Source organism: Papaver somniferum, chromosome 4 (assembly GCF_003573695.1).
Source record: "Papaver somniferum cultivar HN1 chromosome 4, ASM357369v1, whole genome shotgun sequence".
Lineage (NCBI taxonomy): Eukaryota > Viridiplantae > Streptophyta > Magnoliopsida > Ranunculales > Papaveraceae > Papaver > Papaver somniferum.
Window position 1 is genome coordinate 102,820,131 of NC_039361.1, and position 72,089 is coordinate 102,892,219.

The 72,089-nt window shown below is 36.5% G+C and overlaps 1 protein-coding gene and 1 pseudogene across 1 annotated transcript; one reads left to right on the top strand and one right to left on the bottom strand.

Annotated features, from left to right (window-relative positions):
* Window positions 1-5,916: 5,916 nt before the first annotated feature.
* Window positions 5,917-10,693, bottom strand: LOC113272895 (annotated as a pseudogene).
* Window positions 10,694-11,830: 1,137 nt separating this feature from the next.
* LOC113272896 (xenotropic and polytropic retrovirus receptor 1 homolog) lies at window positions 11,831-14,247 on the top strand. The gene is made up of 7 exons (XM_026522685.1): window positions 11,831-11,890; window positions 11,983-12,183; window positions 12,498-12,650; window positions 12,761-12,808; window positions 12,919-13,054; window positions 13,552-13,714; window positions 13,797-14,247. The coding sequence occupies exons 1-7, from the start codon at window positions 11,831-11,833 to the stop codon at window positions 14,245-14,247; spliced, it is 1,212 nt and encodes a 403-aa protein (XP_026378470.1).
* Window positions 14,248-72,089: the final 57,842 nt, after the last annotated feature.

A 72,089-nucleotide genomic window follows, 5' to 3' on the forward strand; every position in this document is an offset into this window, starting at 1 on the left:
AAGCAGAAATTCACTTCATTCATATATCAGAGAATACACAATGCACATGACACCCAACACCCATTCTTCTTCTTCACATTCTCAACTCACCTTCAACTTTCTCCCAATTCTCCTAACCTTAAAGCTATGAGAGGATCTACATCTTGCTAATGGAGAGATTACTTCTCTTTTTAGTGAGGAGATTTCTACAACCTAAGGCTTTAGACAAGACTAGTGTAGATGATGTAGATACCTATAACCTAAGGTTATGCCTTTATTTATAGGCTTACAATACTTCAAATAGGAAACCAAGCTTTACTCTAATTTAGGAAATCCAAACTAGCTAAGATAGGAAACCCTTGTTTAGATACAAGTCTAAACACATTCCAAAAATCAGTAAAAACTGATTTAGGAAATCACACTGATGTTTCCTAAAAATCAAGTCAATATCCAACAATTCTCCACCTTGTCAAGATTTCCAAGACAACTTCAACTTCACTATTCTCTGATTTCTCCACCTTGGCATGAAATCTCGACATTCACCTTCCACGTATTCATATTCTACTGCCTTCAATCACCCGGAGGTGCCAATCATCCGTAGATGCTTCAATTACACTAAAGGACTTCAATACTTCACTCACCCATAGGTGCTAACCATCTGAAGATGTTTCACTTCCATAAAAGGACTTCAATACTTCACTCACCCGTAGGTGCCACCCATCCGAAGATGTTTCAATCCCTCATACGGCTTCAATTCTCCAATCATCTAATGATGCATTCATACTTCAATCATCTTAAATATGCTGCACTCCCACAAATGGCTTCAATTTTTCATTCATCCGAAGACGTTGCACTGGTACAATTTCCAAAATCCTTGTCTAAGGTTCAAATGTGTCAACCGACACCAACACACCAAATGGTGTTTCAAGTTCCTTTTAAGGATGCAATGTGCTTCACAAATTCAATCCCATAACAGGGCTGCAACTGTGTCTAAATACACCAACATACTAATGCACCTAAAGATGCTGCAAACGTAAGTCATTGATTTAGTTCAAGATGGACAATCGTAAACATAACCAATTCTTTCGTAACTTTGCTGATTTTTCAACAATTCCAGTTATCTATGAATTCCTGACGCGTCTTCAACTTCATAGATTCTCACATGCACATATTGTTCAAACTTGCAAGATTCAATTCTTTGCACATTTGCTTCAAATTGTAGGATATAGTCTTTGACTTCAACTCACCACTTCACTTGTCAAATTTGAGCTCTTCCTCCATCCTACTTCTTCAAATTCCAACACTTCGTTTTTACATGCGGAGTTCAATATTTCATCACATCCAATTGTATGGTGTACCCCCATACCGACGAAGTTCTCTTCAAAAGATGAAATAATTCATACCTTACAAAGATGCAGTCTTTGTAAGTTCCCAAACATCTGTGTAAACACATTACAATATTTCATATGTGGTGATATTCATGATATTTTCATATCTTCAAAAAACTAGAATTTTCTACTTCAACTCCAAGCTTGATTCTTTCTCCACCTTCACACAATGTTCGCAAAATCCTAAACTGCATGATTCTGCGTTCTTCAAATTCATGCCTTAACTGCATGATTTAGTCTTCAAATGTATTAGATTGCGCACTATCTAACGCTTATATATCCATATTCAGCAATACAGATTTCCATTCTTCAATCCTTTCATCACTGCAACCGCATTGGAAAACTTCTTCAATACTCCACCGTTTAAACAACTTTAAACCCCACGGAGTTAAATGGATTTTAGATTCTTATTCAAACTTCGGTATACACCGAACAACTTCAAACTTCTCGAGTTGCACCTAAGTACTTCAAACGAATGCTTAATATCTTCAACTTCAAACTCCAACTCCTAAAAGTCAGAAACCATTCCCTAGAGGATGTACATGATACATAAACATTCAAACACTCGAGAACTTCCACATATTCTTCATCAACATCAGATCTTCATGTTCCAACATCCACGTTTGAACTTGAAACTTCTTTCCTATTTTCCAATGCTTTTTCTTATGACAAAAAGCAATTCAATTCAATTCAATTCAATTCAATTCACATACAACATTCTTCAAATAATTTGCGATTTCTTCGCTTAACTATATTCTTCACATGTAGTATTGTACCTTATAATTGTGAAGTGCCACAATGATACCTTGTTCCTTGCAACCAAGTTTTCGCCTCAAAAAACGTAATGTATCCACATGACCAACCTTTTTTTCCACCACGGTCTTGCACTTCTTCAACTTGATGACTTCAAAAGGTAAACACCTTCATTATCCGCCAAATATCATCAAAACAACAAAGGTAACAAACCACCTAGCTCCTCTTTCAAAAACAGTAAATCAAAGAGGTGCCTGCAAACATCCGAGTGGATGATTCAAAATGTACCATATTTGCGGTGTTCAACGGTACAAAAATTCTGCTCCTAGATTTCAATACACCAACATTCTACTAAATTACTCCCTCCGTTACTTTTTAATAAGCTGGTTTGATTTTTAGAGAAAATTAAGGAAATTAAGAGAACCAATCATTCAAAGTGGTCCTCATGACACTTGTCAATAAAAGAAGTAAAGTGAAAGGGTCCCCATAGCACTTGTCAGCAAAAGAAGTATAGTGGAATGGTCCACATGACACTTGTCATAAAAAGAAGTTAAGAGAAAAGTGGTCACCTAAACCAAAGTAACATCTAACTTTCCCAATTAGGAAACCAACTTATATTTTTGAAACATTTATTTATAGAAACCAGCCTATTAAAAAGTAACGGAGTGAGTACTATTTTTGTGACGGACATCAAATATTTTATCGCAAAAGTTATATTAATATAAACTATTGACCGAATTGAAATAGTATGAAATACCATATGGTCCCAGAAATAATATATTAGGATGAGTTTGGTCCAGTTGACTCAGTCAACTGTCTGTTTGGTCATTTTTAGAAAAATATATTATAGTTTGGTCCTAAAAATTATAGTTTGGTCTTAGGGTGATGACATGGATGATGTAAATGTCATCTTGTAGTGGCATAAATATCCTTATATTATTATTTGGTCCTAGAAAATAATGGTTTGGTCCTAAGATGATGTCACACCTTTGTTTTTTTCTCTCTTAATAAAAATAAATAAATAAAAACTTAAAATTTAAATATCTTTTGATCCATATGTCCAAAAATGATAAATTTCATATATTCGGAAAGCCCTCGACGATAGCTTTCCAACGAGTACCATTGTCGCTATGTTTCAGAGCTTTTAATTTTTGCCTTATTTTTTAGCTATAAAATAAACTATTATACGAGTTCATTCTACAAAATGAACTACTTTAATGAACTAGTATACGAGTTTATTTTCTACAAAATCAACTACTTTAATGAACTATCATGCTAGTTAGTTCATTCCAAAAAGTGAACTCTTCGGATTAAATAACATACGAGTTCATTCTACAAAATGAACTACCATACGACTTCATTCTATAAAATGAAGTGGTATAATGAACTATTATTACGAGTTCATTATACAATATGAACACCTATCACGGGTTCATTCTACAATATGAACTACCATTTACGAGTTCATTTTATAAAATGAACTACCATAATGAACAACTATTACGAGTTCATTCTACAATATGAACTGCCATTTTTAATTACTATTACAAGTTCGTTTTACAACATGAATTATCAATCCTACAATATGAACAACTATTATGAGTTCATTTGAAATTAAGAACATTTATCACGAGTTCATTCTTCAATATGAACTATAATAATGAACTACCATTGCGACTTCATTCTTCAAATTGAACAAGTACTATGAGTTTATTCTACAAAATAAATTGCTAGTGTATACGAGTTCATTCTACGAAATGAACTGTTAGAACTAAAATGAACTACCATTCATTCTCGGAATTAACTACTATTATACCGAAAAAAAATTAAAAGCTCTGAAACATAGCGACAATGGTACTCGTTGGAAAGCTATCGTCGAGGGCTTTCCGAATATATAAAATTTATTAATTTTTGACATATATATTGAGAGATATTTAATTTTTAAACTTTTAAATATTAAGGTTAGAAAGAGAGAGAAATTAGTAGAGAAAATAAACAAGAAAGAGAAACCATTCGGTGAGGGTAAAAAATAAGAGAGGGAAGGGTACTTTAGATATTTTAGTAATTATGGATCAAATGGAAAAGGTGATTTCTGAAAGGACCAAATAGACATGGGACCACCTAAAAAAAGACCAAACCATATTTTTCCCATTGAAATAATCCTACCAACAAAAAAAATAAAAGTCCGAGACAAAAAAAAAGAAAAAAAAATCCATTTTTACAATGCTCAAATTCTAATAATTTTTGAGCAGATGGAATGGATATTGAAGAAGAAATTCACTAGTTTCATATAACACATAGCTTAATAACCTATCTTTGAAATTCACGAAGACGAAGCAAAAAACCCATTTTGACGGCCGTCCATTTGTGTGACCGAACAAAAAGTTTGAACCAACAGAGTGAAAAACAATGAAAAAATTGCCAGACACAATACACATGATGGTGGGAAAGTATTTAAGCATGTGCACAATATTTTATCCGGCTTCCATGACATGTAAGTGATGTACCAAGTACCTGGTTTCTCAAATAGCATTTGTTCCCGGTGAAGGATGCATGAAAAGAGGATAATTTATGGTGCCATGATCTTTCTTTGCAGGGAAAGCCCAGGATTAATTGTTCCTTGCATGTGGACTTTCCATGTAAAGTTAGTGTAGTCTTTTACAGTCATGTCAAGTAACTAGCAAGTACTAATGCCTATGAATATCCATCTGATGTTTTGTTTGTAGTTCTCCTAATTTTTTTGCCACGGACATCAAATATTTTAGCGTAGAAGGTAAATAATGAATATTATTGACCAAGGCTGAACGTTCCAAGTCCAAAAGTAAAAAAGTTCCATTTCGACCATGCCCAAAAACACACTTTCACACGTCGGAAGAGTACGGATATGTAGCTGAGATGGGAGGAGAAGAGAAGAAAAGCTTAAGGTGCATCAAAAACACTGAAATCAAATCGTGCATAACCTAAAGAAAATTCATTTTTATTTTGCTAGAATTTTAACCGAAACTAGAGTTTTCCCTGTGTGTTAGGAAGTTTGTAAGGTGAGTTTGTCATGCCAGCAGGGGAGGAGCCAAGAATTTTGTTATGGGGTGTAAAAAACAAAAATAGGCTCAACATAAAGGATTTTTATTCGGCCTAAAGAAGGAATTGTAGCCGGCTGGATAGGAGTGCAAATGCACACCCTTGTAATGGGATGGCTCCGCCCTGCGTGCCATCCTTATAGAACTTTCGGATGCCGGTAAACATAACCCGAAATTGTAAAGTTCATTGAAGCGTAGCGTGATAACTGATAATTTAATGTTTATCCTTGGTTTTGCAGCTCCAAGATTTGAATTTTTGAGGTCCAAGCTCAAGGTGCTAAAGCCACTTGTGCTTGAGGGTAATTGTCATGTTATTGCATCTGAGTCACATTTATTACTATGTCTGAATATTGCTTGTCTGAATAGTGTAACTGACAAAGTCGACTTTTTGTGAAGCAAAATATTTGGACTTCTGACTTCAACTTCTTGTGAGATATTTTTTTATATAATGTTCTATCTCACATCTTTAAAACTAAGTTCAGTTAATGAAATTCTTTTGATTTTTACATAACAACTACTATTTAGGACCTCAGTTTGTAGTTTAATAACTCAACTGCACCTATTTTGTTAATGAATATTATGCAGCAACAATTCTTATTGGCCTTAATGAAGATGCAAAATGGTTGATTCAGAAGTCCATTGAGAAAGGTTTCATGTGATGGTTCAGGAAGATGGTTCAATAAGATGGTAACCACTCCGCAAAAGAGACTGAAGAAAAGTTAAGATTTTAAATCTACTGAAACAACTTGTATTAATAATAAACCAGTACATGTTTCTTGCTCAGAACGGAGAAGAAAGGAATGCTTGAATTTCTTCTTCGATATAGTGTCTAAACTGAATATTCAACTACTACCAACAAAATCAACCAAGCAGTCACTTACTACTTCAATTTCTAAAGCATGAAGCAACATAATAGTCTCTGCAGAAAAAGATCCAAGTTCCAAAACCAGTATCGTAACTACTTACAAGCCTACAAAACCTGCAGAAAGAGACTCATGTTTCAAAATCAGTAGTAGTAACTACGTACACCCACAAAACTTTTACAAGTTTCAGCACTTGACCATTTATGGCGATCCAAGCAACATCATAACAGGAGATAATGCATACCGTTCAGGAGTGCGGTATCAAGGTGGGGATTGAACTTCATAAGGTAACTTCGGAATCTCATCATACTCCAAAGGCTTTAAAGAGCTAAAAGAATTAACCTGGGAACAATTTAATAATGTACAGTGTAAGCTGTCGTGCTATAGGAAACCCAGGTCAGATTGAAGATACATAAAGACTAACATAATCCTGACAGTAGATTTCATCTATTTACTGAACCAACAAATTCAAAAGCTAAAACAACACAAGATTTGGTTTTAAGGGAACCTAAGTAAACAAGCATACCCGACTTTCTCAATTTGAAACAGAATAATTAAAAATGGCCCAAGGTTAGTGCAGAGAAGTATATTGAAGTTGAACCCAGATTTCATCTTTCACATAGAACAACAATTCAATGCTATACAATATAAGAATGTTTCCGTGCCATGGGAACCTAAGTAGATAAGCATAGTTCACTTGGCCTTTTTCAAATTTCAAATTAAAATTTGAGATGGGCCAGATGGCCTACGTGTAGAGTCAAAAACTATGCTAACCCCAGATTTCATGTTTAGCCTGAAATGGTTACAGGAATAAGTTTTTACACGGACGGAAATCTAATTTTTTTCTACAATTTGGTTTGGAGGTTACATTCAAAATAAACATCTAATAAACTGGACAGGAGAAAAAAAAAAAAAAAAAACTAACATGGAGGTCAACAGATGACACATACCTTTGGTGGTGACGAAGCTGAAACAATGCCTGGCTTAGACAATAGCACAGAGAAATCTGCATTTACAAGTTCAAAATTCATAAAAAAACTAAGAACACAACTGGAAAAGAATAACTATTTGAAATACTTAGATAAGCTAGTAAAGATCAATTACCATCATCAAATACAAGTGTTTTAGGAAGTAACTTCCTATCAATTTCAAAATTCTGTGATTTAATACATTTCTGATGATCGTGTAAGAATCGTTCTCCAGCAATGTCATTCAATTTCTTAGGATTTTTCTTCTTTATTTCCAAAGAGACAACTTCCTCCAGTTTGTAGTGTTGCCCAGGGCTTTCCTATCTAAAACTTATACTTTCCTCCCAACAGTATCCCTTACAAACAAACATTAGCAAATTCAGTAATTCTTCTATAAATATTTTCATTTAATGCAACATTACTCTAGTACAGTGATTATCCCTGCAAATAAGTGATAAAGGGGATGTGGTCCTATTAAACTGAGAGGCACTAAGATATCAAAAGCACCAGAGAAACAGAGACAAGTAAGATCAAGAAAAACTGCTTCAGCTAAAATGTTGTAGACATCGAACAAGATAATGCATGCCGCTGAACAAAGCTGATCATGAACAACATTAGCCTCTATTAAGTCACCCTTAACTGGTTGGCAACTTAACGAAGCAGGAACAACCTGCCAAACAACACAAAAGAGTTTCAGACCAACACGGAAATATCTATCATTCACTCCTAAACAGAAAAAAAGGAACCCAGGTCTCTCCCTTTCCCAAACTTCCATGTTGAACGTTTATGATAAGTTGTGAGCATAAACAATAAGTCAATAACAGAGCAAAAAATCTAAAACTTTCCAAAAACAAAAAGACAAACCTTTCATCATCTGATTGATCTATATCATCCTCTGAGCCAGCGGAGGTAATGGTTGCATCTGGCTTAAGTTGAGCAGATTGAAGGAATGGAGACATGTCAACACTCATGTACGGAAGAAAATCCAGCCCTAGGCACTTGCAGAGTCTCGCCCACGCCTACAATATTTTTAAGGAATTACTTTTCAGCAATGATGAAAATATTCAAGAAATACTCGGTTCAAGTTAGATAACTGGAATGATAATTTATACTTGCAGCATGTAACTTATAGTGGGATCATCTGTCTCTAACTCCGATCGTTGCAAAGTCCTATGAATTTCCATAACCTTGCATGAGAAATAAAACAAAGATAAAACTGTCTGAGGAAAACAAAGAACCTAAAACGAGAGTCTCAACCACTACAAAAGTATGCGTCTGCCCCAGCACAATTTGTAGGTACAGCATGCATGTAGAAGCTAAATCATAACTAAACATTCATGCGCACCTGCTTAGCATCGTCTCTGAGTTTCTCCTTGCGTACAGCTATTCCAACCAAAATAATGCATTCCATAGATTTGGCCCGTAGCATGTGATTGGAGTTATCGGTTGCATTCAACAAGATAGCTTTGAGGCAGGGCATGACAGCATCATAATATTTTTGGAAGAGCTCCTGCATTTGCCCATACAATGTCAGACACAGAATCACAGAGGAATAACAAAATAAAATTGAAGCAGAATCTAAAGGGTACCTGTGACGAATCAGTTACTGATGGTAGAGCTGTCAAAGCTCCCTCTTGCACCATTTGCTTTCCATTCTGGATTGATCAAATCGTGCAACATTACTGCTCACCTCGTTTTCATGGGAAGATGATAAGTGAAAATTTGAAAAAAGGATACCTGTAAGAGGATAAGCAAATTGCTCCCTATCCCATCCAAATAAGGTGTTAAGATATCTGGAGCGCAATTCTCGCTGAAGTTGAGGATAGCTGAAGCAGCATGCGCCTGTATTCATAGAAAAGGTAACACAACATATGTGAAGAAGGGGCTTATTATGAAAAAGGAAAGCAAAGATGGAAATAAAAAATCGGGTGAAGAAAATCTTTTTGTACTTGATTACTTGTTAAAGGTGCAGGATTGATCACTTGAGTCAACTCTGAACTAGGATACAGTCCAGTTCTGATTTCAGTATTTTACGAAGAAAATTGTTAGAACATAACAATTCGTCTTTAGTTTCAAGAATACATGCTTATTTTGCAAGTTATTGATTTTAAGGGTAAGAGATTGTGTTCAACATGCAACATTTGGTGATCTATATACTTTTACAAGCCACATTAAAATCTAAATTTGGCTGAATCTATCGAATAATTTAAAAGCCATTGCTTGCTTCTCTCGCTCTATTGATCCGTCACACACATCCAACGCTAGAAACGATTTTAGCGGAAGGCATCAGCAATTAGGTACATCAAGCAGCCACAATCATGACAAGTACTAAAATGGTATTAGCAACTATCAGAAGAAGAAAAAAGTCAATGATCAACTCACCTGAACACGAGGATTCTCCATCGCGGAGGCAAGAGCTGGTAGCACCCTGTGATGGTACTGTACTTGTAAATCAGGACCCAAATCCGTATACAACTGTCCAATGGCATTAATAGCTGCCCATCGTACACGGGGATGAGGATCTTGAAATAAGACCAAAACCATGTTCACCACTGGTGCCAAATTCTTTATCATTACCTTAACAAGAAGGTAAAACAAGGATTTATGGAAGCACATTACAGTAGCATTTACAATAAAATATCCAGAATCAAGCCAATTCTCTAACTAGGATGAGTAACATAAGAAAAAAAAATACAGTACACATTTAAGAAAAAGTGAAAGGTTCATCAACTAAAGAAAGCTTACAGACCAACAACCAACAAGAACATGATAAGCTTCGTATTCAAAGAAAAAAAACAATACCAAGAAACAAGTCTATACTAGAATCAACCAGCATACACTTTATTCCCCAATAAAGAAAAAACTGAGTGAACATACCTTTGAACAACCTATTGCAATTTGCGCAAGTGCAATAAGCGCTGCATCCTGCATGGTTCTTTTGCCACTCCAGTGCACCTAAAAACAAGGGTGACAGCTTCCGATGCACCAGGAGCGACTGTATTCCCTCCCAACGCAATACAAAGTCGATCGAAACACTCTTTCCGAATGCTATAATTACTAGTCTAACCAGCCTCCTCATCCCCACTCTCAGCAGTATACCATGCTGGATCATCCTCATATCAAGCAACATCTTCACCAAAATTGCAAACTACCAACTAATAAATTGTGGCAATTTCCTCATCATTCCAGGCCCCCTTTCCCCTGCCTCTGCAAGAGTAATCACAAACTCGATTGCAAGGTGCCTAGTGCCTTCCTCAACAATAGATCCCACAACATCCACAACTTTGGGTCTGTTCCAGCCAACTCAATTAACAATTCAAGCGCCTCTTGACAAGAATTGTCAAAGACTGCACAAAATTAATCGAAGCTCCAAGTGCAGCAATTCGAACATCTGGACTAGAAGAAGAAGCCAAACACAGTAAAAACAAAATTTTGAGTTAAATCTACAAGAAATTGCAAATTACTCCCCATCCAGAAGCAAAAAAAGAAGCTAGAAATCAAGATAATATGATTCTCCATTTTCACTAAGAAATGATAACCCGTTCATCTATGGGTAAGAATCAACTCATAGAAAACAGCTAAAATCAGATGGAAAGAAAATCAAATGAAAATTAGGGTCTCTGAGAATTACCTTTTTGATGGCAAATCAAACGTGGGACCAGCATCCTAACGGATTTCGCAGGGATTAAACCCCCGCCACCACTAACTAAATCACTTCCTGATTTCGAACTCGAAAACGATTTACTAAACCCTAGGAAAATTTCAGAGGTTTTGATAAATTGATGGAAATCGGAATCTTGTGAAATAAAACATTCTTTTTTGTTTTTTTTTTCTAGAATAAAACAAATAATAAAAAATATTCTTTAAAAAAAAAAAAAAAACTAGATAAAAAGAAAAAAAACCTAAAATATCAGCAGGGGCCCGAAACGGACAACTGCCTAGAGGAACGAGATATTTCCGCAACGTGTAAGAGAAAACAGCGTAAAACCGGATTAACCATGGGGGTATTTTAGGAATCTGAAATACACATCCTTCCATTAAATGAAGTAATCATTGGTTTTGGACTCATATCAGTGGCAGGGGAGGGAAAGAAGGTCAGCCGAAAAGGTGAATGAAAAAGAAAGATTGAAGGAGACACTTCCACCATTAATTTAATACCAGTACTGTACTTTTTAATTAAGTATCAGTTTCATTTTCAGTCGATATTACTGCAAATTTGGTACATAATTAGTACATTTTGCTCAAGGTGTTGATGGAAATTTATAAAACTCATTTTTATTATGAATTTATGGTGTCACTTTTGAGATCTAAATAGTGAATCAAACCAGACTAATGATTAGTACGATTTCTATGAATTTGTTTATCATTTTACTTTTAAGATCTAAGTAGTAAATTTAACTACACGTCTAAATATGAATTGAAGTTGTTTATCATTTTAATTTTAACATCAAAGAAGTAAGTTGAACTACGTACATTGATAATCAATTCAATGAAATTTACTAGGATTTATTTATTTCATAATCTATACCTTCACTAATGCATGATTGTGCGTAATTTTAATATTGTTGTGATTTTTCTTTTAGAATCTAACTACAAATTATTATTATGTTTTTGATGAATATGTTTAATTCTGACGTTAATTTGTCCACGTTTGGTCCTATTCACGTCATGAATTTGACCTATACTACCGTATAGTGATTTCATCTTTGTGTACTACCTACCAAATTTGTGTTAATTTTCTTTAGGATCTAAATTCGATTCGTGATGATTTGATCCTCATTTAATGATTATACAGGGAAACTATGAAGGTGTCATCGGATTTCTATGAAGCTTATGTGTATTTTAATGGGCATGCACTCATGGTAAATTACACATGTTAATCTGCTCTAACTTTGTTTTATCTGACAGAATCTATATTTGCCTTAAATGTTCAATAATATGTGTGTGCATGCAGCTATTGCTTGTTGTCTCATGGGGATGCATGAGATCTCTCTTAACAATGATCAACATAAATCATGGAAATGCTCGGCTCTTGGGGCCAACACCTTCAATATGGCTATTTGTGGTGCTGATGATATCGCTCATCCTAGTTTGTGTAGTGGTCTTCTTAGCTCTACTAGAACATGTGTCTAGGCCATGGCCTCCAATCATACCTGTAAGATCTCAAACTCTCCGTATCATGCTATTTACTTTGAGATTTTAAATCAAAATTTGTGTTTGGATTTCTGTAGTGCGGCTCTTTGTTAGGAAATATTAGTAGTGGATATTTGCATTGCACGCATTAACGTGTTGCTTTGTCTATGTCTTTGGAGTGTTTTAAGTATGCACAACTCAAGGAAGTGGAGGATAGTTAGAAACAAGCACTAAAAAGAACCATTTGATATTAACCTGTGCGTTTAGGAAATATGTTAAGCCATAACTGTAATTGCATATCTTAATAATAACGACTGAAGCCACTTTCTTTGTTAGGTGGTAGTTTATCCGGTTGGCACATTGGTTATACTAGCATGTCTTGGAGTGCTCACTGGCTTGCGGGAGAGAGCCAAGGGGATGCTAGCTTTAAGGAATTTGCCAAGATTTCGAGATCTTTTCTTGGCAGATCTCCTGACCTCCGTCCACAAGGTAGTGTCTATAATTGTTGTATATCTGCGTATACCTTGTTGTTGACTAGTTTTTCTATATTTGACTATTTGAATTTCCTTCTTTGTAATACAAATGAATGTTTTGTGTAGGCGTTTGCTGACATAGTGTGTTCTCTGTTTCGGTGGTATAAAGGGCCGGTAATACGCGAAACTAGTTGAATCCATTTCAAAAGATATATATCTAGAATTTAGCTATTGGTCATAAGTATAGATTGACATGCACATACGTATTATGATTTGAATTGCAGGGTGACAAAGCTGCTTGGGACGATGACGCCATGTGTGGCGGACACTACATAGTGGTTACCATAGCCATGTCCATTCCGTTTCTCATTCGATTCTTCCAGTGCATCAGGGAATGGAATCCCAAATCCACAGTCAACGGTAAGTACTATCTTTTACTACAACAAAGTTGACTTTTGACTGTCTTTTTAACCTTCATTCTTATTTATGTTTAGAAAATCCTTTGTAACGCTAAATCTATAGAATTTGATTTTAAAAAATGAAAAAAAATGGTTTCTATGCGTTCAATAGTGAATGACCCAGTCTTTCTTTTTTGTCTAGGAAACTGAAATTTTATCCTGCTATACACGATAGGATTGCATGTTAATCTAGTTTAGAGTTTAGAGTTCACACTTGTTAGCTGAATTCTAATTGTGCCTTATAAGTTGAGTTGAAAATGGGGGCAGTGGGCTTGGGCACTCTTATTTGAGACTTGAGAGTCATTTGAAAATTTCGGTTGGGATTGGGAAGTCATATGAGAGTCACTGATTATGCATTTCCTTTTTAAATTAGCTATAGAAAATCCTCGTGTAAATCACTATCTTATGACAGGTTTGGAATGGTAGCACGTAGACTCACTGTTCTTTATTTTTATCTAGCTGCCAAATACTCCCTCTCTCTTGCAATGTTAGTGTTCAATGCGTTGGATGCTGCCCATTCATCACAGAAGACATGGAGGGGATCGTACATCTTGGTGGCTACTTGCAGCTCCTTTGGTTCATTCATGTGGGATATCTTAGTTGATTGGAATATGGTTAAAAGGTAACAATATTGTGTAATTTGATAATGATTGCGTTTGATAATAATGATTGTTCTTTTAACTAACCATGTAATTTTAATCCAGGTTCAAAAATCAAGATACCTTCCCAAATAAAAAGCATGGTTTATTGAAGCTGGCTTTCTATGGTTGGTTCATAGGGAGTGATCTCATTATGAGATTTATCTGGTTGTGGAAGATCTTTGGTCCAAACCACTCTCTTTTTGTCTTCTTTTTAGCTGCTTTGGAGTTGTTCAGGCGGTTCCAATGGGTCTACTTTCGTATCGAGAGAGCAGCCGAAGGAGTCGAACATGCAAAAGAGACCAAAGACACATTACCCATTGTCCAACTGACTCCTTTCCTCCAACGTCAACCTCTTCCAGTCCCCTCTTCTTTAACTCCAGTCCCCTCTCATCCTCCAGATGCACCTATTCCATTACACACTCCTCCACGGAACCATCTTATAAGGAGATCCCGGTCGGTAACTGCAGCACCCGAGGACCAGCAAGGAGGAGGGAGAAAGCATTCCTTTCCCTAGGATCTTCATTTTTCATTTTGCTAAATCGAACTTTATGTTTATCGCACTTGTATTTCTCTTGTTATGATGCACTCCACATTAAGATGACACGTTATGGGTATTGTTGGAACAATTGTCGAAATCCGCCTGCAAAACAATCACAAGAAAAACCAAACAAATAGTGTTATGGCTGAGTCACGACCCGGTCGATCTCTTTAAGACGTTTCGCGACTCTGCCCAAAATTGTGCAAACAGTTCTTCCATGTCGCGTCGTCCCCAGGATAAAACAGCCGAGCAAATCTCTTTCACAATCACTCTTGCACTTTGAGAATATGTGATACTTGCACACTTCTATTCTTGCTCAAAATCATAATTGTAGAAAACAAGTGATACTCATACATTAGTTTTCTTTCTCTCAAAAATTCTTTTTCTCTAAAATCAAAAACATAAAGAAAAACCCTCTTTATCTTTTTCCAACCAAAAATCTGATTTATAGTGAAGGAGATTTCATAAAGTTTTTAATGAAAACATTAATATGATTTAATATAAACCATTACTCTTGTAACATGAAACGGTCAATGAATTTATGACAAAAATAAATTGCTTTTATGAGTATCATAAAGATTGTTAAAAATGGATTTAACAAACAAAAAAAATTAATAAATGGAAATATATATTTATTTATTTATTTTGTTTTAAAACATATATTTCCAAAAATCCCCCACTTATATTTTTAAAACATTGAGCAAGATCTATATAGTGATGTGCATAAGTAAAGGTATCTTTCGATTTTGAACCTTTACATAGTGCTAAACTCTCTCAAAATCTAACCATAGAGTGAACATAAGTCTTTGAACTCCAGGAGATGAAAAGATTGTTTAACACACACAACTATACTAGTGTAAAGTCTAAAGCCAACACATTAAGGCCTTGTGCTTGAATCCCGGTTTAATGAATGATCTAGAGAACTACCCATATTCTCATAGAAAGCGTCCACACTTTCACATCCATATAGGTGAGTCTATCAAGAGTACTCATGTAGCTAAGTACCCCACTCTAAATAGAGATATAAACATCATTAAGAATTTTAGAAACAAAAAACTCAACCTTAACTCGCTTCAGGATATCATGCGTGGGATGAATTCTCAAAAGCATGATTCTGTGTCTACATATTATCCGTGACTTAGTCCCATTTGAACCTACATTTTGGGATTTCCATTCATAGGTAGGGATTACCTTTTGAACCTACTTCTGGAATCTTGAGTTGTAGGTTGGGTGTCCATCACGAACAACTATGTTCATATCATTTTTGAATCGTTATTCCCTTTAAACCTATTTCTAGGTGGGTATCCATCACAAATGACTCAATTCTCAATGGGCATCAGCTTCATCCCAAAAGATGTATTCACACCTTCTTATTGATCCTTTCGTCAAAGGATCAACGATAACTCTTTTCAGACATATATAATCTACTCTCATAGAAAAAAAATGCTTTCTATCACCTTATATGTCGACTCTACCATTGTAATTAATGGTTCTCAACTCTTGCAATAGCCTCGGTACTATCACATTGGATTAATATGTCTGTTCTTCCTCTATCTAGTAGAGGACTGAATCGCTCCATCCCGTAGAGGATTCATCTGAAAGTATGTCCAATCAGCTTCACAATATCCATAAAGGATTTCAGTAAACATTTAGATAGTAAGATGTGTTCGAAACTCCTCATAACCTTCTCAATATTTTACCAATTTTCCATACTAGGATTAGTAAATCTGAATATAAAACCCCCACTGTGGAAGCAATATATTACACCCTCACTATAAGTATATATATAGTCAATCACGTAGCAAGAAAACATACCAAGCTACCATACTCATGTCTAGTGCAATCACACACAATCTCAAAAACATTGACACTAAATCAAATGGGTGAAAACTAGTTTACAATTAGACTATATATATTTCTATTTCTTTCCATTGTATTAAATATATTCAAGAGAATAATAAATTCAATTCAAGCATATATACTATCTTCCCTCAAGTCTTTTATGTCAAATAGTAAACTAAGCATGTTCTCATTTTCATTAACATCATATAAGTTAGAATTTAAATTCCACAAATCACTTATATGCATATACAACAACGAGCGTTATGCATTTCATTTTCAAAAATTCTGAAATTATTCAAACTAATCAAAAAATTAATTTTGTCTCATTCAATTGTTTCAAAGTTTGTTTCAGAATATATATGATGATGACTTATCTAACTTATATCCAATCTCTGTTCTTGTAGAAACTACACAATTTTCATGCTCGACCTATATAGATTCTCATCTTTAATACATTCCATATATTTTTCTACATATGATACATAACAAATCACGCATCGTAGAAACAACATCACCAATCAAGAATGTAAATCCAGCGACATGAAAGCAAGTATTAGAATTAATTGCCCTTTCTCTATTTTTCAAACTAATATATTTGAATCTTAAAACCTTTTTCCAAAGATCAAAATTATGAGGATCTAAGTATCTCAAACAAGATAATAATTATGACTAAAGTTCGTTTTAGTCTTACTACTTGCACATCAATTCTTAATGATCTTGTGATCTCTATTTCTATCTAGATCTTTAATCTAAGTTTAACATTCAAACATACATAGGGTAGAGAACCCCCACTATTTCTCGACGAAAGGAAATTTCAAATAAACACCAAAATACAAAATTGAGAAGTTACTTATGCAAGTTGCTTTTCTAGCCACGTTCATTCAAAAATTTCTATAGACTTCGTTAGACGTCAGATTTCAATGTTTAATACCAATTCAAAAACTAGAAAGTTTCCTCATTCATACAAAAATTAGAAATAAATTTTAAGCGCAAATCATTTCTCTAAATTCATATTTGATGCTCTATGTATTCTTGCTCATTACTAATAAAGTAATTATCCAATTTCAAAATCCTTTTGGCACAATATAGAGGACGACCAAACAAACATTTTTTTTTTCATGAAGACATCATTTCATTAGTCACTACTCAAAATATCACTTTTAGTCACCAAGTTAGACTTCGTGAAACACCAAAAAAATATCTTATAAAATTCTCAAACATTTTATTTCATCCGATGCTTTTGTAAACTAGTAAGATTGGGAGTCTACATGCTTTGAAGACTTGGGTAAAATGTCATACATGTCACTTAAAAAAAATTCTTAAAAATTTTAGAGGGAAAACACAATATGCTCACTAACCCAAATTTTGTTTTTCATAGAAGCAAGATAAAATTACATATTTCAAGCACTCCAAAGCTTCAGTCATATCATATAAATAATGCAATATTTGGTTCAAACATTCCATTGATAACATATTTATTGTAGTAGTGCAATGATCAAGTTGAAGAAAAAATTTAATCTCAATCTTGTTAAAAACAAGATAGGCGGAAACTAGATTCTTTCTCATTATGGTAGTATGAACATCTTTAACAAGATAGTTCTACCGGAAGCAAACTTTTCAAACCATACAAATACCAAGAATCCTAGATATGTGAGTATAACTCAACACCACTTTCTTTCAAACGATTCTGTTCAACTTTTGAACCATAACTTATCAAAACAAACATGGTGTAAAACACCAATATATACCAACCTCTCACCGTATCCACAATTCACATTAACTTAGTTTGAAAAACATTGTTAATAATATTTGATATTCTTGCAATGCCGTGTCGTAAGACTTAGTTTAATGCAAGCGTAGCAAATAACTTCATATTTAAAATTATGTTCATTTCTTGGTGAGATTTGGTATTCATATTTGTTTTGACTAGGTTTCTTATTCATTCGGTTTTGGTTTGGTATCAAGTTCTATCTCATAAGTTCCAAACTTATATGAGTCACTCATTTATTGTCATAAATAATAATTCTCAATATCTAGTTTCCGTACAACTCATTCTATCATTGAAGAATCAATTCATTTTCAATGTAGAATGCAACTATTCGATCACTACAATAACTACAAATTGTTAACCAAACATACCTTATTGCTTTGAAATCTCAATTGGTCATAAACTATTGTCCACTCTTTCTGTACCAACAAAGAAATCAGCAAAACCATTGCTCCATCCACCGATTTATCTCCAATATTTACTCGGAATTTTTTATTTCCATTAGGAATCAAAAAATTGTTGAAGCAAGTGAAATTATCACCTGTCACAATCATTTAAATGTGAGCATTTGTAACCCAAAATAAGTAAGGTATACACCAATGTAAGTACTTAAAAATCAAATAAAAATTAGTACTCCAAGCATCAAACAAAGTAAAGTTATAAAGTCATGGATTATAACTTTCTACTAAGCATTTTATCAAACATATGCCGTGCACTAGTTTGATTTCCAATAATGATCTTATTTTTTCATTACCAATACAATAGTAAAGTACTAAAATCAAAATATGATTTTAATTTTAATTTCTTGCATCTCTAATCTCTAAACTAAAACATCACATCTCATATTTTTTACACAGACATACACAACGAATTTGAAAACCACCACATCTCTTAAACCAAAGAACCCAATGAAAAATTCAAAATAGGTTTGAAGATAAATTTGTGATCTACAAGTTTCATGTTACAAAATTTCAAAATATATACACAAAGATTGGGACAAACGAATTCAATTAGGGCTAAATTTTTGCCCGTCAGAAATTTTTAACAACGTTATGTGGTTTTGCAAAATAACTTCAAAATACTTTTTGGCCTCCAAAAATTATGAAATTTTACCTGGGTGATACTCATGATGTCTAATATATACGATATAAATTTCATCACCAAATTCATTTTCATTTAAGAGATCCACAGAAAACTCTATAACATGTCACAACTATGGTCTATTAACATTAGATATCAAAATTCAATTTTAGATATGAAGAAACCTAAAATCCAATCATGAAGATAAATTGTGAACGAATAATTATACAGTGATGATTCAATATGACCAAATAACAATGATACTTATCGTGTTTCAGCGATAGTTTCTCGTTTAATCTCTATGGAAGAAGAAATCGTCTTAAAATTGTTGGAACAATTGCCGAAATCCTCCTGCAAAAAAATCACAAGAAAAACCAAACAAATAGTGTTATGACTGAGTCACGACCCGGTCGCTCTCTTTAAGACGTTTCGCGGCTCTGCCCAAAATTGTGCAAACAGTTCTTCCATGTCGCGTCGTCCCCAGGATAAAACAGCCGAGAAAATCTCTTTCACAATCACTCTTGCACTTCGAGAGTATGTGATACTTGCACACTTCTATTCTTGCTCAAAATCATAATTGTAGAAAACAAGTGATACTCATACACTAGTTTTCTTTTTCTTTCTCTCAAAAATTCTTTTTCTCTAAAATCAAAAACATAAAGAAAAACCCTCTTTATCTTTTTCCAACCAAAACTCTGATTTATAGTCAAGGGGTTTTCATAAAGTTTTTAATGAAAACATTAATATGATTTAATATAAACCATTACTCTTGTAACATGAAACGGTCAATGAATTTATGACAAAAATAAATTGCTTTTATGAGTATCATAAAGATTGTTAAAAATGGATTTAACAAACAAAAAAATTAATAAATGGAAATATATATTTATTTATTTATTTTGTTTTAAGACATATATTTCCAACTGGTACCACGAATTTCAACTGCATGCAAGGTCAGTGGTAAGACCTTATAAGTCAGACTCAGAACTATAGGGTAGTAATAAGATCTCCAATAATGAAAATTTTGTTCTCTTCATTTCGAAAATGATACTCCCTCTGTCCCACTAATAAGTGACCTAGTTACTTTTAAATTTTGTCCCACCATTAAGTGATCTATATCACTAAACAAGGTGATATTCCTAAAATTATCCTTTCAATTAATTATAAGAAATATAAGGAATATGCATAATTTGATAGTCATGTTTACATTCGTTACGTAGGTGTTTTAAAATGTTTTTCAATGGTACGAAGTTTGCGAATATCCGTGATGTAATTCGAGAGATAAATCATTTCAAAATTTCACTATTTATTATCCATAAGGGTATAAGTGTAAAAAGTGCTTAAAAATATTTTTCCCTTCGCTTGCGTTAAAAATTGTGCAAATTTGAACTAGATCATTTAATAGTGGGACGGAGGGAATATCTTTTATTTGGTAGAGTTATTGATGCCAATTCTAGTGTTTTCCATTGATACAATGAATTTTTAATGTATAAGCATGTTACCCGAAGAGATATGCTCCATTAAAATAGAAAACATTTGTGGTGAACAAGTCGAGTCTGGTAATCCGTGTGACGACTGACATGCCCGTTGCGGAAATGCTTCAAGCTCCATTAAAGAAAAAATAGACTATGAACTGAAAATTCTTAGACTTTGGTGGAGAAAGACGACACAGAATCTACATCAATTATAGAGATGAAGAGCCAGCATCATACAAACTAGAAAGGTAGCTACATTGAGATGCATGCATGTGGAGTGAACATGCATATTGGGGTACTGAGTGTGCATCTATGCCTACCTTCTAACTAAACCTATTTAGGATATCAGTTTGTGGTTTCCATAGTTCAATGACGCCTGTTTTGTTACGGTATATTATGCAGCAACAATTAGCTTTAATGAAGATGCAAATGGGAAAATTGGGGACATGCCCCAAAATCGACTATGATTTTGGGATATGCCCCTGGGAATATGTCCCAAAGTAACGTTTCTGTCAAGGGACCGTTAAATAGTTAATTTATAGTAAATGTGTTTGAACTTTCTCTCTAATTTCTTCGAGGTTTTTTCTGTCTGAATATGTTCTTGAACCTTAAAAAGGTTGCTATATAATAAATTTGTTTTTTAATTCGCATATGTAATCTTAAGTGTGTGCGAATATTGACTACTTAACGGTTTTGGATGGAATCTTGGACGACTGGGATATATTCCCGAAAACTGAATCCTGAGAATATCCCAAAATGACAATCGATTTTGGGGCATATCCTCAATTTTTCCGATGCAAATGATCGATACAGAAGTCCATTGAGAAATATTTTCATGTGAATGGTTCAGCAAGATGATAACCATTCTGCAAATGAGACTGAAGAAGAGAATGCTTTCTAAAATTTTATTTCTACGGAAACAACTTGCATAATAAACCATTACATGATTCTTGCTCACACCAGAGAAGAAAGGAATGTTTCTTAGGTGGTAGTTTATCGATATAGTAACTACTTATACGGAAAATGGGTCATTTGTCCAAAAGTTTTTAAAACATGGTTCAAATGGACGAGTAGAAATTAGTATGGGTGAAATGGACAAAAAAAGATAACAAGGATGAAACTGGATTCATCGCGACTTAAACTTAAAAAATAGAAAGGATGAAACTGAATGCATCCTGATATAAATTAAAAAAAAATATTTGAAAATGGGTAGGATGAAACTGGTTAAATCCTGGCTATTTTTATATTTTTGTCCATTTGAACAGTATCTTTTTAATTTTTGTCCATTTAAACAGTACAAAATGTACAAGTCTTTTTCACCCAAAAATTATTGATTTTGGTCTTTTTAACCAATTTTGTGCTACTTATAATCCTACGGAACCTCTGCAGAAACTGACTCAAATTCCATTCATGGAGTAAATGGTATGCTTAATGTACGACAGATGTGGATAACTTGGTTTGATAATAACTATTCGTATGTGACAGTATGATGTTAAAAATGTTTAAGTAAATTCAATGCTTTAAGGGATAACTATCTTCTCTTTTCTCGAGATCAAGGTGTGATATAGTGCATAGTACCAATCATGATTGCTAAAGGTTGATGTCAATTTTTTTGGGATACCACTATATAAGACAAAAAGACAAAAATTGATCTTGATCGTTGGATCATTCAAATGGTCTATGGTATCCCTTACTAATCCCAGTATCCTCTTTAACAATCATGGTACCTATGGCTTTTATATGGAGGGTTAATTTTATGAAAAAATACGGTTTAGTCCAAAATCTCATCCAAATATACTAGTCAGTCCACACCCATTCAACTATGTACAAATTAGTCCTTTATTTATTTGAAATTTGGAAAGTACACTAATAACCCTTAATGTTTACAATTTAGTCCAAATATTTTCAGTTTAGTCCACAGTGACTAATGATGACGTCACCAATTTTAAATAATATAAAAATAATTTTAAAATGATTTATCTTTAGAACTGCTCGTCCAAAATTCACAAACTTTATTTTGGAAAGCTCTTTCCGAGAGCTACAAAAAAAGTACCCATATGACTATATAATTTTCATTTTAAAAAAAATCTTAGTTTACATTGGCGTACAAACACTACAACAATCCAAAAAATCCAAAGACAAGACAAGGTGTCCCAGTTTGTACACCACATACAATTTTCCACCTAAGAGAACGTGCTACTAAAATCTAACACATAAAAAGTACATAAACACATCGTAAGTATGCTATTCAAATCTAGAAAAGCGTCCATCTACAGAACCTGTCCATTGTTCTTCTCCACTTTCTTAAGCTCCCTCGAAAAGTACCTAAACACATAGCAACATGCTATTACACATGATATCGAAAAACTATAACTTAGGGTTTCATCAAGAATTCATTTTTTATTTTTGAGAGAGCACAATGATGTACAATTATGTACACACCTACAAAAATCTAACATCCATACCCACAAAACAGACTATACATTACAATGGTGTGTAAATATGTACGCATAAAAAAATCCAACTAATCCAACATCCATACATACAAAACTGGTCATATATAATATTGAGATTGTACAATGGTGTACACACCTACAAAAATAAACAAATCCAACAAACATACCCACAAAAAAAGGCCATAAAATCATGAGAGAGCATAATGGCGTACAACAATATACATGCTTACGAAAATCCATCATCTTTACTCACAAAACATGCATATAGTGTTGAGATAGCACAGTGTTATACAACTATGTACACACCTATAAAAAATTTAAAACAAACAAACATCCATACCCACAAACAACTCATATATATTGCTGAGATTGTAAAATGGTGTACAATTATGTACACACCTACGAAAACCCAAAAAACCCAACACACATATCAAAAAAATCCATAAAATAATGAAAGAGTATAATGGTGTACAACTATTTACACACCTACAAGAATTCCAACACCCGTACACATTAGTGCTTTTCCTAATTTTTGGTAGTGCACTCTATGTACACAACACTAAGCCCTTTGATGCTTATAGGTCCCTAAATTTTACTACCTAATTAAGACTTGGAGTGATGACACCCGACATTGGAAGAATTCTATGTTTGTTGTGTATAGAGAAGTCTAACTGAAAGTACTAGTTTATTAGATTTCAGATTCATAATCAATTCAGAAATGAAGTTCACGACTTACAACAAGTACGTATGATAAAACTAGTTTTTATTATTATACATGTTGTACAAGGTGCACTTGTTTGTACACCAATTATGCGCAATGCACTACAACGGGTATAATAATAAAAATGCACATAAAGATTCTACCAGTCTTTAACTTTTCAAAAGAATATCTTCACAAACTTCACAAGGAAAAATGGTTAGAGGGGGCATAAATGAAGAATTTACCTTGCCAACTTTAATATTCAGAGATACAACTCGTTTTCTTGTTGACGATATCGTATCTACAGAAAGAAAATATATCATCACGCAAGCCAAAATAGGATGAAAGAAAATACTCCCTCCGTCCTACTTTAGATGCCAAAATTGGGGATTTTTTTAGTCCTAGAATACTTGCTATACTTCATACTTTTCCACCTTTTATCCTGATTTTCCCCTAACTTGGAACCATGCCATAACATGGAGAATTGTGTATTTCAATTTTCAAGTATTTCCTCTATTTTGAATTTTTTTCAACTAAACAACAAAAACCTAGACATCGAAAAACTGGGAACATTAAATACTAACCTAGGGTAATTGTGGAAAAAAACTATTCTCTTTTTATTTCTTAATCTTTGTGCAAAATACTATTTTAGCATCTAAACTAGGACGGAAGGAGTATAAGACAAATAAAGCAGAAAAACAAGGGTAATAAGAAAATAGTAGTGAACATAAAATATATTCTGCACATCGACCATTAAAAATAATTTTTCTATTGATTACGGACTTTTCATAAAGAAATTATGAGCTATTGAAAATATTGTTTACTCTTGACGTATAATCACCAGGTGTATAATTATGTACATAATGACAAATAAACATGTGTATAATTTTGTACACATTAAGAATCTACGTGTTTACAACTATGTCCGTTCACATTAAGTACCACAAAATATGCCTTGTTTTCTAAGTCAGAGCGCGTCTAGAGCTAATAAATCTCGTATGAATTTATTCTACTGTCAACACACTGACTCCTAACAAGATGCATTTCTAAGTCCATTAATTGATATCTCCAAGAAGTATTTTTCCAATCTAAACGTTATTTTGCAGCATATCTAGCTAAACAAATCATTTACCAAGCTTATTGTCATAATCACAAAATTCATTATTACAAAAAGAAAGACATGCATAAGAAGAAATATCAACAACAACCAACTTCTAGGAATTCATCGAATAAGCATCAAAGAAATTTTTTCTAAAATTTTAAAATAGCAAACCAAATAAACTGGAAAAAGAAAGACCACGGCGGTGTAACCAATTAGTACACATGAAAAATTATGTGCATCAACAGGTGTACAAATATGTGCACATTAACGATCAATGGGTGTACAATTTTGTGCACATTAAGAGGTGTAAAAATATGTACACATAAATATCAGCATGTGTATAGTTGTGTACACATTAAACATCACCATGTATACCTTTTGTTACGCCCCATTTTTAACAACAAAACAGATATGATGTTAATACAACAGTAGAAGGAAAGCAAAATCATCATCCAATGCCATCTTAAATGTGTTATATTCTTAATACTAAAATTACAGCTAAGCATTTCCAACACTGAAACCACATACTGGGTAAATAAGAAACACTTGAAGGACTGATGTGATCTACTTCAAAGGTATTAATAAATTAAAAAAAACTTATATATGTAGTATATACAAACAAAAAAAAAGTCACGAAATTAACCATATTAATAATCATAGGAAACCGAATGTATAAGTACTAAAAGAGATTGCAGTCACCTTATTTGTGTTTCTGGATCATGTAGAATGGCTTACGCTTCCCAATTCCCACATTTACCAAGACTCTAACACGATAGCATCATATTTCATCTCCCTATGCATTACAAAGTAAATTAGTTATGGTTAAAACATGAATTCTGAACCAAAAATCCTCTAAATTTGAAGTTATATCAAAACTAAAAATGCTTATTTTTGTTTCAAGAACAACACTTGAGTACGTATATGTGTAGTGGAGGTGAAAGTGGTGGTAGTTGGTCTTATCAGTGTAACAAAGGTGGGAAAACTCATCGATTGATTCTTGTTGTCCCATGATGAGTCACCATGTTTTTTGCCAACGATCCCATATTATTATTATTATTATTAAACTCTATGAGATAGTATGATTACAAATGGTGGTCATGTACTACTAGTCTGTTCATATTAAAAAAAACAAGATAATAAGGAGAAATTTTTTAACACCTACTGGTACCATACAATCCAAGGCTGACATATGCTGAAGAGCGAATAGAGCAAGAGGAACCATGGGTAAAGACTCAAATTTAAATTTTACTAACAGTCATGATATCTCTATACCTAGAAAAATTAAACACTTGATAGACGCGTAAATGATGGATAGTTACTTATCTTTGAGTCTTTTTTTTCTTCAGTAGTGAGTCAGCACTTAGCAATATCCCGTTGACCTCATCAAGGTAGGTAATTTCACATCATCTGTCTCTGACTAGTCAGTCTTCTACATGATCTCTAAGAAATTTAGTAATTTTTTCTTGAAATGTTTATCAAAACAAAAATTAAAATGAGATGCTTACAGAGCTAAACTCTAATCATGAATTTAATTCTGAATTTCAAAAGAGATTCGAACTGAAATTGAAGTAATTAGGTTTTTGAAACCGTAACATTTGTTTGTTTTTAAAATCGATTTTGAAATCAATAAATTAACGGTTCCGACCAAATTAAACAATAAGAATAGATTGAACTTATCTTTCAAATCGCTATCAATGATGAAATCTTCAAATTGATTGGGTGAAATCGAAGCTCATCAACTTTTTCCCCTAATCTTCAAGAAAAGATACCGATAATGAAGATCTAGGTTTTTAAAACTGAATCAGGTGTTTGTGTGATTATCAGATTTGTGTTTGGGATTGAATTCTCGCTGAGATGAGATTAGATTAGATTTTCGGATTTATTCTTTAAGAGAGTTGTTTCGACCTTAACATATGAAGAAAAAAACTGAACAAAGTGAAATGAAAAAGAGACCGATGGGTGTTTTAGTCATGAAAAAAAAACGGTTTGGACTGAATCGTACAAAAAATGACCAACTCGTTTCATATTGTGTAAATTTGGATCTCCTAGTACAAGGCTTTGGGAGGCAGGACTAGAGTGTGCAAAGCCCAACTAATTTGGGATTAAATGTTAATTTCTTATTAATTTTTCCATGGTTCATGTATTACACCTTTTAGGCATGCTGTTTATAATTCGCCGTAATAGAATGATGATGAGAATTAATAGTTATCCATACATTTTCGTACTTAGATCCTCTAAGTAATTATTTTTCCTAATAAAAAGGTGATGAATATTGATAGTTACCCGTATCTTTTTGTTATATCCTCCCACCAAGTTTTTTTTCCCACTTTTTCCGTATCTTTCTCTTTCCTCCTTCTTCCTTTCCGAGAAACAAAAAAACTCCCAGAACTCTATATTCAGAGCAGGTCTGAGCATGGAGAAGCTCAACCCGTCATCAAACTCTTTCTTAACATCGTTTATTTGCGTTGATTTTCACTGTTTGATTAGATTTTAAAATCTGGATCTTATATTTTTCTAGATCTAGTTTTGTTTTTAAGTATTTTCTCATGTATTCTCTAATTCCTTTTCACTTTAGATGATTTCTACTGGGGCATTCTCTTTTGCCTAGTTTTGATTTCAGTGAGATTATTTGGGTTTTCATATCTCTGATTTAATTTTGGTTACAAACTAATTTTGGGTTTTGTTGTTCATCTTCAATCTTCTGAAGAGTTTGCTAAAGCGAAATAAAGTGTTTCTTTATGGAGAACAATCAACAACAAAAACAAGGATAACATCTATTCAAATTATGGAACAAAGACAACAGAAATTCAATCAAGATCATCGAAAAATACATCATCAAGTCCTGCAACTGTTACATCTCCAAAACAGAGTCAGCCCGATCTGTTCCGCTCCAGACACATAAAGACCGATTTAGACAACCTTTGCTACCGATACCACCACTGCTACCAATACCACCACTTCTACTGTTACAACCTAGGTTACTGTTACTTGGTTCTTTGTTACCCTGATTGCATTAGGAAATCTAAACTTAAAAACTCCAGTTCATGTTTGCATGTTCTGATGAACATAGGGTGGATTCTATCCAGTCATTGTCTTATGCCTTGAGACACTCTGATTTTGGAAACAAAATTAGTTTGTCCCTAGATGTTTGTTCCTCTCCTGTGCGACAAAGAAAATGGTTATCTAAAATTGTTTTTAGTTTTGAAAGGATCCATTTATTGGGCAAGAATTGGTGGAAATATCATAAACTGTGTGATTGTATTATGTCTTTGAAAAATTACTGTAAGGTTTCCGAGTGCCTAAACCGGATCTATCAATATATCCATTGAAGTTTACTCTCTTTTTAGAAAAAAAAAAAGAAGTTTTTTTTCCCAGAAAAATTGATTTTTCTTCCCAATTCCCAACAAAATGACGATGAAAATTAATAACTGCACGCACCTTGTTGTACATTATATCCTCCAACCAAACTCTTTTTCTTCTATCCTCCAACCAAACTCTTTTTCTTCTTATAGGGGTTAGTCAATTGATTTATAGGGAATTTTGGAGACATTCCAAATCTCTTGTTAGTCGATAGGGAGTCTTTGTAAACCTTTGAGAGTTTCTCTTATTGGATAATGATTTTCTTAAAGTCTTTAGAATTCTCCGTTATTGGATAGTGACTTTCTGAAAGTCTTTAAAATTTAATGTTATTGGATTTGAATTTCCAAATCAATGATTTAAGGTTACGTGAGATTTTTATAGACTTTTAAGTGAAAATATACCATAAAAGGCTTAAACAAAGTCTCTCCAAAATAGGTGATATTTGGAGAGACTTTAGGATACTTAAAAAAATAAAATAAAGAAATAAATAAAGAAATAATAATAAACCAAATAAGCTATAACAAATTTCATGCATATAAAAGAAAATTATGATTTTCCAAAAACTGCACATTACATGGATATCTCAACCCATGCATTATGTTAGTGTTCAATTTGGTTTAATTTTCGGTTGAAAAAATAGTCACAATTTCTATTAGGCACGCGAAAATTTACAGATTTTCATTGATTATATTCTTCCATTTTTTTATATTAAATCTATGAATTATTTATTATATGTTAATTATATAAAATGATTTTTGAATTTGAACTTCTTTTTATTTGATGTATGTAAGGTAAAACCCCTATAAATTTTTGTCTCAATGACTCACTGCAATTCACTAAAAATTACTCAGAAAGTCCCCCAAAATCAATAGACTTACAGAGAGTTTTCCCAAATCTTTTACGAAGAAATTCTCTCGATATCTCTGAAAATCCCAATTGACTAACCCCTGTTAATAAAACAATGATGGAAATTGATAGTTGCATGTAGCTTTTATACGTTATCGGCACAAAATGAAGCTAACTTCGCTGAAGATGAAAAGCAACCATAAAAAAAACGGTTGTAAATTAGAGATTCATAACAACAACCTTTACAGTCACGCTATATCGTCCTGGCTATTTTTACAAAAATTTTCGAACATTGATCTAAAGGCCGTGTAAAGCATCTCTAATAAAGAGAGAAACATCATTTATTTTTTTCATGACATGTATGATTTAGCCCCCCATTTAGCATAAATCCTTCTCTAAGAGCTCTCAGGGGAGGTTATTATTTATGTTTTTATATGATACGATACGCAGGATTTTAGACCCCGATTTTGAACTAAAATCATCTCCAAAAATAGTCCTACAAATCAGAAGAGGTGCCGTACTAAATAAGAAGGTTTTGAAGAAAGTGTTAACTACACATTTGGATGCACCTCCACCACATGTTTTCTCTTTTAATAATTAACAAAATCCTCTACTGTTGGAGATAGTTTTTTAGGCATAAGATCCTAAATTTTCTCTCTGGATAGATCCCATAAATAAAAAGACTAAATAATAAATCCACGTATGATTTTTGCACCTTCCGTTGGAGATGCTCTAATAGTTTGGCCCTACAAATAAGGAGGGACTAAACACTAAATATGAAGGTGCTAAAGAAAGTCTTAACTACACCTTCGGTTTCACCTTCATGTCATATTTTTCTTAATTTCTTTTTTACATAAGCTATTCTAAGAGTTGAATCATATACTACTGGAAGTAGTTTATTATCTGTGGGGTCATATATTTACTGCATCTGTGAAGATCTCTTAAATAAAGGTCTTAATAAAACTTCCACGCAGGATTTTATACACCCTCTCCTGGAGATGCTCATGAAGTTACTTTTACAGAGATAATAACGCATGTCTTTGGCTCCATGGTTGTAATTTTTTCCTCTACTGAGTTGATTGTTTTTAGCTAACTCTTTACTCATTTGGGAGATTACTTCATCTTTGGTTGCATTCTAAAGAAATCAGAAGTAAGCGGATTTTTTTTCACTATTTGGGTTTGGTTACAACAGCCAATCATCACATTGGTAAATACAGAAAATAATTAAAAATTATGAGAGATGGTGTTTATTTACATTGGAAAATGCAAAACCCCACTCTTTATAAATGCAATTTTGAAAAAGTTCATGTTTATTTACATTCTAAAATTAGCCAAACTTCACTTTAGAACAATTAATGTAAAGTTCGGTTGTCCTGTTTTTTTGCTCGAATCAGCCGAACCAATTAAAGAGCGAAGTTCCGCTGCGAAGTAGTGAAGTTTGGCCGATAATTTATCAGCCAAAACTAAATTATGTTTTAGAAAAATTTACTAGGTTTTGTAAATTCAGAAAAGTTTAAAAAAATTTAACTTTCTTCAAAAAATCTAATTTCTTTTTTTTTTTTTTTTATATCGAAAAAAACATAAGTGATAAAGGCATTGTTATCATTATCAAATATGATATAAGATCTAGTTGGTTTTACGGGTGACTCTTTTTTGTCCTTATTAAGCATGTATGCCCAAAATCTCTTCTTATATTCCATTTTATGGATACCAAATGATCAAATCTGGCAGGCACAGTTATCCTGACAAACTAAAATAGGCCCGAATTCCTGCTTGCATGGCCATACGGCCCATACTACAGCTCGTTTCCCAAATTCGTGTACAACTTCTTTTCCCAGATCTATGAGAATCCTTTTTGTCTTCTTTTTCTCCCTGAGAATCGACGTATATATAAAGATACCTATAAGAGGCTTTAGAGTCCCATACTCAAAAACACAAGTTTGCTAAGAGATTTGATTAGATGGCAATTCATCATAAAGGGGAGGACGATGTTATAGCAAAGTTAAAAACATTCAAATTCCCGCAATTCGATATCATCAGTGCAACTGATGCCAAACATCATGATCAAGTTCTTAATAAGCCACCAAAACATTTAGAAGAATTTGTTGCTCAGCATTTCCGCGACCATGACGAGAGCATACTAATTGCTTGCAAATCTTATATCGATCCTAACCCGTTAAAGGCCGATAAATATGCTAGCAGCAATAAGGATGAATACAACACACAAGTTGATGAGTCAGCATTCTCAACTACTGTTCCAATCAAAGAAGAATGGGAAGAAAAAGAAGAATGGGAAGAATACAAGATATCCATGAGGAATACATATGTTGAATTGGTAAAAGCGTTTATAAAGAATGGGTCGAATATTTCCTTGGAGAATCACGTTTATGTTGGAGATCACAATAATGTAGCAAACACTGACATTGATGATAATGTGGTTGATACGAATAAGCATAATGTAGGTGACACTGATGATGACGTGGGTGATACGAAGAAGAAGAAGAAGCATAGCTACCTGGGGTCTTGGGTAAAATTACGTCAATGGTGGGGATCATTATAATATAGCTGAGTTGTCTAGCACTGATGATAATGTTGTTAATAGAGGTACGACAACCTGGTTTGGATTACTGCTGCCACCTTCATGGTCGAGCAGTGCCTCCTTGGTACTTTTTCGTTAACCACGGCAACTCATGAGAAGAGCTTAAGAGATATTATCATTTCTTATTTTCTATTACTTTTGGAATCTTGGCGTTTGCTTAACCAATTTGTGTACCTTTGCAGCACCTTCATGGTAGAAATTAAAACTGTGATTGATGACTCTAGTGGGGAAGTTTTTTATGATTTTTGAGTGTTGTTTCTTTCTTATGTGATGATCTTTGTTGGTCTTTAGAGATTCATTATTTAGAGTATATATAGTGTAGCATGCATGCGGCTCGAGGTGAAACAACAAACTGCACCAATAACATTATTTCTAGTCTAGTCTAGATTATTAAAAAACATGAATGTTGTACATACAGATAATACAGATAATTACACCAGTGCGCGATATATATATATATATATATAGAAAGAGTGAAAGGGAGACAATTTAATTACCAGGCGTCGTCCTCACTTGATGATCTTCTTCTTTTACGCTGTAGAAAGACTGAAAATTGGTGCATCGGGTACAGGTATATACTTGACAAACCAACCAATAGGCCACGATACAGCTGCAATACATGTAAAGCACTGTACAACATTCAAGTTCGTATAGTGCCTGCGAACTTCTTGAGAAATTCCACCATCACCACTTGAAGAATTAGAGTGAAGGCAATAATCCCAAGAAATAACCTGTTATTAAGAATTCCTTCAAACACATTTCTCTTCTCTAGCTTCCTCGCATTGAATTAGCTTCCTTCAAACACATTCCCATTGAATTATGAGCGTCCATTACCTTTTCATTTACTTTAGACTTTCCTTTGTAAGATCAAGAGAACCGATATTTGATATTTTCCGCAGACTTTTGTTGGAGGGAGAGCAAACAGTGATACGAGGAGTGCAAAAATCGTTACCGGCCAACTAGGACCTAGTTAAAATATTTTTTTACTTTAGACTAAACTATCATGTTCGATTACCCACAGTCAGATACCCATTTCCCTGACGACCGAAACCTAAAAAGTGCATGGTACTCGCGAACCAAATTCGTTATTTTATATACAAAAAAAAGTGCATTGTAACCCAGAATTGATGTCGTGCCCCGATATTGTTGTGAATACATAAATCACGAAGTCATCCACGTGTTCACAAACAATATTCGCATACACTCTAATTCTAAAATTGTACGTTGTATGTGTAAAGGAGATGATTATATCGATTCATCGACTCAAAGCCTTCGAGTTTGTCATTGTCTAGTCGAATATTATCATAAGTAATGTTCGTATAAAGGAGTAAACAGAGAATCAAGTATAAATGTAAAGCAATGAAGTAAAACGCTGAATGTAAAGTGCTGAAATGTAAATAAGACAAAGATTTACGTGGTTCGGCACTAAGGCCTACATCCACGGGGCTGGTGTTTCACTATGTATTGAATGGTTACAAAGATAGTCGAATGACTTTAGAGTATACATAGGTCTGCGGAAGTAGGGGGATTACTTACTCTTCCTATTTCTCTTTCCTATGTTCTCCTCTAATTGCTCTGGATTGGTCGACCCCTTCTCTCTTAGTGGAGAGGGGTATTTATAGGGTTGAAACGTGGGTCCTACTTCTGAGATGTCGTTGCAACCTTATCTTCTTGTGCTTTGTGCCCATTACGCAGAGCTCTTCGGCATATGCTGCGGTCTAAGCTTGAATACGAAGAGCTATCCTCGCTTATTCCACGATCTGATTGACACGTGTATATCTCTTGGTATTTAATGCGGGCAGTAGGACGTCCGCTCGTGTCAGACAAGTGTCTCTTAGTCTGGTCACATCCGCGTCAGTCAAACTCTCTCTCAGCCGTTGATCTTGGATCTTCCTCGGGATAAGATGTACTAACATCCAAGGGGTATTATCTGGTGCTCCTCTTTGCCATCATACCTTTGTAATCCTCAGTCCCTGACCATCAGATCTGCTGACCGGTAATATTTTCTGATGAGATGCTCCCCTAGGTTAGGACTGCTTGTTATCATGTTTTGATGTCTCGCTTTGCATGTTTTCCACGTGTCTCTTCCTGTACACGTGGTGGATGATGAAATGTGTACATACAATTAGCCCCTCTTCTTCTGACCTGGGCGTATTTTGTAGTTTAGAAGAAGAAAGATCGTCATACACGTTTTATCTCTCCTGAAATAACTTCTCCTATAAATACGGGCACGTTTTCCACTTTTGCATTAACTGCTCCTTGGTACGAGGGACATTTATTGTCTTCTCTAGCTTTATAAATAGGAAAGAGAATGTGAAAATAACTTTCATCCTCTTCTTGTCAGTGTTCATCATCTTCATGTGTCTTTTGTTTTCTATTCTTGTTCTTTAGTCATTTATTATCGTCGTCCTTGTGAGGAAGATAACAACATTTAATTTTCTAACTCTTTCGCTCTCGACTACTGCTGCCCTGTATCAAAGATAACTTGCTTTTGATATCTCTGATCTTTCTAACTTCGACTGTGGTTGGTGCTTGTCGTCCTCTTTTATACAAGTATGGGGTTTTTCATTATTTCCATCATTGATTCATCTATTTTCTGTTGTTGTATCTACCCGTTTGTCTTCTGCTGCTTTGCTTTTGGCTTTGTGATGAAGAACACATATGTCGAAGCATATATGCTTGCCCCTGTTCTTTGTTACAAAGTCTATAAGTCTGTATCTAAGTATCATCTCTGGAGTCTGATTGGGTATTTCTGGTTATTTTCAGATTTTAGGGTTTTTGATGTTAATCCGGATGAACCATCATTTTATGGGTTTTTTGATCTTTAGTGATCCCCTCATATTCTCCTCTAAACTGTTTTTGTGTTTCCTTGTAGCTATGTCTGATCGTCCGCGGGCTCCTTACCAGACCCCGCCGTCTAGTCCGCCAAGATCCCCTCTGCGTAGAGATTCTGAAAGATCTCCACTTGGGGAAGGTTCTTATAAATCTTCGCAATCGGATCCTCGTGATCATAGGGTTTCATCTTCCTATGGTGCAAAGGCTTTTCCTACTAAGAAAGGGGATCTGCCGAAGGGTCCTTCTGGGTCTAGGTATGCTGTTAACCGCGCTCCTTCTCGTCCTCGTGAAGATTCTAGGAGTACGCGGGCTCCTCCTCCTCGTGATGATTCTAGGAGTACGCAGGATCCTCCTCGTGATGATTCTAGGAGTACGTGGGCTCCTCCTCCTCGTAATGAAACATTGGATGTTCCGCCCCTTCGTTCAATGGCTCCTCCTTCAGTGCCCCTGCAGAGTTCTTTGCCGCCTCCTCCAACGATTTCTTTCAAAGGAAAGTACTCCAAGGGTACTATGTCGAAAGCTGATCCGTCTAAAAATATTCCTTCCAAAAGGAAAGCTTCAGAATTGAGTCCTACGTCAGATTCCACGGACGAGGAAGAAGCTTCCCCCGTGATACGCAGCGTTTGAGTTGGTAAGAAGAAGGTCACTTTCAAGCATATTGATCTTGATATGTTCAAGGAAAAACATGAGCTTCAAGACTTTGAGGTTCGCTTCTATTCCCCTGACGATGATATCACTTACGAACTCCTCTCTAAGTATCAGTTTGATGAGTTCCATCTGTTGACTACGGTTGGAGCCTTCGAGGCGGGTCTCATGTTGCCCCTGTATAAGTAGGGTGACTCCTTTTATTATGATGTTCTGGCTAGCCGCGAAGGTTCTTCCAAAAACACTCATAATCGTTCCGTGTCACAACTGTCTGGGAATTATCTTCGTGCACTGAAGGAATGTTACATGCGGAGCAAGAGGGAGACTATGATGACCTGCTACGTTCCAAATCCTGCTGAGAGAGAGTGGTACACTCCTCAAAATTTTAACAGTTCCTTTGGGGATTATGTCAACAGTAGGAACCGTAAGCCGTTGAGTGTTAGTCTTCGTAACATTGCTGCTCCTCGGGGTGAAATTCGTCTTTTGAGTGAGGTGAGTGATGCCAAGCTGAAGTATGTTCCTGGTACTGAGGGATCTGCTAAACGGAAACTCCTGCTTATGAAAGTATTAAGCGTGATCATGATTATGAGTGGCATGCTACTGTCATTGAAATAGTTGGCCCTTGGGCTTATGGTTGGATTCTTGGTCCGCGCGGTTGGCGTCCTTCTGAAAACAGCAAGCCTCGTGAAACTCCTCCTGCTCGTTATGGAGATTTCTGTACTTGGCGTCCGAATTTCGCGGGCATGAATTTTCCTTACGCTCTTCATGTCGTTGATGGAGATGAGGAGGAGGGTTCTGGTGCTACCCTTCCACCGAAGAGTGCTGCTACTGCCAAGGTACAGTTTCTTCATATATTCTCTATTTTATTTGCCCGTTTTTCTCTGGTTGAAAAAAACATTTTTTAAGTGAGGGAGAAAATGAGCCTTTGTTGGGACGTGTACTGGTTTGTAGGTGTCGAAGAAGAAGAAAATTGGGCCCAAACAATCTTCTACTGTGGTGACTGGTGAGGCTGAGGTTTATGACGAGGTTACTAGTCTTGTGAACGAAGGGTATGCTGAGGATGAAGAAATGTGCGATGGAGAAGAACGTACTGATACTTATCCTCCTGATGACGAGGGTGGCAATGGTGAAGAAGAAGTTGTCGGGGGTGGTGATGGTGAGTCTGAGGGTAATATTACCGCAGGTGGTACTGGCGAGGGGGGATCTGCCCCTATTGGCGATAATATTGGTGGTGTGGGTACTCTGCCCGTTATTTCCCCTGAATTTTCTTTTGGTAGGATATATTCCGCGGGGAATCCTTTGATGTAAACGCTTCCATGGGTCTTGCCGAAGACTTCTCATTGATTTCCCCAAATGATAATTGGGATGTGCTTGGGAATCTTGGTAAAGAAGGTGCCGCTGGTCAGCAGGCTGAAACCGCAGGTGGTCATGCTGAGGGTAGTGATGTCGAGACTTGCGCGGGTGAGGAGATAACATCCAAGGGGAAGTCTGCGGTTGAGTCTCCTTCAGAGTATTTCTCTTACTCGCTAATGCCTGAAGGTGAAGATGCCATTTTGGCTTGGCTTAAGAAGAAAAACCTGATGTTCGTCCCTAACCCTGCCCCAGTGGTCACTGGTGAGAAGAATTCCGACACTTATACTCGTCAGATGATGCAATTGTCTTCTGAAGCCCGCGTTGCTGAGATGTGGGAGAAGAATCTGAGAGCTTCGGAAGCTAACCTAGTGGTTGACCCTCCCTCCTTTGTTGATGATATGATGGCCATAGCTGATGGGTACCAATATGGTTTTCCCCAGCAGCGTGTCTTAGAGGTAAATCCTTGTACTTTTTTCTTCATGATATCCGAACATTGTATTCTTCGTGATATCCGATCTCTTTGGTATAATAATTTTTGTTTTTTGTGACATAGATGATGAGGAGCGAACATTGTAACCATATTCTATACCAATTCTTCAAAGCAAAGTCTTTAAAGTTGGAGGCTAAGCTTCGTCATAGAGAAAAGGAACTGTCTGCGGCTGAAGTAGAAATAAATGAACTGAGGGGCCGCCTGAAGGAAAAAGAACAGCTGGGTAATGCTGAGGAGAGTCTTCGTTCAGAACTTGCTATAGTCCGCAAAATATCTCGTCCCTCACAGGTTCGTATTTTACCGATCTTTCACTCATCGTGATTCCCTATTTGTACTTTGGTGTTCTGTCTGAGTCTCCCCACCCTATCTTCAGTGGGTGGAGTCCCCGAGCTGATATGGCTTCGGAAAGAAAGGGAACGACAGAAATCCCGCATTGCAGAGTTGGTGGGTAAGTTGAAAAGCGAAGCCGTAAAATGGAACGCTCGTGCTGATGAGCACAACGCCTTAGCAGCTGAGTGGCGTGAAAAGCGAACACTAATGGTTGATATGCAAAATAAGTACAACCATGACCGTCGTGTGTTTAATAGTACGCTGCTATGGACACGTGATAACCTGCGGGAAGCTCGAGGACATGCTTCGGACTTAGAGACTAGAGTGCGCCTTTTGGAAGGAGAGTTACAACAGGCTCGTTTTTTCTTAGGCCCAGGGGTTAGGGATAGTATGCTGAATCTTACCGAAGAAAGAGATAATGCTAGGGCTGAGGTCGACGCTCTCAGTAAATCCCTAGCAGCGTCTCGAACTGATGTTGCCCGCCAAGTGGAGTCTGAGATAGATCTTGAAGTAAATGTGTATAGACTTCATAAAAGGATGGGGGAGATGAATGATGAAGTCAACCATCTTCGTCACTTGGATTCAATGAGGCAGGTATACTTAGATGCGAGTCAATTTTCTCTTACGAACCTTCAAATGGATTATAAGAAATTATCCGACGAGTATGACTTTCTTGATGAGGCACGGGACACATTTGTTAATGAGTATGAAGAGGCTTCGGCTAATGTCGAAGGTATAACCTCGTTTTATCGAGTGTGATTCTGTTATTTCTTTGTTTTAACCCCTTGATATTTCTTGTTTTCAACGCTCGAGGGACAGCTTCACGCAGCAAATGATGAGCTTAAAAAAGCTCAATCTGCCTTAGTGCAGCAGGAGGGACAAGCCAACTATTTCAAAGGGTTGTCCGCGTCTCGTGCGGAAGCAGCAGAGATTTCCTCCAAAGAGGCGGAACGCTTATCTGCATTGTTGTCTCAGGCCTACCAACGGATCGTTATTATCACATATAAAGCTCGATGTCAGTTGGCTGAGGAGACCAACAAAGTCCTAGAAAAGATTGAACTTGATCTTAAAGCCGAACATGGTCTTGTCAAGAATTATCCGCGTCGTCCCCTACCCGCGCCCTTGCCTGGTTCTTCTGGGCCTTCTTCAGGTGGTAGCGTACCTTCATCTCGCAAAGACAACCATGTTGATGGAGCTGTATCGTCCAAGTAGATTTCTTTTATTAGTCATAGAAAGTTGATCCTTGTTGATTATATAATTTCAGATCATTTTTTGATGTGTTTCTTGCTCTATCTTATTTGCTGAACTTGTAATCAACTCTTTATGAAATGGATCATCCTTTTGGCATACCTGCGTTATCAATTCATTTTTATTTTAAGTATTGTGAAGCGTTAAATTATAAATAACTTGCTTTGTAAAAAGTTAAGAATGTTTGGGTGCGACATCGAAGGTAAATACCTTCGTGATCGTCTTGAGACCTGTCACCCCGCTGGCGAATCCTGGGCCAGAGGATTCCCAAACGGTGGGGGCCGAGGCAGCGTTCTAGGATATGGGATGCTTATTTGAAATATTTACATGCACCCATTCCGTCGACCCGCTGCCTTAAAATTGGTTGGGTATCTCTTTCTGCTGGGTGCCTTCCCCCTGGTCTTACACTCATAGACACTGATAGGGGAGCCCTGAGAGATTGTAGATTAACTATTTTCCCCAATATTGTTAATTCATTATGTAATGTACATGCGTTCACCCAGTGGGCCTTTTGACCATTTCGTTTGCTTGAAGATTTTGCAAAAAGTTTGTTTGATTGATAGGTTGAGGCCTGCTACTCCTCGTCCAGAGATAGAAACATGTAGAGCGGTTACGCTGCCTTCTTCTTCTGGTATTCTTCACGCAGATGCAAAGCTGCGCTGCTCCTATGGGTAGTACGGTTTGAGCCATTTAGCATTCCAAGGGTGTCGGAGGACCTCGCCTTTCAGATTGCGAATATAGTAGGAATTGTTTCCCGCAATGTCGTGTATTATAAAAGGTCCTCCCCATGTAGGTGCTAACTTGCCCCATTTGTTCTCTCGTTGATACTGCGGGATTGTTCTTAGCACATACTTCCCTTCTACAAAATTTCGAAGCCTAACCTTTTTGTTGTATTCTCTCGCTAATCTTCGTTGATAATTTTCCATTTTTTGCAATGCTGCTTCCCTCCTTTGTTCGAGGTCGTCCAGTCTCTCTAACATCATGTCTGTTGTGAGATTTTTCTCCCATGCTTCGTCTTTGTGGTTGGCATGAGGATCTCTGTTGGGATGACTGTTTCAGCTCCATAAGTGATGAGAAATGGGGATTCCCCGGTGGCAGATCTTCGTGTTGTCATATATGCCCATAATACATTGTGCAGTTGTTCACACCACCTCCCCTTATGTCCGTCTAATTGATTTTTGAGGATAAAGGCGAGGGTCTTGTTAGTAGCTTCCGCTTGTCCGTTGCTCTGAGGGTATATGGGGGTGGACTTGTTCTTCCTTATTTTGAAAGTGTCGAAGAGCATGTCTATATTTTTCCCCTGTAATTGTTTACCATTATCGGACACGATTTCCGCTGGTATGCCAAACCTGCAAATGATATTTTGGAATATGAAAGTGAACACATCCACGTCTCTGATCCTGGCTAAGGCTTTAGCTTCCACCCATTTAATGAAGTAGTCCGTGGCTACTATCAAAAATCGTCTTTTCCCTAACCCTTCGATGAGAGGCCCAACGATATCTATGCCCTATTTGGCAAATGGCCACGGACTATCCACAGAGTTTAGCGTTGTTGCTGGTACGTGTATCTTTTTGGCGAAACCCTGACATTCTTCACATCGTTGGGACATTCTTGCAGCATCTTGTATCATTGTGGGCCAGTAATATCCTTGAATTTTTGCTTGTCGGCTAGTGATCTCATGCCGCTATGATTCCCTGCGTCACCATAATGGATGTCGTTTAGAATTTGATGCCCCTCTTTCCTGGATAAGCAACGTAGTAATGGTCCGAGGAAAGATTTCTTGTACAGGACCCCATCCCGAAGATCATATCTTCCTACTTTGGAGAGTATTTTCCTGGCTTGTTTATTATCTGCGGGTAAAGTTTCCTCCTTGAGAAACGCATGAATCACCATTCTCCAATCGTCTTTGTTTATAAAATCTTCATCTTGATTTTCTCTTGACAGGATATCTTCTTCGTCGAAATCGTTATGGGTGTCTTCTCCCACCTGGTCTTCGATATTTTCTTCTACTGTATCTTGAATGGTAGCAAAGGAGAATTGTGATGCAATTGAAGGCTCGTATACCCTTGTTATTTTGATAGCTTCAATATTCTTGTCCTTCAGCATGGAAGATATATATGCTAGGGAATCCGCGTGCCTGAGATCTCTCCTGCATAAGTGCCTGAACTTGATGTTTGGAATTTGTGATGCTAATGTTTGGACCAAGGCCATGTAAGCTGAGAGAGTGTCGTCGTATACATTGTATTTGAACCCTATTTGCCGTGTGACAAGCTGCGAGTCACTTGTCAGTCTTACATCAGTTACTCCCATCTCTATTATCAAGCGGATGGCATGTACGACTGCCTCGTATTCGACGATGTTGTTAGCATTCTCTTTGAATTCCAACCTGAGTGCATGTACGATCCTTTCTCCGGTTAGGGTGGTGATGACAATGCCTATTCTCGCCCCCTTCTTATTTTTGGAACCATCGACGAAAAATTCCCATCGTCTTTGGCTCATGGGTTCGAGGACGTCAACTGGATCCTTGTTTTCCTCGTCAGCTTCTGGTATGCCCCTAATCTCCTCTTCGCTATCCAGGGGGGGGGGGGGTCTGCTAAGAAATCCGCCAATACTTGGGATTTTTGGGAGTGTTGAATTTCATGGATGATGTTGAATTGGTCCAGGTGGGTGTACCACTTGGCTATTCTCCCTACTTTCCCCGCGCTTTTGAGGACTGCTTCCAATGGTGCTTTGCATGGGACGCGGATGAAGTGAGTTAGGAAATAGGTTCTCAGCTTTTGAGTAGCCCATACTAATGTCAGGATGAGTTGTTCGATCTTCGTGTAATTTCTTTCCGAAGAATTGAGGGTCTTGCTGACATAATAGATAGGTTGTTCTATCTTCGTATTGGTTTTGACTAGCACTGCGCTAACTGCGTCTTCTATCGCTGCTATGTACAGTGCCAAAACCTCATCGAGATCAGGTTTCTGTAGGATCGGAATTGAAGACAGGTATTCCTTGATTTTTTGGAAGGCTTTTTCACATTCTGCGGTCCATTCAAACTTACTCCCTTTTTTGAGAATATTAAAAAAATGTTTGCATTTGTCCGAGGATCGGGCAATAAATCTGTCCAAGGCTGCTAAGGATCCATTGAGCTTTTGCACTTCTTTCAAATTCTTCGGAGATGGAATTTCCACTATGGCCTGAATCTTTTCGAGGTCTACCACAATGCCCCTTTTTGTTACCAGATATCCGAGAAATTTCCCTGAGGTGACATCGAAGGTGCATTTTTCTGGATTTACTTTCATGTGATGTTTCCTCATTGCTTCAAAAATATCTCTCAGGTCTTGGTGGTGATCTTTGCGCAGCCTACTTTTGACGAGCATGTCGTCAACGTAGACTTCTAGGGTACTACCAATCCATGGCTTGAATATAGCATCGATCATTCTCTGGTAAGTTGCCCCTGCGTTTCGAAGTCCAAAGGGCATTCTAGTGTAGAAATAAAGGTCGTGCGGGGTGTAGAATGCTGTGTGTTGTTGATCTTCTTCTGCCAGGGCTACTTGGTTGTAACCAGAATATCCATCCATGAATGATAGCTCTTCGTACCCTTCCAATGGTTCAACCAGTTGATCTATGCTCGGTAGTGGATAGCTGTCTTTTGGACATGCATGCCTTGTTGAGGTTAGTAAAGTTGATGCATATTCTAACCCCTCCGTTTTTCTTAGGAACGATGACCATGTTCGAGATCCATGTTGGGTACTTGATTTCCTTTATGAATCCTGCTTCTAGTAATTTCTGGAGCTCTTTCTATACTGCCTTATGATACTCCGGTGCAACTTTTCTTATTTTCTTCCTGAAAGGTGGCGTGCCTGGTTTGATGCGTAGCTCGTGTTGGATTATTTTTGGATCAATCCCCGGCATGTTTCCTAACTTCCAGGCGAATACATCCGCGTATTCTTTAAGTAGTTTGGTTAAGGAAGCTTCTCTTTCTTCGTCCATTATGGTCCCTATTTTGATCATCTTCAGATTTTCTTCCGTTCCTATATTGATTTCTTTTACGGGCTCCACTGGTGTGAACATCGGCCTCGGGTCCCCAAGGACAGGGACGTTCTTTAATTGTTATTTGGTATGTTTCTGTCCTTCGCTGGATGCTGAAGTACTTGCCTCTGTGTTAAGAACATTATCATTTTTTGTCAAGCCCTTCCCCGCGGTTTCCTTGAGGAACAGGTCTATGGCCTTTTCTTTCGCAACTTCTTTATTTTTGGTCCTTCGGGTTTTTCTTTGCTCTTCATGTTCGTTATTGATACGATCCTGAGTGGCCTGGCACTCCTTTGCAGAGACTCGATCTCCCTTGATTTCCATTACTCCCTCGGGTGTAGGGAATCTGAGATATTGGTAGTAAGTTGCTGCCAATCCCTTGAGTTTTTGTACCCATTTTCGGCCAATAATGGCGTTATAGGGGGATGGGGCGTCTACCACGCTGAACCGTGTTTCTACTTTCATGGGACCGGCGTTCACCTGCAACACGATGTCTCCCAATGGCTTTGTGGGTGCTCCGTTGAACCCGTAGATGGTGTAATAAGAGGACATCAGCTGCTCATCATTGAGCTTCATCAATTTGAAGGTGTGGTAGAATAGAACGTTAATTGAGCTTCCCCAGTCAATGAGGATCTTTTTGAGTTTACATCTAGCCATTGGTAGCGTGAGGACCAAGGGATCGTTATGGTCTTCCATATCTTCTTCGATATCTTCAGTATCGAAGATGATAGGTGCGTCCATCCACTCTTCGTGCTCGTCCACCTCTACGCCATCAATTTTATATAACTCGCAGTGATCTTCGAATTTCTTTCTTAGCCTCTTTCGTATATGCGCTGTAAGTGAGGGTCCTACGGCTTCGGAACACGAAATGGTGTTGATTGTGCGGTTTCCCTCTGGAAGTTGGACTTGCTTGGTTCGTTTGGATTTATCCTCGGTGACTTCCTTTCGTATGTATTGCTTGATTTCTCCAGCATCAATCAACTTTTGGATCATTATTTTGAGGTTTTTGCATTTCTCGGTCTGGTGACCATTGAAGCAATGATACTCACAGTAATCTATTGACTTCTCGGTCCTTGGGGGTTGTTTTCCCTTAGACCATGGCCACTCCAAATTTTCCCTTCCTTTGATCTCTCGCAAGATCCGAGCGTAGCTAGCATTGAGCTTCGTATAAACCTCATCTTCGAATTTTCGATCGTCTTTTTGTCGATCATCTCTTCGTTCCTTCCTATGTTCGTGCGGTCGTTCCACCGAGCTATTCCTTTTGGCCCCGCTGGTTTTTTCTGCGGAATTGGTACGATGAGACCTTTGCGTTTGTTCCCTCGGGTTCTCACGCTGGATTTCTTCAAGACGAGCATACTTCTCAATAATTATTCAAAGATCTCCTTTTGTCTTAGGTATGCTTCCGTGGATCTCAACAAACAGTGGACTCATTCGGTCGAATCCCCATTTGTAGCAGTTGATGCTTACTACGGGATCCACACTCCCTATAGTTTGGCAGATCTTATGCTATATGTTGGTGTATTCCCTCGTGTTCTCCTTATAACCAATTGCCAGTGAAAAAAGTTTATCCATTCCGGTGTTGACAGCTTTGTTGTACATGTAGGTTCTCAAGAATTTCTCTGCGAGTTGATCGTAGGAGTTGATGGAATCAGGTGGAAGGTTGTCAAACCAAGACAAAGCCGACCCCTTCAGACTTGATGGGAAATACCTACAGAGGAAGGCGTCGTTTTGACTCCATCGGGCTAAGATACGATTATAATACCGGATATGTGTCGCGGGATCACTGGATCCGTCATAGCATTCAAAAGTTGGGACATGGCACTTCAGCGGAATTGGGGTATTTGCCAGGCGATGAGTTAGGGGCGTGGAGTTAGCCTCTTTCATCACCTCTTAAAGCCTTCCTACGCCTTGTCTGGCTTTTAACTGCCTGATCTCAGCCATCATCTCATTACGCATCTCTTCCATCGCGCGGTAATGTCCCACGTTCTCGTGCTCAGTTGAGCGTCTCTTTCTTCGGTCTTCACTGTCATAATAATCTGAGTCTTCGGCGGCATAATCTGGATCAGATGCACTGCTTCCCCTAGAGGCGTTTGCTAGGATGATTATTCAGTCTCGATTAGGCTCTAGTGCCTTAGAATTTTCTTCGTCCAGTTGTTTGCTGGTCTTCGTGCTTTGGGCGATCCGATCTTTTAAGTCTTGATTCTCTCTTACCAGCAGAGCTACGGCATCTGCGTAGACCTGCTGGCTCTTCTTCAATTCTTCGAGCTCTACCATCAGTCGATGGGACTGGTTAGACCCCTGATTGGGAGTTCCTGCTTGTACCCCTACGGCCATGGTTCCCCCTTCATCTACTGTGTGTATTAAGGGTTGTAGAGGATCAGCTTCGATTGTTGGTATCTCCAAGTTTGGTCCCCTAGGTTGAGTTTCCACCCGCGGTGCTAAAACCACTGGTATAGTTTGATTATGACCGTTTGTTGACGGCATTCCAAAGGCTGGCGGGTGTGCGGGCTGATGTGTCATAGATTCTGCCACCCCTTCTCTTTGTTGATGGACTTGGTTTGTAACCAAAGTTTTGTTAGCTTATGCATCCTGGAGGGCCGCCACAGTTGCATTGCTCTTCATAACTGCTTTTTTGAGAGCCACGACTACAATGGAGTTAGTGTTCATAGGTGAGGTGATTTCCGCAGCATCCTGCCTCTGATTAGCTGTCTTAGCTTTGTCTCCTTTCTGCTTACTTCGGGTCATGACCAGGGTAGTCCTCGGTGTCTCCTTTGCTTAGGCTTTGGTTTTTCCTGCCTCTAGTGTCTTTTCGATCTTGAGTCCTTTTCTGCATAGGGGAATTACAAATAAAGAGAACCAGAGATATCCACGAGGATCGGGTTAGTGTCATTCGTACCCGAAAAATGTGTGGAATAAAAAGTGTTTACCTTAAGAAAGAAATGAGTTTCCCGAGGGCCTTAATAAAAGAAAAACTTAAAGACTTCAACGGTCTTGTTTTCACAATACAAATCCTCTAATAAACAATCATGGATATACATCCGCGGTGAAGATAAAAAAATAGGAAATCTTTTGAAAAGGAAGATCCGTAGAGAAAACTCATGAATCTGATTATTAAGTCTTTTACTTAGTTTAAAAAACGCCGCACGTGCAAATCTGTGATAGATAGCCGTGGATTTGTCTGCTTTGAAATGATGTTTGTGAAGATAAAGACCATGAACTCAGGATAAAAAAGGTTTTGAAAGCACGCTGAACCCAGAATAGAGCACAGCCATAATGCGTGTTTAAGGTGAAATCACAGGATAAGACAAATCTTTTACCGGGACAAAGTCCCTATTTCTAGCGCCAGATTGTGAACACATAAATCACGAAGTCATCCATGTGTTCACAAACAATATTCGCATACACTCTAATTCTAAAATTGTACGTTGTATGTGTAAAGGGGATGATTATATCGATTCATCGATTCAAAGCCTTCGAGCTTGTCATTGTCTAGTCGAATATTATCATAAGTAATGTTCGTATAAAGTAGTAAACAGAGAATCAAGTATAAATGTAAAGCACATGAAGTACAACGCTGAATGTAAAGTGGTGAAATGTAAATAAGACAAAGATTTACGTGGTTCGGCACTAAGGCCTACATCCACGGGGCTGGTGTTTCACTATGTATTGAATGGTTACAAAGATAGTCGAATGAATTTAGAGTATACATAGGTCTGCGGAAGTAGGGGGATTACTTACTCTTCCCATTTCTCTCTCCTATGTTCTCCTCTAATTGCTCTGGATTGGTCGACCCCTTCTCTCTTAGTGGAGAGGGGTATTTATAGGGTTGAAACGTGGGTCCTACTTCTGAGATGCCATTGCAACCTTATCTTCTTGTGCTTTTTTCCCATTACGCAGAGGTCTTCGGCATATGCTGCAGTCTAAGCTTGAATACGAAGAGATATCCTCGCTTATTCCACGAGCTGATTGACACGTGTACATCTCTGGGTATTTAATGCGGGCAGTTGGACGTCCGCTCGTGTCAGACAAGTGTCTTTTAGTATGGTCACATCCGCGTTATTCAAACTCTCTCTCGGCCGTTGATCTTGGATCTTCCTCGGGATAGGATGTACTAACACCCAAGGGGTATTATCTGGTGCTCCTCTTTGCAATCATACCTCTGTGATCCTCAGTCCCTGACCGTCAGATCTGCTGACCGGTGATATTTTCTGATGAGATGCTCCCCTAGGTTATGACTGCTTGTTATCATGTTTTCATGTCTCGCTTTGCATGCTTTCCACGTGTCTCTTCATGTACACGTGGTGGATGATGAAATGTGTACATACAATTGTAACTTTGATCCAATATCTTTGGCCAAGATGTATCACGTGGTGTGACATAATTTGCTCCCAAAATGTTGTCCACGGCAATATTATTAGGCCGAGCGAGCGAAGCAAGGGAGGACTCTATATATGGTGACTTTGTGTCAATGTTAAGTGTGATATTTTTTTCAATGGGACAAAAAAGATTGGATTTGGTGTAACCAAAAAGGACGTAAATTTAATTCTTTAAAACAAAAATGAGTTAGAGGTCCTTGGGTCGAATCCCGGCCACCTCAAAAATTTCAAATTTTTTTTCTTTTTTCTTATTCTTCTTCTTGTTCTTCTTTTCTCTGCTTCTTTCTGTTCTTCAGTTGGTTGTTTTTCACTCAATCTTGATCGAATCCAACCAGCACCACCACAACGATAGCAACAACCGTATCATCATCATTACCACCACAAAAAGCCCTTCCCGGTTTTCATCTCAATTGATCATTTAGTTCTCCAACAACTCCAATATGTTTTCTTAGATTATAACGATGTAAAATAAAATGTCGTAATGTGTGGTAAAATTGTAGCACATTGAGAATAAAATAATTCTTCTCTGTATATTGATTTTTTCAGATCATAGTACTTGTAGGATCAGAATCTCGCAGCAATAATGTCTAAGAGAAATTATCAACAACACAACATAACAGCGTCGCAGAACAATTTCAGAAATGACATAATAAACGACGTCAGCCAAAATCATGAGAAAAATATGATGGTCCTGCGAAAATTAGAGAGTTTGCGAGATTAACATTTGTAAGGTTTCGAGAATGTCGCAAGCCATATCCGAAAATAAAGGACAAATTAGCTGTCATCCACTATGTACTTCCCTATAAATAGTCGTTCAGTTGTAAAGGAAAGGTAGAGATCTTTTTCTAGGTGAGAAGCAAGTAAATAGGAGATAGAAAATCTAGAGCAGTGGTTATTCTTGATTCCTTTATCTTTTCTTGTAAGATTGTTCAAAGATTCGTCAATAAAATTAAGATTGTTAATCTAAAATGAGTTGAATGTTAATGAAATCATATGAGGGGTGTAGTGTAGGATTTTCTGCAACTACATAATGGCGCTAGAAACAGGGAAGCTGAAGATCGAAAGTTGAAGATTGTTGCTGAGATTGTTCAAATCAAGAAAGTGATTAAATAAATCAGTGAACCAGTTAAAAGAAAAAAGATTAGAGTCAATGAAGATGACAAAAGATTGGAGTGTAATATGATAACAAAATCAATGGTTAATGAATTCCATAAATACATAAACGAAATTTTGAAGGAAGGAAGGTTATGGCGGTAGAAAAGAAATCACCCTTGAAAGATTGGGAAAAGCAAAAAATCACATTCATGGCGGCAGAAATACCAAAAGAAAATTTGAACCACACATCTCCATTGGTTATTACAGTGCCTATTACGCAAAAAGAGAAGGGGACAACAACAAAATCCACGGAAGAATGGATATTGAACAGAACTTTAGTCGATACAGGAAGTTCAGTGGATATAATATTTTATCATGCGTTCAGGTGAATGGGATTTAAAGATGAAGAAATGTCTAGTTCAACATATCTTGTTCATGGCTTTGGAAAATCCACAACAAAACCTAAAGGAGAAATAGTGATACGAATTCCACTAGGAGAGATCGAAACACACGTGACACTATGCGTGGTGGATATGGAATCGCCATATATTATGTTGCTAGGAAGACCATGGATACATGCGATAAAAGATGTAGTATCAACGTTGCATCAATGTATTAAATTCCCCACACCAAATGGAATAGGTGAAATCATAGGAGATGTTGACAATGTGAAATTATGTCATCAAATTGAAGTAAAGCATTATGAAGCACAAGCAAAAAGGAAACAATTTCGCAGAAAGTTGGCAAAGGAGGCAAAGAAAGAAGAAGAATTTAGAGTATACATGATAAGGGCAAAAAAAGGTAGGGGAATACCCAGCGAAATTTCGGAAGAAGGAGAAGGACCTGTGAAAACAATAAAAGAACCAACACCAATGGGAGAACCCAAGTCCAGTTACACTGCCGCAGAACCAACAAATAAAAAGAAAAGGTTGGGACTATAGAAGAACCTCTAATATTGAGAATTGGAACCAAGATGGATGTAGAAGAAGAAGAAAGAACCATTAACCTTTTGCGAGAATATAAAGACGTTTCCGCAGGGAGCATGGATGAGATACCGGGAATAGATCCATCAATTGCATGTCACAAGTTGGAGATTAACAAGAATGTGAGACCATTTAAACAAAGAATAAGAAAAATCGCAACAACTTACCATTCCCAAATAGAAGAAGAACTACAGAAAATGCTTGATGCAGGAATCATAAGAGAAGATAAATACCCAGAGTGGATAGGGAATATGGTCATTGTCCCAAAAAAAACAAAGAAATAAGGATTTGCATAGATTTCACTGATTTAAACAAAGCTTGCCCTAAAGATAGTTTTTCTGTTACCAGATATTCCTCAAATGGTGGAATCCGCAGCGGGAAATGATAGGGTATCGTCTTTATATGGGTACAAAGGATATAACCAAATACCTCTCGCTGAAGAAGATCAAGAGAATACTGCTTTCTTCCCCCCTAGAGGTTTATATTGTTACACGAAAATGCCATTTGGTTTGCGAAATGCGGGAGAGACATACCAAAGAATGGTAGAGAAGGTGTTCGCGAAATGGATACACAAAACATTAGAAGTATACATGGACGACATGTTAGTAAAGAGTAAAGAATCCAAAGACCATGTACAGGACCTGAGGGAGATTTTTGAACAAATGCGACAGTATAACATTAAACTGAATCATGAGAAGTGTACTATTGGAGTTGCATCGGGAAAAATTTTAGGCTACGTTGTATTAAAGGAAGGAATACATGTTGATCCAGAAAAAGTGCAAGCAGTTCGTGACATGCCAACACCAGAAACAATAAAAGATGTACAGAAGTTGAATGGACTTTTAGCTTCGCTGGGGAGATTCATTTCGCGATCATCAGACAAATGCAAATATTTTTTCGATATACTCAAGAAGGGTGGAAAAATCAAATGGACTGATGAATGCGAAAAGGCTTTTCAATGGATCAAAGAACATCTTATGAATACAACTATCTTACAAAAAGCAGAATCAGGAGAAGAATTATTGATCTATCTTGTGACGACATCGCATGCATTAAGTGTCGTGTTATTGCGAATAAACGCAGGAGTGGAGAAACCCATCTATTACATTAGAAAAACTTTTAATACTGCCGAGAAGAATTACTCAAAGATTGAGAAGCTAATATTAGCATTAGTTTATGCATCATTTAAGCTCCGCATATATTTTCAAGCACACAAGATAAAGGTATTAACAAAAGTACCAATTGAATCAGTGATGAAGAATTCAAAAAGATCAGGAAGAGCGGAGAGATGGAATGCACAAGTAGGCCACTTTGATATTAAATATGAAATTTTGTCTTCACCAAAATCACAATTTGTTGCAGATTTCTTTGCAGAATTTCCTTTAGAAGAAGATGAAGCGGTATAAGAAATGATGGATATAGAAGAAGAACACGGAGATCCAAAAGACTTATTAACAAAACCAAATAGATGGGAGATATTGGTAGATGTATCATCAAATGGAGAAGGCAATGGAGTTGGAATTGTTTTAATTTCGCCAGAAGGAGTGAAGATGGTTTTTTCATTCAGATTGGAATTCGCATCTACTAATAACGAAACGGAATATGAAGTTGCGATACATGCCTTAAAATTCGCAATAGAAATGAAACTAGAAAATGCCAGGATCACTAGTGATTCAGAGCTAGTTATTCGCCAAATAAAAGGAGAGTACACTACAAATGAACCATCATTGAAGAAATACGAGAAGCTCGTTGAATAATTGGCAGCGAAAATCCCAAAAATAAAATGGAGGCACATTTCAAGGAAGGATAACAGACTCGCAGACGCTTTTGCTTTCATCTCAAGCATGATGACAGATCCAACTGCGAGATGCATAAAAATACAAACACTTCTGTCACCATCAATCAATAAAGAAGAAGAAGAAGTGAACGTGATGATAATAGACGGTGAAGAAGAAGAACAAACGAACAATATCGCAGATTGGAGAATAGAACTGCATGCATATTTGGCGAAAGGAGAAACACCAAGAAATAGATTGGAAGCACACAAGTTAAAAAGACGCGCAACGAATTATGAATTAAGAGATGGGATGTTATACCTAAAATCCTTTAATGTACCATCACTCAGATGTTTGACACGAGAGGAAGGAGAAAAAAGTGCTAAAAATGTTACATAGTGGGGATGCTTGCAATCACAGTGGGGGAAGATCTTTGGCACATAGAGCAAAAATGCAAGGCTATTACTGGCCATACATGCACGAAGATGCAAAACAAATATCAATACGTTGCTAAGATTGTCAGCGGCATGGAAAGAAAGTACATGTACCTGAGCACCATTGTCATCTTCAACCAGTGCGTGGTCTTTTAGAAAGTGGGGCTTAGTTATTGTGGGTCCATTTTTACCAGGTTCTGGAAAAAGAAGATACTTAATAGTCGCAACAGATTATTTCACAAAATGGACAGAAGTGAAGGCAGTACAGCATATTCGCGACAAAGATATCTTTACATTCATATTTGAAAATATCATTTGCAGATTCGGAATTCCTGCGCAGTTGGTATTTGATAATGGGAAACAGTTTGAAGGACAGAACATAGAAATGTTACTTAATTCATTTAAGATAAAATGTGGAAAGTCTACTCCTTTGTATCCACAAGCTAATGGGAAGGTAGAGGCAACAAACAAAACAATTGTAGATATATTAAAGAAGAAATTGGAAGGACATCATAGAGCATGGTGCGAACAAGTACACAATGCAGTATGGGCTTATATAACAACTAGAAGAGAAACTACTGGAATGTCACCTTTTTGTTTAACATACAGAGTTGAAGCGGTGTTACCAACAGAAGTTGTTATTCCGACAACAAAGACAGAAGCTTGGGAGAAAAATCTTAGCGCGGGTTTGATCTTAAACAAACTTGATGGATTAGAAGAAAAAATAAAAAGAGCTTTACAACATATGGAGAATTATCAGCGAAGATTAGCCCGAGAATATAATAAACGTGTCAAAGTACGCGAATTCCAACCAGGAGATTTAGTTCTGCGAGAGACACCAATATATCAACGAGAAAATGGTGGAAAATTAGCGAAAAATGGGATGGACCTTACATCATTAAGGAGATAATTGGAACATGAGCTTATAAATTAATGGATCCAGAAGATAGAGATGTTGGTCATAGACTTGATAGACCATGGAACAGGTTGTACTTAAAAAGATATTATCCGTAAGAAGCTTTGAGAAGTTATGGATTCTGAAAGAATAATTGCGAGATTATTCATATCAAAACAAGATCATGATGTGCGAAACTTTCGCAGAGATAACCATAGAACAATGACATAAAAGAAAGGGGCGAACCTTTATGGCGTACACCCTAGTTCGCGAATAAAATTTCGCAAGAGGAAAATGTAAGACCTAAAGTACGTCATATAAGGGGGTACCTGTTGCATGGCTCAGGGAAAGGCTACACCGCCACCGGAACCTGAGTCATGGAGATTTGGGGTCAATAAAGCCCATCCGAGAGAGGCACCTTGGATTCTCATCTTAAGCATATGACTTAGGTTGGGCAACTAAGGTAATGAGGACTCTTCCAAGGAGTGCAGAATCTGATCAAGGCGCCGAGGTACACAGTTGAGTCAAGAGTGCCAGGGGCGTTTGAAGCGTACCTTGCCATTCTTGACAAGTCTTGGATTATACTGCACTCAGCCCGAAGAAAACCCCACTTAGGGTGCAGTCTCGTAACCATAAGCCCTATAGGTAAAAGGGATTAGAGGCTGCAAAAACAACTGGTTGTTGTTAAGACTGGATGGGAGGAGCTAACCTTGTATGGTAGAAGTATGCCTCCTTGAAGGGGCGACCAGGGGGGAGATAAGGGCTGCACCCTCCATTAGGGAGCTGATAAGTGTCTTAAGACGCAAATGTCATGAGGATTTTTACTCGCAAGGGTATTAAGGCTTGTCATATTTGTGCAACAATCCTGAAGAGGCAATAATACAAAAAAAAAAGATAAGACGAGATCAATGGGTTTTCGCATGAAAGTGCGAAGACGTCCTGCGATTTCGTCGTAAGACGGCAATGTCATGGGGCTTTATTTTCGCAAGAATATTTAGGCCTGTCATATTGTCGCAACATTCCTGAAGAGTCCATAATACAAAAGAAAAAGTTAAGGCAAGATCAATGGGTTCTTGCATGAAAGTGCAAGAACGTCGTGCGATTTTGTCGCAATGACAAGAGGTGGCATAATAAGACCTTTAATTAGGAAGGGAAAATAAGACCACATGACAAAACAAAATATTTATAAATATTCATAACGGATCATTTCTCGCAAGAAAGATAATGAGAAGCAAGTATGGGAATCAATAAACAAGAGGCATTATCTTTCTCACCAGCAAAATATTAAAAGGGAAAATTGATTCCAAAGTTGGTTGAAGAACATTAGTCGCAAAAAATAATAAAGATGAGATAGTTAACGAAGATAGAACTAGATAAGAAGCTCATGCTTCAGTATTAATTCCAGTAGAAGGAGATAATAGACGTTCTTCGCCAATGTTCTCATTATCGCCAACCTCTCCTTCATTTCGATTTTGATCTTCACCTTGATTATCGCCAGCAATTACTTCTTCAGAAGTAATTTCTTTTTCGTTTTCATTTTGATTAACACCAGCGGTTCCTTCCTTAAAAGAAATCTATTCTCCATCTTCCAAAAGACTATCCTCTGCACCACTTTCATAATCATAATCACTGTGAGGAGGACGAGGAACTTCATCATCACCTACTTCCAAAGGTTCGATTGATGTAAGAGGAAGAGATTTAGACAATAAAATATCATTTACAAGGACTTCAGCCCAGAGATAAACTTGAAGAAGAAGTGCTCTCTGATGATACCTATATTGAATATCCTTAAAGTAAGCAAGATAATCAAGCCTTATTTCTGCTCGGTCGCGAGAACCAATAAGGACAGAGACGAGTAATGCATTTTCTTTGCGAATTTTGGCATATTTAGCCTCCAAAACAGAAATGGAGGAATGAAGATTTTTCTCAGACTTTGCGAAAGGTAGAATACAAAATTTTAATAAGATGAAGGACTCAAAAAGATATGACAAAGAAAAGATAGTTAAGGCAGTCAAACTATTATGACTACCTTCCTTTTGCGAAATAAGATGTTGAATCAAGTTCAGACAACTATTCTCCCAATGATCCATCGCATCATCAAATTTATCTCCAACTAAACCTTTAAGTCGAGATTGAAGATTTTTATCTTTAGAAATAAGAAAGGCATTTTTCTTCGCAAGAGAAGAATAAGATTCTTCTAATTTGTAATATTGTTCTTCAAGTTGATTCACCTTTACACTTAAAGCTATTCTACCTTGAATGAGTGTATCTCTTTCAGCGATAGATGACTCTGTTACTTCTTTAAGTTCATTTCTTAAAGAGTGAAGAGATTGCTCTTGGTCATCACATACTTTACGAAGGATGCAAGTTGTTGCGAAGATATCACCATCTTATTTAAACAAATTTGTTTCTCTTGAGATAGAGTTTTATTCTCATCTGATAAAGATTCCATCCCAAGATTAGCTTTAGTTAAAGAATAAGAGAGGCGAGATATTTCATTACTTAATAAATCTTGCCTCTGAACTAATTGGGTATTTTCATTGGTAAGATTATTTATATGATCAACAGAGTATGAATAGAGTTTATCTAATTGGTTATATTGATCCATCAAAATCTCTTTATCAACACGATTCAAATTGATATCTCTCCATTATTCGTTTCTGGTTTAAGGCTTAACATGCGAAAGAGGGATTTCAAGGATAATTAAATATGGGAAGGATAAAATCATTAGAAAGGCAAATTGAAGACACAGATAAGGAAATCATACCTCTCAGTTCATCATTCTTCTTGCGAAGGTTGTCACGATCCAGCGAAACATTTTGAAGCTTTTGATTTTCGAGACGAAGAGCATTACACTCTTTTTCCAAAGTTGTTTACGAAGGAGCTCTGTCAGAACCGAAATACTTACTCAGAATTTCGCAAATACCATACTTGACAGGATCAATGGGAGACTTCTTGCCATCATCCAGGATTTCAGACAAAACTTTGAAAGAAATATCTATTCCTTCCACGGTTTCTTTCGAAAAGGGAAGAGGCTCAGGTAGAGAACTGGCAATGATAGAAGGTTGAGAAACATTATCAATAAAAGGAGAAGAAGTTTCATTCACAGAAGGATCAATAATGGGCGTTTCAATCATTGAAAGGTCAGTTGAAGAAATGAAATCTGAGGCAGCTTTTTCGCGAATTGGAGATAATGGTTTAACTTGCGAAGATGTCGCAGTAGATTTAGAAGAGATAAGTAAGTGGAATGGAACGGTTTTAAGGTGGCGAGATTTCTTGAGAAGTTTATTGACATCCTTATCACCCTGCGAATTACAATCCAGATAAGAAACAGAGGCAACAATATTGTTATTAGAGAAGAATAATGTTTCTTACTACCTTCTGATTCGCAGACTTTCTTTTGTGTACAACAATCTTATGTTGCGGTTTGGGAATATTAGGGTTCTGAACCGTAAATTTAGTTTTGGAGGCGTTTTTCTGAAATAACAACAGTATGGGAATCACATAAACAACATCATCAAATAAAGCAGTAAACAAGTCAATTTCAGCAAAACCCATAAGAAAGAAAAAAGAAAACTAACCTCGACGAATCCATGGAAAACACCAGCAGGAAGATTAATTCGTAAAAATTAAGAAAGTTACAAACAATGAAGATCTTCAGAGGGAACATTATGGAGATGAAGAAGAAAATAAAAAGAGTAAAAGAAGAAGAAAGAAGAAAAGTTGCAATGACAGAATTTACAGAAGAATAATAAAGTTGCAGAGATGAGAGAAGAAAAAGAGAAGAAAAAGTAAAAAGAAAATGGAAAGAAGAGTAAGAAGAATATATATAGAGAGAGGATTTTTTACTCGAATAAATAAACATCATTAATACGAAAAGACCTGAACGGTTAAAAAGCAGCGGTTACAGAAGACGTGTCAAGAAATAGATGGAAGAAAGGATACGTGTGATAAATGCAGAATATGAAGAAATGAACAGTTGCGGCATTTCTCACATTGTTCTCTACTTCGCAGAGAAGATATGAGAAGAGGCAAGATGTAGGATCAGAATCTCGCAGCAATAATGTCTAAGCGAAATTATCAACAACACAACACAACAGCGTCGCAGAACAATATCAGAAATGACATAATAAACGACGTCAGCCGAAATCATGAGAAAAATGTGATGGTCCTGCGAAAATTAGAGAGTTTGCGAGATTAACATTTGTAAGGTTGCGAGAATGTCGCAATCCATATCCGAAAATAAAGGACAGATTAGCTGTCATCCACTATGTACTTCCCTATAAATAGTCGTTCAGTTGTAAAGGAAAGGTAGAGATCTTTTTCTAGGTGAGAAGCAAGTAAATAGGAGAGAGAAAATCTAGAACAATAGTTATTCTTGATTCCTTTATCTTTTCTTGTAAGATTGTTCAAAGATTCATCAATAAAATTAAGATTGTTAATCTAAAATGTGCTGAATGTTAATGAAATCATATGAGGAGTGTAGTGTAGGATTTCCTGCAACTACAGTATTCCAGTCAGCAACTTCATTTTATAATAAACCCCTTGGTGTGATACAACACCATCACCACCGTAACATTAATCATTCCTTCACCACTAACACCTGAACCACTTTAACCAGCAACATCATCACCACCACATTTAGTGGCATCAAACAACACTTACAAATCTAACAAATATAAAATTGAGCTTCCTTGAATACGAATTAGCAAATGATATGTAAAGAAGACGAGCAGGGACTGAGTTTTTGATGGGCCTTACACATACAACACTCAGTAAAATGACAAATTAAACAAAAAAAAAAGATCAAATTTCTATCACCGCCACCACCTCTACCACTGCCACGCCACCATCGTTCTCTGCTATTTACAACACTAACAGATGGCAATTTTTTTAAGTTATCAGATCCAGCTCAAAAGTAAAACGGATCGAATTTTATTGGCTAATCTAATCCCATCGAATACACAAACAAACTACTAACTCCTAATTTCAATCGAATAGATTGCACAAAAACAATATAGTCACCGAACGGGAAATGAATTAGTGGAGGAAGTGGAATATTGATAGAGGAGGAGATGGTGATACTGTGAGGCTCCAAATATCTTACTATAATAAGAAAAGGGATTTTTCAACGGACCGTCAGGAATTGACCATTATACCCCTCCGTCTCCGCGTTTATTCCGTAGCTGCTGAGTGTTTAGCTGGGAGTGAATCTGTAAGAACGCTCCCTGTTCATGATTATCCCGTTGTATCTTCATGAGATTTCGGTGAAATCTGAAAGGGACGTTTCCGATTCTACTTTCCAAAGAAAATTATCGACTTGTTATTTTTGTAGGATCAGAATCTCACAGTAATAATGTCTAAGAGAAATTATCAACAACACAACACAACAGCGTCGCAGAACAATTTCAGAAATGACATAATAAACGACGTCAGCCAAAATCATGAGAAAAATGTGATGGTCCTGCGAAAATTATAGAGTTTGCGAGATTAACATTTGTAAGTTTGCGAGAATGTCGCAAGCCATATCCGAAAATAAAGGACAAATTAGCTTTCATCCACAATGTACTTCCCTATAAATAGTCGTTCAGTACTAAAGGAAAAGGGAGAGATCTTTTCTGAAGGAGAAACAAGTAAATAGGAGAGAGAAAATCTAGAGCACTGGTTATTCTTGATTCCTTTATCTTTTCTTGTAAGATTGTTCAAAGATTCATCAATAAAATTAAGATTGTTAATCTAAAATGAGTTGAATGTTAATGAAATCTTGTTAGGGGTGTAGTGTAGGATTTCCTGCAACTACATAATGGCGCTAGAAACAGGGACGATTGAAGACTGAAAATTATTCTAGAAAAAATTGAAGATTAATATTGAGATTTGTGAAGATTTGGAGTGATTGGTTAAGAATTTTACATAATCTCTTGAAATTCATTAATATTGAAGAAATGGCTAGAAGAAGAAATACATCAGAACAACCAACTATTGTTAGAAGAAGCAGAAGACTTGCTGGAAGGGAAAGAAGTGAAATTGGAGAATCCACTAGATGAGAAATAATGGAGAAAATCAAATTCAACCACCAATTCAACAAACACTAGTACAAGGAAGGAATACAGATTATGATAAGGTGAGTATACACACTTGGCAATCAAATTCAACAGAAGAAGTAGATGAAGAGCAGCAAACCAGAAACAATAGACAGGTAGAGAGAAATCAAGAAGCAGGTGAAGGAATAATTCAGGTAGATTAGGAAATTGGAGCGTTAGAAACGTTGAGACGAAGAATACATGAAGAAAGAAGAGCTGAGGCAGAAGAACGTGCAAATCTAACAAGGCAAAATCACGAATTGAGGATGGAAAATATGAGACTACAGAGTAGAAGATCGAGAAGTATTACAAAATCATATTCAAGATCGACTAAAAAGAGAGATGAGGCGAAACTCACCCACAATTAGTGTTGGAAATAATATTCGAGAAGAAATATCAAATCCTAATGAAGAACATCGCGAAGATAGAGAAAGGACTGATGATCGCTACGTTCCACAAAATGAAACTTTTGATGATAGGAAAAATGATAGAAATCAAGAGAATGGACAACGTCAGGGACGAAATAATCAAGATGGCGAAGGGAATCGAGAGGAAGGAAGGAGATTTTACATGAGAGAGAAGCTCAAAGAAATCAACAAACGGTTGAAGAAGAAATTGAAAGACATTATGCTGAACAAGCACGTTTAATTTGCGAACGTGAAAGATTGAGAGTGGAAATGGAAGAACAAGATCTTCAGGAGACAATTCTCCAGAACAATCACGACAATCGAGAAATAAGACATACAAAAAACCGGAATAACGATAATATCAATGAAGAGTATGATAGAGTACAGAGGATAGCTGAAAGACAACGAATTGCATTGATAAGAAATGAACAAAATCAGGGAGGGGAAAATGAGAGACATCATCATATGCAAATTCAAGATAGAGATGAGGAAGAGAATCGCAGAAGAAGACGAGATGAGGATGATGAAGAAGAAATACAAAATTTCGCGAGAGAAGAAAGACATGAACGCAAAAGAAGGGAGGCGAAATTAAAAAGACCAATGGATCAAAATTTAGGTGTAAATAAACAAATCTTAAAAGAATTAGAAGAAATTAGAGGAATGCTAAATAATAGAGGAGAAGTAGGCAGAAGAAAATTAGATGAAGATATAGAAGAAGCTGCGAAAACTCTATTTACAAGGGAAGTACAACTAGGAGGAATACCTCCGAAATGCAATTTGCCCGCATTAACCAGCATTTTTGATGGAACAACTTGTGCAATTCAACACATTAAAGCCTACGTGAGGTGCATGTTGCAATGGGAAAATCATGATGCTGCATTATGCAAGTATTTTGCATCCAGCTTAACAAGGGAGGCGTTAAAATGGTTCGAAGGTCTACCAAAGAATACAATGACATCCTTCAATCATTTGCAGACTACATTCCTGGGGGCATATATAAGTAATAATTCTTCGCGACCTGGTATTGAAAACGTGTTTGGATTAAAACAAAGGATTGGCGAAAGTTTGAAGAACCTAACTAAAAGATGGAGGACTATGTGTAGGGAAATGTCTGGCCGTGTGGATGATATATATCTTGTCTTATCATTTATCAATGATATGTTTGCAACCAACCTATTGTATATCCAAATTTTCAGAGTCAAGAATACGATCACGATGACTGAATTGCGAGAACTTCAGGAAGAATATATTGCTCTAGAGGAAAGGAAAAATGAATTGTAATCATACCCAGTTGCGAACACCAGTTCACAAGCAGCGAACGCAAGCTTATTACCCAAACTAATAAACACAGTGGCGAGCACTTCGCAAGTACAACAAGAGAAGGTGACGGTCCACAATCAACAGAAACTAGTGACTATGGGAAGGCGAGATCAAGAGGAGTATGAAAGAGAAAGAAATTTCTACAATTGTGGTGGAAATAACAAGATTCAAAGACTCGATCATCCGCAATAAACTTATGGAGGTCAAAGACAAAACTATAATAGAGGACAAGGAGGTCACAAGGTAGTATGGGAAGAAATCAAGATGCCACCTCTAAATGCAAGTGTGGAGAAAATATGGAAAGCTATAATTTTGATGGAGAATATACCAACACCGTGGAACATGGGAACGAAACCACCTCCAAACCACAGAAGTCATGAGTTCTGTTCTTATCATCATTTTCATGGACATACTACAAATGATTGCAGAAATGTAAAAAGAATTATTCTGAGAATGATAGATCAAGGAAAACTAAACCACTTTTTGGTAGGGCACCCACAATCTCAACCACTGCCACAACCACCAGAGCATTACAAAGTAAACACGATGAAAAACAAGGAAACATTCTTCATGGAAGTTGGTGCAAAAGCAAAGAATCTATTCTGTCACTCTATCGTACATTCATACAAGACAATTGAAGATTTTCATGACAATGTTTTGAGTAGAGTGTTCGCAAGAGATAATGATGGAAGAGAAATTATGAATATTGCGAAAATCTCGCCACTAGAGGAATGGCAGAAACAGATTATTTCTTTTACCGCAGAAGAAATCCCCGAAGGTGAAGAGGTACATGATAATCCATTGGTAGTAAAATTAGAAATTAATCCAAAACCGAGAGAAGATGAGGATGATGAAGTTGAAGATTCATGGGCAATTAATAGGATTCTAATCGATACTGGAAGCTTTGTGAACATCTTATTTTATCATACTTATAAAACTATGGGAGGAAGAGATGATGATCTTATACATCAACATATAAGATATGTGGTTTTAATGGTACTGCCAAAAATCCTAAAGGGGAGGTTACTATGTGAATTCCATTGAAGGGAATATCTTCTGAAATCCTATTTTGTGTCGTTGATGTAGAATCACCCTACAATGCATTAATCGGTCGACCTTGGCTACATGGGATTCTAGGTGTAGCTTCAACTTTCCACCAGTGCATCAAATTTCCTCACCCCAGCGGTGTAGGAATCATAAAGGGAGATTGGGTTGAAGGAAAGAGGTGTTACGAAACTGAAGTGGACTCCTGCGAAGGAACAACAAACAAGAAGGAAAATTGGCGACACAAAATCAAAGAGACACAAAGAAGTGAGAGGTTGATGGTGGATGCAATCGAACCAAAAGAAGAAGAGATGTTGTGAAATTAATGCTAGCTCAGAATAAAAAATTGTGAAGATACCACTACCAAGGAAGCAGTAACAGAAAATAACAAAGAAGCAGAGAATGGCAAAGGTAATAAAAATAAGAAATGTATGAATGATTGATTTGCTGCGACACTCTCGCAATAGATAAGATTCTCAAAAATACATTTTATGGAATGATAAAATTGAGATTGCGAAATGCAAATACGATATGATGATGTGCGAGAATCTCGCAGAGATAATGAATTCTACAAAAGACAATCAGAGAACAATGACAAAAGAGAAAAGGGATAACCTTTATGGCGTACACCCTAGTTCGCGAATACAATTTCGCAAGAGGCAAATGTAAGATCTAAAGTACGTCATATAAGGGGGTACCTGTTGCATGGCTCAGGAAAAGGCTACACCGCCACCGGAACCTGAGTCATGGAGATTTGGGGTCAATAAAACCCATTCGGGAGAGGCACCTTGGATTCTCAGCTTAAGCATATGACTTAGGTTGGGCGACTAAGGTAATAAGGACTCTCACAAGGAGTGTAGAATCTGACCAAAGCGTCGCGAGTCAAGAGTACCAGGGGCGTCTAGAGCTTACCTTGCCATTCTTGACAAGTCTTGGCTTATACTGCACTCGGCCCGAAGAAAACCCCACTTAGGGTGCAGTCTTGTAACAATAAACCCTATAGGTAAAAGGGATAAGAGGCTGCGAAAACAACTGGTTGTTGTTAATACTGGATGGGAGGAGCTAACCTTGTCTAGTAGAAGTACGCCTCCTTGAAGGGGCAACCAGGGGGAAGATAAGGGCGGAACCCTCCATTAGGGAGCTGGTAAGTGTCTTAAGACGCAAATGTCATGAGGCTTTTTACTCGCAAGGGTATTAAGGCTTGTCATATTTGTGCGACAATCTTGAAGAGGCAATAATAAAAAAGAAAAATATAAGACAAGATCAATGGGTTTTCGCATGAAAGTGCGAAGACGTCCTGCGATTTCGTCACAAGACGACAATGTAATGAGGCTTTATTTTCGCAAGAATATTTAGGCCTGTCATATTGTCGCAACATTCCTGAAGAGGCCATAATACAAAAGAAAAAGTTAAGGCAAGATCAATGGGTTTTTGCATGAAAGTGCAAGGACGCCATGCGATTTTTTCGCAATGACAAGAGGTGGCATAATAAGACCTTTAACTAGGAAGGAAAAATAAGACCACACAGGGATGAGATTTTGAAAAGAATCAAAATTCACTTCGCATATGATTGCGAAATTATACATAAACAACTTCGAAAATGAGGCACAAAATAAGAAAAATCTGCAAAATCTCTCATTTGGATACAAATAACAGAGGCAAGTATGGGAATGAATGAAATTATAAAATGTTATTTGTCTCCACATGATAGATTTACGCAAAAATTAAAAAATTAATGATTATGTTGATTAACCGTATTGCAAAGAGGAACTAATGAATGCAGGTCAAAATGAAAGAAACTCATATATTAAGGAATATGGAGAACCAAAAGAATTCGCAAATATACAGAAAGAAGGAATAAATGTACAAGTATTACAGAAGATCAAAGAAAGAAACAAAGACTACTTCTTAGTTAATCCTTCATCATCTTCATCAGACTTGTTCCCTTCTTCGTCTGCATCAGAACTTTTATCTCCATCAGAACCTTCATCACCATCAGATTCTTCATCATCAGCTTCGCTATCAGAGATAGTCGGACTAGGAATGTTCTTCGGGATCTCCTCCAAGAGACAAGGATAATCAGAGTGAGGAATACTATGATCATCACAAACCACTTGAATATTTTGATTGTGAAAATGCAGAGCGTCGTTCTTAAAGTTCGCAACAGTGATCTTGATTTGATTCTTTAATCTAGAATACTTGTCGTTGTGAGAAGAAAGATTCTTTGCGAGTTCCTCTTTTTCATCTTCAAGTTCCTCAATTCTTTCGCGATATCTACTTTCAGAATCTGCGAGCAAAAGGCAATCAATTAATAACTTGATGAAAATTCATAAGAAACAAAAGAATAGTGAAGAAAAAAAGTTAATAACCTTCTCTGTCAGAAATCATATCTCTAATCAAGGTTGTATGCTCAACTTGGAGACTAACATTTACACATAAATCTTTTCTGGCATCGTCTAAGATTTTCGCAGCCCAAGCGAATTCATCCTCATTATTTATAAGGAGACGAGAACGAATTTGGTTTTCTCTTTCGCAGAGCTCGGTATTCTTGCGGTTAGCTTCATCTTGTTCAAGTTGAACTTCAAGAAGGGTCTCTTGGAATTTCGCCAAAGCCTGAGCACCTTGATCAGAGATGCGATCCTTATCATCTATGAAACCGCTAATTTTGGTTCTTAGGTCATTGATTTTCTCTTTAGAATTAAGAAAGAAACGCTTAAATCGGTTGGCTAAGCCTAAACTAGATCTATGGTCAATCTCTAAGAGGCGAATTTGGATCTCAGTTCATTCAGAGAAAGAGATGAAATTTTATCATTTGATAAACTATTTAAAGATTTATTAAGACGCTCAAGAAGGGTATCATTATCCAAGTCATTGGGAAATGAACGAAGAATGTTAGCTTCATCAGAAAGACCATAAATGTCTGCAAAAAGGATCAATCAAATAAGATAAAACAACAGGATGAATGAATGAAGGGAAAGGAGAAAAGTAACATACCATAGAGTTGATTATTAGCTTGCTGAAGACTAGAGATTTTATTCCTATAAAAAGAAGAATAAATTTCTAGTTGTTTGTTCTTCTCGGGAAGACCTTTGACTTCAATTTCCAGTTCCTCATTCTTTGCACGAAATTGAAGATTCTTCTTGTCAAGAATTTCGCGTCTCCTCTCCAGATCTGAGGCAACAGCGAAAGAAGCTTTTCCAGCCTGCAAGAAAATGTAAAAAGTATTAAAATAGAAAGAGATTTTGAGTAACAGTAATAAATAAGTAAAAGTACGAAAACATACCAGACTATTAAGAGAATGCAGGAAGTTGGGAGTCACCGATCTAGAAAATTCACGAAGAGAATTATCACCATCCAATTTAGGAACATCGCAAATCGTAGCGAGAGCTTTGCAGGTATTAGCGAATTGACTATCTCCCATTCCTTGCAAAGAATCATAAAAGAGGCCAGAGAGCTTAGCCATAGAATATTCAGATGGAGAATTTTCATTTGCAGCAAGATCATCATTATCCTCATCATCCTCATCACTCTCGGAGTTTTCATGAGAAGGAATATTTGAAGGAGAGGAAGAACGGATTTTTCTCTTCTTTGAAGGAGGTGCAGTTGGTTTTTCCCTGCGAAGAGCACCTTTGCCTTTATCACCAGTCTTCGCAACATTGGCAGGTTCTTCTATTTCAGCAATAATCTTCACACACAGATATAAATAAGAAATAGAGGCAATAATATACTGTTTAAAATCATAAGAGAATATTTCTTACCTCATATGTGTATGAGCGAAGAGCTAACAAGGTACTAGCCTTCCCAGTCCTGTGATAGCTATCTTTCAGTTTCTGGATCTGTAGAATGTCGCAAGAATCAGCGAACAAAAGAATAAAGACAAATAAAGAAATATAAAGTGGGTGAAACTGGAAGAGACATACCTCTTTCTCCTTCTCGGTCTAAGAGAATACCCAAGGTTGATAAGAAACGAGATTCTCAGGAAGAACATTTGACCCAGCAATGTAAGGTCCTTTCAGCATCAAGGGAAAAACACACCATTTATCATCTTTGGATTGGCGAGGAGTTGTGTTCTTACTAGAGTGCCAATCAATGTCTTTCATGAGTATTTTATCTTCATTAATATTATCTTTCCTTTTCAAGCGAATACCCCGACGAGTATTCTCTTTCTTCATGGATATTAATTCATAGTTTTTGAAGAAATTCGCTAATGTATATTTCTCAACGACTATCTCTAGATCTACAAATTTAGGATCCCTAAGCTCTTTGGAATAAAGAGATCCTTTACTAGCACCACGGTTAGCGAACTCCAGCATCAGACGGATGCAATCCCCATTCAATTGGAAGATAGCTCGCGAAAATCCCGAGTGAGCGAGAATTTCATAGAACAGAGGAATATCTGAGTCATAAAGAGGAATGGGGAGACCTGCGAGAATTTGACCTAGCGAAATTATGATTGATTGATCATCACAATGTTGATCAGAGAAAAGTTTGATAGAAAGAATTGACTTGGCACTTTCACCAGGAATGGTAGAAAGTGTGAAACCTTTCTCAGCAAGATCTTTTTGGACGTCTTTTAAGGTTTTCTCATGTTTTTGGCCACTTGGAGGCATATCTGAATATAGAGTATGGGAATGGATGAAAAGTAAGATGATTGAAGAGGGAAGAATTACAGTAGCAGAAATTACGGAAGAACAATAGAGTTGCAGAGATGAGAGAGTAAAAAGAGAAGAGAAAGTAAAAAGAAAATGGAAAGAAGAGTAAGAAGAATATATAAAGAAGATTTTTTTTACTCGAAGAAATAAACACCATTAATGCGAAAAGACGTGAGGGGTTGAAAAGCAGCGGTTACAGAAGACGTGTCAAGAAATAGATGGAAGAAAGGATACGTGTGATAAATGCAGAATATCAAGAGATGGACAGCTGTGGCATTTCTCACATCATTCTCTACTTCGCATAGAAGATATGAGAAGAGGCAAGATGTAGGATCAGAATCTCGCAGCAATAATGTCTAAGCGAAATTATCAACAACAAAACACAACAGTGTCGCAGAACAATTTCAGAAATGACATAATAAACGACGTCAGCCAAAATCATGAGAAAAATGTGATGGTCCTGCGAAAATTAGAGAGTTTGCGAGATTAACATTTGTAAGGTTGCGAGAATGTCGCAAGCCATATCCGAAAATAAAGGACAGATTAGCTGTCATCCACTATGTACTTCCCTATAAATAGTCGTTTAGTTCTAAAGGAAAAGGGAGAGATCTTTTCTGAAGGAGAAGCAAGTAAATAGGAGAGATAAAATCTAGAGCAGTGGTTATTCTTGGTTCCTTTATCTTTTCTTGTAATATTGTTCAAAGATTCATCAATAAAATTAAGATTGTTAATCTAAAATGAGTTGAATGTTAATGAAATCTTGTGAGGGGTGTAGTATAGGATTTCCTGCAACCACCATTTTAAATCACGCACATAAATCTTCTCCTTTCATAATCACAATACTTTTCCCCTAAATTAATCACAATATTATTTCCCCAAATCAAAATCGTCAAAATGATCGAACTATAGCTGTGGTATTCAGCCAAATTTTGTTACCAAATAAGAATTTTTAGGGTTTTTAACCAAAGGAGACATTTTTGGGTTTGTAAACGAAGAAGAAATTCAGGGTGCACTACAAGAAAGCTAAGATATTGCCACGCTATATTGCCACACCTTATAAGTAGATGCGGTTATAAGTAGTTTCTCGCCTCAGTACCTAGTTGGTGAGGCATAAAGGGTCATCCTTTTGCCACAGCAGGGAAGCGGTGATGCATACTGTGACTTTCTTGCGACACCTAATCAGCTGGTGCGACAATAGGTTGATTTTTCGCCACATCTATGCGGCAACAAATATATATTATTTTTTATTATACCTTTGTAGACACACAGGTGCTGCTAAAAGTATAATTATTTAAAAAAAAATGAAATATTTTAATTTTTATTATACATTCAGCCGCACGAGTGCTGCTATAGGTATAAAGCAGGAATTTAAAATGGAGCGAAATTATACGTGTTGGACTTGAAGAGAAAACTTATGTTTTATCGCCTCTTTCTTCATTTGTTCTTTCAGCTTCTTCTTCTCCAAAATACTTTTAACATTAGATTTTTTCTAGCCTCCATGAAGAAATCTAAGCTTTCTTCTTCTCACTGAAACCTTAGAATTTTTTGTTTCAGAAATTCAAGGGAAATCTAACCTTTCTTTCTCACTCTTCCAATTAGAACAAAAACAAACCTAAAATTCTTTGTTTCAATCTGTGGAGCAAAAGCCCTTTTCCTCTACAGATCGAAGCTTTTTGAAGGTAAGCGTGATGTTATTTTCTTCTCCTTATCTTTCAATTAGACTCCATTTTATGTAGCTAATCTTCAGATTCGCTGATTTTTTTTTTTAATTCAATTTTTGCTACTTCTTGGTGCGGATTTAGTTTAAAAATGTGAAGTATAATAGAGTTTATATGCTTATTCTGGGATTTCATGATTATTATTGAAAGTATTGTTGATTTTTTCGGCAACGATGTGGATCTGTGTTCCAAGTTTAGTGTAATTGTTGATTAACATATAATAGAACAAGTGAGAGTTTATTTGAGTTGTGAGATTAATTGGTTTGATTTGATTGTCTGTGTATGTGTTTTGGGTCATTTTGATTGTGTTTAATTTGAATCTGATCATGGTGGTGCATGATGATGTGTGTTAGTATCATTTTGAGCATGTTAGTTATTAGCCTCAAGAGCCGTATTAATTGCCTTTTTGATTGTTTGAAATCTGTATAATTTGAAGTTCTTAATTGTGAAAAGTTCTTAATTCCTGTAGATATGTTTTGCATTCCTTAGGAGGAGTAATCTGTGGATGACCTTTTTGATTGTTCTGTTTACTATAAATTTCATTGTCATGTTCTCATAATCTAGCACAAATGGATAAGAGTTGGATGCAAAAAGGTAGGGGTCATCATGACTACATTCGTGGTTGTGATGAGTTTTTGACATTTGCTTGGGCTCATCGTACTGCTGATTTGGGTGAGAATATCTATTGCCCGTGTTTCTCCTGCAACAATGGTATCCCAAGGTCTAGAAAATTGGTGAAAGAGGGGGGGGGGGGGGGGGGGGAATAACACAAACTTACACATGTTGGAAGAAGCATGGGGAGGCAGAAGTAAATGTTATTCATGAGGAGGTTCCACTAGTAGAAAAATCAACATAGGTGACATTTCAAAACTGTCACGGTATTAATTTCATGACAGTTCAGGTGAAATTTGGGAGTGTCACCAAAGGCAGTGTCACCGTAAGGGTCACTTTATACTGACGGTTTTGAACTGTCACATAGCCGTTACCAAATAACCTCCGAAACTGTCATTTGATCTCAAGAAGCGTCATTGTAAGTTACAACAGTAACATATTTTAATAAAAACCGCCACCTTACAAAGTTACAGTGGCAGTTTTCCCAAGTAACCGTTATATAATATCTTCAAAACTGTTATGGGATTTTGAAAAGCGGAAGCATAAGATACTTCTGCTAACGGTTTGTTCCTGTAACTCAGGGTAACAATTGTTCTTTGCAAAACGTCATATGATATGATCACCATGACCAAAAATTAATTATGTGCCGTCGATATTACAATTTAACCATTTTTTTCCAAACTCAAATTGAATATGAAACCAAATTAAAACCATAATAAATTTGTATTATATTATTGAATTCAATTTACAAATCTCATTTACAAAAATAAATAAATTATACATCTGATCAGCTCAGGTTCATCAATAAAATTAAGATTGTTAATCTAAAATGAGTTGAATGTTAATGAAATCTTGTAAGGGGTGTAGTGTAGGATTTCCTGCAACTACCATTTTAAATCACGCACAAAAATCTTCTCCTTTCATAATCACAATACTTTTCCCCTAAATTAATCACAATATTATTTCCCCAAATCAAAATCGTCAAAATGATCGAACTATAGTTGTGGTATTCAGCCAAATTTTGTTACCAAATAAGAATTTTTAGGGTTTTTAACCAAAGGAGACATTTTTGGGTTTGTAAACGAAGAAGAAATTCAGGGTGCACTACAAGAAAGCTAAGATATTGCCGCACCTTATAAGTAGATGCGGTTATAAGTTGTTTGTCTCCTCAGTACCTAGTTGGTGAGGCATAAAGGGTCATCTTTTGCCACAACAGGGAAGCGGTGATGCATAATGTGACTTTCTTGCGACACCTAATCAGCTGGTGCGGCAATAGGTTTCGCCACATCTATGCGACAACAAATATATATTATTTTTTATTATACCCTTGTAGACACACAGGTGCTGCTAAAAGTATAATTATTTTTTAAAAAAAAGGAAATATTTTAATTTTTACTATTCATTTAACCGCACGAGTGCTGCTATAGGTATAAAGCAGGAATTTAAAATGGAGCGAAATTACACGTGTTGGACTTGAAGAAGAAAACTTATGTTTTATCATCTCTTTCTTCATTTTTTCTTTGAGCTTCTTCTTCTCCAAAATACTTTTAACATTAGAATTTTTCCAGCCTCCATGAAGAAATCTAAGCTTTCTTCTTCTCACTGAAACCCTAGAATTTTTTGTTTAAAAAATTCAGGGGAAATCTAACCTTTCTTTCTCACTCTTCCAATTAGAACAAAAACAAACCCTAAAATTCTTTGTTTCAATCTGTGGAGCAAAAGCCCTTTTCCTCTATAGATCGAAGCTTTTTGAAGGTAAGCGTGATGTTATTTTCTTCTCCTTATCTTTCAATTAGACTCCATTTTATGTAGCTAATCTTCAGATTCGCTGATTTTTTTTTAATTCAATTTTTGCTACTTCTTGGTGCGGATTTAGTTTAAAAATGTGAAGTATAATAGAGTTTATATGCTTATTCTGGGATTTCATGATTATTATTGAAAGTATTATTGATTTTATTCGATTTTTGCTACTTCTGTCTAATAAATTATTGAAAGGATTGTTGATTTTTTCGGCAACGATGTGGATCTGTGTTCCAAGTTTAGTGTAATTGTTGATTAACATGTAATAGAACAAGTGAGAGTTTATTTGAGTTGTGAGATTAATTGGTTTGATTTGATTGTCTGTGTATGTGTTTTGGGTCATTTTGATTGTGTTTAATTTGAATCTGATCATGGTGGTGCATGATGATGTGTGTTAGTATCATTTTGAGCATGTTAGTTATTAGCCTCAAGAGCTGTATTAATTGCCTTTTTGATTGTTTGAAATCTGTATAGTTTGAAGTTCTTAATTGTGACAATTTCTTAATTCATGTAGATATGTTCTGCATTTCGTGTTATCCCCCCCCCCCTCTTTCACCAATTTTCTAGACCTTGGGATACCATTGTTGCAGGAGAAACACGGGCAATAGATATTCTCACCCAAATCAGCAGTACGATGAGCCCAAGCAAATGTCAAAAACTCATCACAACCACGAATGTAGTCATGATGACCCCTACCTTTTTGCATCCAACTCTTATCCATTTGTGCTAGATTATGAGAACATGACAATGAAATTTATAGTAAACAGAACAATCAAAAAGGTCATCCACAGATTACTCCTCCTAAGGAATGCAAAACATATCTACAGGAATTAAGAAATTGTCACAATTAAGAACTTCAAACTATACAGATTTCAAACAATCAAAAAGGCAATTAATACAGCTCTTGAGGCTAATAACTAACATGCTCAAAATGATACTAACACACATCATCATGCACCACCATGATCAGATTTTCTTCTTCAAGTCCAACACGTGTAATTTCGCTCCATTTTAAATTCCTGCTTTATACCTATAGCAGCACTCGTGCGGTTAAATGAATAGTAAAAATTAAAATATTTCCTTTTTTAAAAAAAATAATTATACTTTTAGCAGCACCTGTGTGTCTACAAGGGTATAATAAAAAATAATATATATTTGTTGTCGCATAGATGTGGCGAAACCTATTGCCGCACCAGCTGATTAGGTGTCGCAAGAAAGTCACATTACGCATCACCGCTTCCCTGTTGTGGCAAAAGATGACCCTTTATGCCTCACCAACTAGGTACTGAGGAGACAAACTACTTATAACCGCATCTACTTATAAGGTGCGGCAATATCTTAGCTTTCTTGTAGTGCACCCTGAATTTCTTCAACGAGAACAAGTAATAGAACAAGTGAGAGTTTATTTGAGCATGTAATAGAACAAGTGAGAGTTTATTTGAGTTGTGAGATTAATTGGTTTGATTTGATTTTCTGTGTATGTGTTTTGGGTCATTTTGATTGTGTTTAATTTGAATCTGATCATGGTGGTGCATGATGATGTGTGTTAGTATCATTTTGAGCATGTTAGTTATTAGCCTCAAGAGCTGTATTAATTGCCTTTTTGATTGTTTGAAATCTGTATAGTTTGAAGTTCTTAATTGTGACAATTTCTTAATTCCTGTAGATATGTTTTGCATTCCTTAGGAGGAGTAATCTGTGGATGACCTTTTTGATTGTTCTGTTTACTATAAATTTCATTGTCATGTTCTCATAATCTAGCACAAATGGATAAGAGTTGGATGCAAAAAGGTAGGGGTCATCATGACTACATTCGTGGTTGTGATGAGTTTTTGACATTTGCTTGGGCTCATCGTACTGCTGATTTGGGTGAGAATATCTATTGCCCGTGTATCTCCTGCAACAATGGTATCCCAAGGTCTAGAAAATTGGTGGGCACGAACTTACACATGTTGGAAGAAGCATGGGGAGGCAGAAGTAAATGTTATTCATGAGGAGGTTCCACTAGTAGAAAAATCAACATAGGTGACATTTCAAAACTGTCACGGTATCAATTTCATGACAGTTCAGGTGAAATTTGGAAAAGTCACCAAAGGCAGTGTCACCGTAAGGGTCACTTTATACTGACGGTTTTGAACTGTCACATAACCAAATAACCTCCGAAACTGTCATTTGATCTCAAGAAGCGTCATTGTGAGTTACAACAGTAACATATTTTAATAAAAACCGCCACCTTAACAAAGTTACAGTGGCAGTTTTCCCAAGTAACCGTTATATAATATCTTCAAAACTGTAATGGGATTTTGAAAAGCGTAAGCATAAGATACTTCTGCTAACGGTTTGTTCCTGTAACTCAGGGTAACAATTGTTCTTTGCAAAACGTCATGATATGATCACCATAACCAAAAATTAATTATGTGCCGTCGATATTACAATTTAACCATTTTTTTTCCAAACTCAAATTGAATATGAAACCAAATT

What these genes read in the sequence shown, in the direction of transcription:
- LOC113272896 (XM_026522685.1), top strand. Translation starts at nt 11,831, where the DNA reads ATGAAGGTGTCATCGGATTTCTATGAAGCTTATGTGTATTTTAATGGG. An exon ending in TCCTGACCTCCGTCCACAAG is followed by an intron (nt 12,651 to 12,760) that starts GTAGTGTCTATA and finishes TGTTTTGTGTAG; the next exon opens with GCGTTTGCTGACATAGTGTG. An exon ending in GATTGGAATATGGTTAAAAG is followed by an intron (nt 13,715 to 13,796) that starts GTAACAATATTG and finishes ATTTTAATCCAG; the next exon opens with GTTCAAAAATCAAGATACCT.